Source organism: Aquarana catesbeiana, linkage group LG04, assembly GCF_042186555.1.
Source record: "Aquarana catesbeiana isolate 2022-GZ linkage group LG04, ASM4218655v1, whole genome shotgun sequence".
Classification (NCBI taxonomy): Eukaryota; Metazoa; Chordata; class Amphibia; order Anura; family Ranidae; genus Aquarana; species Aquarana catesbeiana.
In genome coordinates, this window is record NC_133327.1 from 8104745 (window position 1) to 8176833 (window position 72089).

At 45.9% G+C, this 72089-nt stretch overlaps 2 protein-coding genes across 2 annotated transcripts in view; both read left to right on the forward strand.

Annotated features, from left to right (window-relative positions):
• The first annotated feature begins 906 nt into the window (after positions 1-906).
• Positions 907-43185, forward strand: LOC141139018 (antileukoproteinase-like). The gene is made up of 5 exons (XM_073624789.1): positions 907-1313; positions 1909-2049; positions 15080-15241; positions 40540-40704; positions 43071-43185. Exons 2-4 carry the CDS (start codon positions 1980-1982, stop codon positions 40692-40694), a joined length of 387 nt encoding a protein of 128 aa, XP_073480890.1. The 5' UTR covers positions 907-1313; positions 1909-1979; the 3' UTR covers positions 40695-40704; positions 43071-43185.
• A 22770-nt stretch (positions 43186-65955) lies between these two features.
• Positions 65956-72089, forward strand: part of LOC141139019 (uncharacterized) — a 19364-nt gene continuing 13230 nt past the window's right edge. The window contains exon 1 of the mRNA XM_073624790.1: positions 65956-66104. The gene's annotated coding sequence lies outside the window, so the exon portion shown is untranslated. The remainder of the gene's footprint in view (positions 66105-72089) is intronic.

The following is a 72089-nucleotide window of genomic DNA, read 5'->3' on the forward strand; positions in this document are numbered from 1 at the left end:
GGCAGCAAAGAAGCCTAATCCAGAAACAGTCCCAGGTCAAAGGCAGGCAACAATCTAAAAGAGTAGTCCTTATTCAAGGCAGAAGGTCAGCAATAGGAGAATGCAAGAACCAGACAAAGTGAGCAGGAACAGCAAGGTAAGGCAGGGCAAGGAGAGGTTCCAGGTAGCAAGACTCTAAGCCCTGCTTATAGCAAACTTACATAGCTGTTCATCAATTGAAACTGCCTACAGTTTTCTTCTGTGCAATTGGGGCAAAATCAAACATTTGCAGGCTAAATTATATGCAAGATGAGCGCGTGAATGTAAAAAATACCACATTATGACCACTAGATGGCTCTGAGGAGCAAACTTATTTCTTATGATAGTCAGCACCATCTAGGGGTCATATTGAAGTATTTTCCACATTCAGACATTTGAACTACAGAGACTATAGCTGGAGAACATTTCCTTTTGCCCCATTCTCAAAGAACAAATGTACAGTACATGCTATTTTAATAAATGGATGCAATTTCTGTATAAATTCAGATCTGTATTTAACTATATATATATATATATATATATATATATATATATATATATATATATATATATATTATAAGGGACATCAAGTTTCTAAAAAAGCACAAATTAAATCACCATATACTTTGAGGTAAATGTTACAAAGGAAATGTGTACTGTGGTTTGCCTTTAAGAAGAAAGGTAGCTGGTTAGTAGTTCTCATTGTTCCTGGCAATGATCCCATTTCTATGACCCAGGGTAAGTTTACCGTGTCATTAAAACTGGCTTCAGTGAGTATTCAAGACATTGCGTTAAAACGGAAAGAAATCCTTTATGACAGCTGGGAACATTGACATTAAGTCACGTTGCATTTATATGTATCTGGAACAGTTCTAATTGTTCTTTGATGATGGTGCAATGCTCAGCCTAATGAGTAATTGATAAAAGTTCACCGCTCTAAGAGTAATTGAACTGTGATCATTTGCACTCTACTAGCTGCTTAGTTTGACTTGTATTGTGTTTAGATTTTGGTGTGTTGATGTATCTGATGGCCCTGTTCTGTAAAATAACGCGCGCCGTTTAGGAGATATTTCCCTTGTAGTGCACCGATGATGTCAGTGAAGAAACGACCCTCCGTACTGTTTCTTACCCAACGTGTGCCGTGATTGGTGGCTCCCGAGCGCATGCGCGGGAGTGGCGTTACACGGCTCCGGCCAGTCACAGAGCCGGAGTCCGCGGCCCCGGGAGGAAGAGGGGTGAAGATGGATGCTTCCAGCAGCTGGAACATTGTAGACATTGCGGGCTTCCTTTGCAAGGTAAGTGGCATACTAGTCCATTATGCTTTTACTTTGCAGGAGAATATAGAGTAAGTAAAACCCGAAAGGGTTTACTTCCTCTTTAAAAACCTCTGAAGAAGAACCTATAATGATCTGAAACACGTAAGGTGTCCACACCTGTGTGCTTAGGTGAGCCCGTTAGGTCTTCGAGGACAGCCACTGTCTGACATACATGACGTGGTTTTTTTGGGGTACTCTGTATCGCAATTACATTTGATGTTATCATACTTTACACTATATATGTCTTTTTTTGGCACTGTTTGTTATTTATCTTTATGATGTCTCAATATAATTTGTACTTTTTTACTCACCTGGTCTGTCCATTTAACAATCCGTGAGGGGTTCACTGTGCCTCGGGCACTAGGTTTTTTCTTTTGCAATATAAAAACATCATTGCTCTAATTATTTTCGGTATGAGGAAAGAGAGTAATTGGAGAGTCATAAATTAATTGATACTTGCTATAAAACAACTGGCGTGGCTGCTGTGAATAAAAATACATAAATATGCTGTAATACCGGATGCTCTACACCAAAACCAGTTCCTATTCCTGTTCTGTGACTTTCTTCCCATCAGAGTTCCTGATATAAATTAGAGAGAAAATAGAGATGGAGCTAAAACACATATATTCACTCCGATAAGCAACCATGAGACCGTCCACATTTGGAGCCCTCTCCGTCTTCCTGGGAATCATCCTGCTTCAAGAACTATCTTCCGGTAAGTGGTTTTGTGATGGGGAAGAGATTGGACACTGTGGGGTTGATTTACTAAAGGCAAATAGACTGTGCATTTTGCAAAGTGCAGTTGCTCCAGAGCTTAGTAAATGAGGTAAAGCTTCACTTTGCAACTATTACCCAATCAAGTGCAAGAAAAATAAAAAAAGGAAAACATAATTTTTGCTTGGACATGATTGGATGATGGAAGTCAGTAGAGCTTCTGCTGATGTACTAAGCTCTGGATCAACTGCACTTTGCAAAGTGCACAGTTTATTTGCCTTTAGTAAATCAATCCCATTGCCTTTTAGAGCTGAGCTCCTTAGCCTCAACCAACCTGTAAGCCACATACAGTAAAGAGCAGTCAATCACAAATGGTTAGATAGGCATACAAAATCCGCCTATCTTAAAGCATAGTATCTAAAGAATTTTCATTACTAAGCATTGTTTGTGTTAGCGATGCTGTTTATTCATAAAAAGGTGCAACAACCATTCTCATATATTATATTGTGAATATTAGTTCTCATACTAGGTATCAGTTAAAATGCTTGCTTAATGTTATATAGTTACATAGTTAGTCAGGTTGAAAAAAGACACAAGTCCATCTAGTTCAAACAAAAAAAAAAACAACCACACAATCCCATATACCCAATCCTATACCCACAGTTGATTCAGAGGAAGGCAAAAAATAGGATTTTTTAAAACAGCTTACCTGTAAAATCCTTTTCTTTCGAAGGACATCACGGGACACAGAGCCACAGTAATTACTGATGGGTTATATAGGTATCACTGGTGATTGGACACTGGCACACCCTATCAGGAAGTTCAACCCCCTATATAATCCCTCCCCCTTGCAGGGATACCTCAGTTTTGTAGCCAAGCAATATAGTGTATTAGAAGAGGGGTGGGACCTCTGTGTCCCGTGATGTCCTTCGAAAGAAAAGGATTTTACAGGTAAGCTGTTTTAAAAAATCCTATTTTCTTTCTCGAACATCACGGGACACAGAGCCACAGTAATTACTGATGGGATGTCCCAGAGCAATGCTACCTGAGGGGGGGGAACCACGACCAAGTAGGGTGCAATCAGACCTGAGGACCCTGTACTGCTGCCTGCAGCACACTACGCCCAAAGGCGATATCCTCATGCCTTCTCCCATCCACCTGATAGAATCTGGTGAATGTATGAACTGAAGACCAGGTTGCGGCCTTGCAGATTTGAGCCATAGAGGCCCGGTGATGCACTGCCCAAGAAGCACCAATAGCCCTTGTGGAATGTGCCCTGATCTGAAACGGAGGAATCTTCTGTTTCAAACCGTAAGCTTGAATGATCAACTGTCGAATCCATTTAGAAATGGTAGCTTTTGACGCTGCCTGTCCTCTATTGGGACCCTCTGGCAGCACAAACAAAACATCCGTCTTGCGGATCTGAGTAGTTGCCCCTAGATAGGCCTTAACTGCTCTTACTACATCCAACGAATGTAGAGATCTCTCTTCCGGAGAACAGGGATCTGGAAAAAAGGAAGGTAGAACAATGTCTTGGTTTAAATGAAAATCAGAAACCACCTTCGGTAAAAAACTAGGATGAGGGCGTAGTACCACTCTATCCTTGTGTATAATCAAATAAGGTTCCTTACAGGAAAGGGCTGCTAATTCTGATACTCTTCTAGCAGAAGAGATGGCCACCAGAAAAATTAATTTCCTTGTCAACAAGACCAAAGGAATCTGACTTATTGGTTCAAAAGGCCGTTTCTGTAACACAGCCAGGACCAAATTCAAGTCCCAGGGGTTTAGGGGCGCTTTAACCGGAGGATTAAGACGCATCACCCCCTGCATAAAGTTTCGGACCAAAGAATGCGAAGCAAGTGGCCGCTGAAATAATACTGATAAAGCAGAGACCTGGCCCTTGATGGTACTCAAGGCCAGCTTCATCTCTAATCCCATCTGTAGAAAATCAAGGATTCTACCTATGACATATTTCCTGGGATGCCAACCTCTGGATTCACACCAGGTTATATAAGCTTTCCAGACTCTATGATAAATCATCCTGGAAGCTGGCTTCCTTGCATTAATCAAGGTAGATATGACAGGACCTGAGAGCCCACGACTCTTCAGAACGTGGGTCTCAATAGCCAAACCGTCAAATTTATCGTTTGTAAGGCAGGATGGAACACTGGACCTTGAGATAACAGGTCTGGGCGTACCGGTAGGGTCCACGGGGAACCCACCGTCATCCTTACTATTTCTGCATACCAAGTCCTTCTGGGCCAAGCGGGGGCCACCAGAAGTACCGACTTCCTTTCCTGCCTGATCCTGCGAAGGAGTCGTGGTAGTAGCAGAATAGGCGGGAATGCGTAAATCAGTGAGAACCGATGCCACGGAATCACCAACGCATCCGTCCCGCATGCAAGAGGATCTTTTGTCCTTGCCACAAATCTGTCTATCTTTTTGTTGAATCGGGATGCAAAGAGATCTACATCTGGAACCCCCCATCTTTGGCATATGGCCCAAAAGACGTCGGGATGCAGAGACCATTCCCCTGGAAGTAACTGCTGGCGACTTAGATAGTCCACCTACCAATTCTCTATTCCCGGGATGAAAACTGCCGATATGCATGGCACATGCATCTCTGCCCAGACTAAGATCTGGTTCACCTCTTTTTGAGCAGCTCGGCTCCGGGTGCCTCCCTGATGATTGACATAAGCCACTGCTGTGGCATTGTCGGACTGGATCCTGACCGGACAACCCTGTAGCCTGATAGTCCAGGCTTTTAGAGCTAGATGTATCGCCCGGATCTCCAGAATGTTGATGGGTAAGGTCCTCTCTGTCTTGGACCATACCCCTTGGACCGCAGCCTGTTCCAGAACTGCTCCCCAACCTGACAGACTGGCATCTGTTGTTACCACCGTCCAGGTAACCGGTAGAAAGGATTTCCCCTTCTGCAGGTTTTCGGGTATGAGCCACCAATTGAGGCTCTGACGCACCGCATGCGACAGGTGCATCGGAAAGTCTAATGCCTGAACCTTCTTGTTCCAGGTCGACAGAATACTGTGTTGCAGCATTCTTGAGTGAAACTGAGCATAGGGAACTGCTTCGAATGAAGACACCATCTTCCCTAGTAGCCTCATACAAAGGCGGACTGAGGGACCCTTCTTGGTCCTTACTGTCAGAATCAGCTCTCTCAAAGCAGTGATCTTTGCCTGGGGTAGAAATATTTTCTCCTGGCTTGTATGTATAATCAGACCTAAATATTCCAGTCTTCTTACTGGTTTTAGGAAAGACTTTTCTAAGTTGAGGATCCAACCCAGGTGTTCTAGATACCTGACCGTGGTCCTCAAGTTTCCATTCAAAGAGGCTACCGACCGGTCTATCAAGAGCAGGTCGTCTAGGTATGCTATGACAGCTATACCCTGAGCCCTTAATCTGGCCAGAGGAGGAGCCAAGATCTTTGTGAACACTCGAGGTGCAGTGGCTATCCCAAAGGGCAGAGCCATAAACTGGAAATGGCGCCCTCCTACCTCGAAGCGCAGAAACTTCTGATGAGCAGGAAAAATGGGCACATGCAGATATGCATCTCTGATGTCTATTGATGCCAGAAATTCTCCTCCCTGCAGGGTGGGAACTACTGTTCGAATTGATTCCATGCGGAAGGATTGAATCCTTAGGAATCGGTTCAGATCCCTTAAGTCCAAAATGGGCCTGACATCCCCATTTGGCTTTTGGACCGTAAAAAGGTTGGAATAGAAGCCCAATCCCTGGTCCTTTGCGGGAACTATCATAATGACCTCCTGCGACAAAAGTCGCTCTAACGCTAGAAGGAGCGACTGCTTCTTCTCTGGGTCTCTGGGAACATTTGATCTGAGGAACCGAGGAGAAGGGAATTCCTGAAACTCCAGCTTGTACCCTAAGGTTACCGTGGAGACTACCCATCTGTCCTGGAAGTCCTCCTGCCAGAGCTCTGAGAATTGTCGCAGTCTTCCCCCCACTCGAGTGAGCGGGGGCGCCCCCTCATGCAGAGGTCTTAGTGTTTTGCCTAGTAGGCTTCTTTCCCCAGGACTTCTTTTGTCCCTGGGGTTGACTCTTGTCTCTGGACCCCGATGGAGGCGGCCGTCGAGACTGCCTGGAGGCTGAAGCCCCCGGCGCTGGGGAAAGAGTCCGTTTGAAAGAGGGACGCTTACTCTTCTTCTTGACAGGTAAGAGAGTGCTTTTCCCACAAGAGATTCTCTTGATATAGTTATCCAAGTCCTCTCCAAACAACCTTGCACCACGAAATGGAAACCCAGCCAGTAGCTTCTTACATGGTGCTTCGGCTGACCAATTTTTCAACCATAGGATTCTACGTATATGCACCAACCCCAGTGAAAGACGGGAGGTTTGCACGATAGAATCTCTAATGGCATCAACCACAAAGCATAAGGCCGCTGGAAGGTTAGCAAACCCCTGGGCCTGCTGTTCAGGTAATACTTTGATGACCTGCTTAACATGGTCTCTTAAGTATTGACAGACTCCAATCGCTGCTATTGCAGGTTGGGCCACTGATCCTGCTAAGGAGAAAACATCCTTCAATAGGGATTCCATCCTTTTATCTACAGGATCCCTGAGCATCTGAGCATTGTCTACAGGACAAGTCAGGCTATTATTTATTGAGGAAATGGCGGCATCAATAGCCGGAATTCCCCACATTTTAATAAACTTTTCTTCCATCGGATAAAGTGTTGAAAACTTTCTCGGCGGAAAAAAACGTTTGTCTGGGTGATCCCACTCAGAATAAATAAGCTTTTCAAGTAAAGTATGAACAGGAAAAGCATGTGCTGCTTGGAAAGGTTTCAGTGACCCCAAAGCAGAAGAGGATTCTTTAGCAGTTTCAGGTATGGGCAACTTAAATGTGGAGCGGACCAATCCAGTGAGGATCTGCACTAAGACTTTCTCCTCTTGGGAAGTCGCAGAGGGTCCCTCTCCACCTGAATCCTCTGAAGAGGAATCATCCATCCCATCCCGATCCTCTGAAAGGGATTCATCTCCTTTATCCCAGAGCTCCTCTGTCTGAGGGTCTTGGGGAACAGAGGAAAGCCTAGTGCGTTTTCTTCCACTGAGTGAAGACGTAATCACGGCCATTAATCTTTCCTCTAGACCATTAATGGTTGAGGAAAAAACCTCTTGTGTAATATATACAGGGGCTGAAGTGCCAGAAGCAGGTGTAGCCCCTGACCCCAATGGCTCTCCCTGGCTAGCCGTCCCTGGCCCATCTTTAGGGGGGAAGGATGCTGCCGACAGGGGGCCCTCAGAACCTGAACGAGATCCCCTAGTGTCTCTGGTTCCTGGGGTGCTTGAACCTCTTCTACCCATAGTGCAAAGCAACAAGGTGTGAGGTATACAAATGAACACTGTCCGCTGAGCGATGTAGTCTGGCTAAAAGCCTTGCTACCCAATGCTCAGTCTGGTGTTACTTCAGTAAATGCTGCCTAGGAGAATGCCTGTGTCCCACCTTACATGCGACCGTCAGCTCTGTGTCTCTCAGAAGGCTGAGTGCACCTGTACAGAGTGCCTTTAATAGCCTGAAGCTGGCCTGAGTGGGAGTCTAAACACTCTGTGCTGACATCCCGCCCCCTCCTCTACCGCCCCCCCCCCCTCGAGTTTTGAAAAAAACGAGCGCTTCCCACACTGCCGACTCTCCTGTCATGCTCTGGAGAAAAGGCTGGGGATGGGGGGGGGGGAAGGAGGGAGACTGGTAACAAGATTTGCCTGAACGGCTATCTTCAGAGATGGTGGCCATTAGGCCACAGAGCCCGGGTGGTATAACCACTGTCTAGACCCCTGTGGCCCCTCTCTAGCCTGGGGGGGAACATTCAAACATGAGAAATCCCCCCATCCACCTTACCTGCTTGCAGCCTGCTTGATACGCTGGGACATACACAGCGATTACAACACCTGAGACAGACATTCAGCATGTGTAGGTTTGTGCTCTTGGCAGCCCCCGGTGGTCACAATAGGCATAGCATGCATTTACCTTAAAGGAGAAAAGCCACTAGAACTCAAAAATTCTGTGGAATCTCCTCTTACCTTATCCAGCCGCAGGGTGCTGTTTACACAGACCCAATCTTCACCTCTCACGGTGGGCTCCGTTTGAAAAAACCGTCAGAGACTGGGGCCCCCATCAGTAGGGGGATCCAACAGTTCTGGGACCGTAAAGCACCTCGCCAGAAATTAGGAAGTTTAAAGCCATTTTCTGATCTGCGGGGTCCAGCTCTCTAAAAAGAGAAGCATTACGGGTAAAACCTTGTTTCTTCGGACACGAGGCCCGGGTACCATTCAATTCGGCCATGAAAAGACACTTTGAATGGATCCGGTTCGCCTGGCTTGCCCCAGTATAGGATCTTAGGATATTCCCTTTGGAGCTCAGCACAGGACATCTTTACACGTCCATCACCTAAGACACTGGCGTAAAAACTGAGGTATCCCTGCAAGGGGGAGGGATTATATAGGGGGTTGAACTTCCTGATAGGGTGTGCCAGTGTCCAATCACCAGTGATACCTATATAACCCATCAGTAATTACTGTGGCTCTGTGTCCCGTGATGTTCGAGAAAGAAAGCCCAGCAAAGCAGGATCCAATTTGCTCCAGCAGGGGAAAAAAATCCTTCCTGATCCCCAAGAGGCAATCAGATATTCCTTGGATGAACTTTACTTATAAATGTCAGTACCCAGTTATATTATGTACATTTAGGAAATAATCCAGGACTTTTTTAAAGAAATCTACTGAGCTTGCCAGAACCACCTCTGGAGGGAGTCTATTCCACATTTTCACAGCTCTAATGGCCCGTACACACGATCAGATTTTTTTACAACAAATGTTGGATGTGAGCTTGTTGTCGGAAAGTCTAACCGTGTGTATGCTCCATCGAACATTTGCTGTCGAAATTTCCGCCAACAAATGTTGGCTAGCAGGTTCTCAAATTTTCCGCCAACAAATTTTTGTTGTCGGACTTACCAATCGTGTGTACACAAGTCCATCGCATAAAAGTCCACGCATGCTCAGAATCAAGTATGAGCCGTAAAGCGTTCATAATGGAGAAATCACATGACTATTGAACTTCCTTTTTATCGGCTCGCCGTACATCTTGTACGTCACTACGTTTGTAATTGTTGGCCAACATTTGTGTGATCGTGTGTATGCAAGACAAGTTGCAGCCAACAACCTTCAAACAAAATTCCACGGTTTTGTTGTCGGAAAGTCCGATTGTGTGTATGGGGCATTACTGTGAAGAAACCTTTCCCTATTTAGAGATGAAATCTCTTTTGCTCCAGACGTAAAGAGTGCCCCCTTGTCCTCTGTAATGACCTTAAAGTGAATAACTCAAGTTCACTATATGGACCACTTATGTATTTGTACATGTTGATCATATCCCCCTAAATCTCCTCTTCTCAAGAGAGAATAAATTCAGTTCCTCTAATATTTCCTCATAGCTGAGCTCCTCCATGCCTCTTATCAGTTTGGTTGCTCTTCTCTGCACTTTCTTCAGATCCCTGATATCCTTTTTGAGAACTTGTGTCAAAAACTGAACTGCATATTCGAGATGAGGTCTTACTAATGATTTGTACAGGAGCAAAATGATCTCTCTCTCTTTCTGGAGTCCATACCTCTCTTATTAAAAGACAGGATGCTCGCTTTGGAAATCACAGCTTGGCATTGCATGCTATTATTAGGCTTATGATCTACCAGAACACCCAGATCCTTCTCCACTATGGATTCCCCCAATTGTACTCCCCCTAGTATGTATGATGTATGCATATTCTTATCCCCTAAGTGCATAACTTTACATTGATCAACATTAAACCTCATTTGTCTCTTAATTACCCAATTAAACATTGCACTGAGGTCAGCTTATAAATTGGAGACATCCTGTAAGGACGTTATTCCGCTGCATAGCTTGTTGTCATCTGCAAAGACTGAAATTATACTTTTAATCCCAGACCTTATATAATTTATAAAGATATTAAAAAGTAAGGGTATCAGCACTAAACCTTGGGGTACACCACTGATAACCTTAGACCATTCAGAGTAAGAATCATTAACCACTACTCTGTGAATTAGGTCTTTTAGCCAGTTTTCAATCCATTTACAAACTGACATTTCCAAGCCTGTAGACTTTACCTTACACATTAGCCATGTGTGGGGAACTATATCGAACGCTTTTGCAAAATCCAAGTATACCACGTCCACAGCCACCCCCTGTCCAAGGTTTTACTTACCTACTCACACAAAGAAGTCAAGTTTTTGGACAATTTCTGTCTTACATTAATCCATGCAGTCTGTTGCTTAAAATATTTTTTTCCAGCAAGAACTCATCTATGTGTTTTTTTATTAAACTCTCCAGTATCTTCCCGACTATAGAAGTTAAACTAACAGGCCTATAGTTACTTGGTAAAGACTTTGATTCCTTTTTAAATATAGGCACCACTTTGGCCCTATGCCAATCCAGTGGCACTATTCCAGCCATTAACAATGTCATTTTCTTTCTATTGGGACTACAGGGCTATTATGTACTTTCCTGTCTCTCTGTATTTCTGTTGTTTCCAAAAAGCAAGAACGTCTCAGCCATGTGTCCAGTAGGTTATGTGCCTGGCTATAGTCAATGTACTAAACACTGCTGCAAATTACAGCAAAATGGTTTTTGAAAAAGGAAAAGGTTAGAAAGGATGCGTGATGATTATTAACCACCAGTAGCAGAGTTGCTACTCAATGGTCTCTTGGACAGCTATGAGAGACTTGTTACAGTACTTGATGCTCACACAGAGGATGAGCTTACCCTAGAATATGTTAAAGATAAGCTTGTACTGTAGATGAATATAAGAGGAACACAGAAACTGGGGAATTCAGTAAAGTATTACTATTGCTTTTTTCAGCAGTTTCCTTTACAACTACCTGCGCCCTATTCAGACAAGCATTTGGGGCAATTGCGTTAACCTTGCGGTTGGTTGTGAACAAGCATGTTTGGTTGTGAACAAGCATGGTACACTCGTGTGAAACGTGTCAACTGTAACCCTGCATGATTGTCTGGCATATGACAATAAAGACTTTATTCAGCAAGCATCCTGTTGGTTCTGGTGTGCGACCATTTCATCTTCCCCCTTTATGCTATTCAAACAAGCATTTGGGGCAATTTCGTTAACCTTGCCAGGTTGCTCTAAATATTGCCACTTTAAAGCAAAGCTCCACCCAAAAGGGGAAGCTCCGCTTATTTGCCTCTTTCCTCCCTCCGGTGTCACATTTGGCACCTTTTCGGGGGGGGGGGGGAGCTGGTACCTGGTTTTGACAGGTGCCTGTTCCCACTTCCGGGTGATTTTGCCATGGAAGTTTGGCCTCCCTCCTCCTTCCCCCATCCGCCACGCCATTAACAAAGCACAGTGCGCTTCACACAGGCACAGTTGTTCTCAACCCCAGTCCTCAAGTACCCCCAACGGGCCATGTTTTGGGAACTTCCCTTAAAAAAAAATAGCTCTTATCAATACCATAATACCATGCTATTGATATTGATTTAAAAGAGCTGTGCAAAGTGAAGGAAAACCTGAAAACATGGCCCGTTGGGGGTACTGGAGGATTGAGGTTGAGAATCACTGCAGTAGGGAACCGGCTGTGAAGCCGCAAGGCTTCACTGCCAGTTTCCCTTACAAGCAATGGGGGTGGCAGCATCCGAGAGCCAATGGAAAAATAGGTTGGGGTGAAGACACCACTGGATTCCTGGACAGGTGAGCCTCTTAACAGTAAAAGTCAGCAGCTACAGTATTTGTAGCTGCTGACTTTTATTTTTTTCTGAAAGAGCCTGGACCTCCTCTCTAAGTACATGTTGCCAGGGCGCAACAGATTCTTAATGGATTACTGCCAGTTCGATGGTTCGCAAACTTAAGACCAGCTCTGAGCTGAAGTATAGAGAGGAGTAGGATATGTCTGTGTTGGGAAGCTGCCATGTATGTGGAACCGCACGGCCCGAGTCAGCTGTTGGCCTGAAGATTCCCTGGCCAATTAATGGAAACAAAAGGGGCTGGGATACCAGTCATTGGATGGGTGGAGCCTGAGACTACTTTCCCATCATGTCCATTTTACTTTTGAATGACAGTGAATGACAGAGAGCAGATTTGAAAGCAGCTATTGGACTGAATAGTGGCTATGGATCCACCCTCTGCTGCCAACCAACAACAAGGTGGACCTGATGAGGAACTAATCTCTCAGTTCCCCATTCGACACCAACCACCCAGTGACTCAAGTCTCATTCCCCATCAAATTATTTAGCCCACACTACAAATTTCATTGGCCATCACCCTGCCAGTTGAATGCAGTGGCCAGGTACAGAGCGCACTGAGGAAAAAGTGTCCAATATGGATCGATTTTAGTATCAAGCTCTGACAGTTTCATGTAACTGTCTCAGACACATGTACCAACAGTTTTGGTGCGGCAGCCCAATGTAATTCTAAAGAGTGTCTGTGACACCCTTCATGAATTCCCCCAAAGTGCTAACAGTGAAAATGCTCATGCAACAGATTCAGCATTAAGAAACATGTGAATGTTTTGTGTGCAAAAAGACAGGTCACCAAATGGCAAACTACAGAAATGGGAAACCAAAAGAGACAAGTTAGACAACTCAAGGCCAAAAATGGAAATAGAAGACATTTCAAATACTGATTGCAACTTTCATGCAATGAACAATGACAATGAACACGTTGGTCAGGAGTATGTAATGTACAGACCTCAGGGGTCAGGTGTTTGTAATGTATGCAGTGCAAGGGATAGGAGTTTACATTGTAAAGAGTATAGGGGTCAGGGGTATGTAATGTACAGAGTGCAGGGGTCCCGAGTATGCAATGTACAGAGTGGAGGGGTCAGGAGTATGTAATGTACAGAGTGGGAGGGGGTCAGGAGTATGTAATGTACTGAGTGCAAGGGTCAGGAGTATGTAACGTAAAGAATGCAGGGAGCAAAAGTATGTAATGTACAATGTGAGGGGGCAAGAAGTATGTAATGTACAGAATGGAGGGGGCAAAAGTATGTAATGTACAAAGTGAGGGGGTAAGGAGTATGTAATGAACTGTATTTTTCACTTTGTTATGTATAATACAGTGGTTAAATTTATCAAAACTGGTGCAGCCAGAATCTGGAGCAGTTGTGCATGGCAGCCAATCAGCTCCTATCTCTCCTTTTCAAAGCTTAACTGAACAAGCTGAGGATAAAAGCTGAATGGTTGCCATGCACAGCTGCTCAATATTGAGTCCATTCCAGTTCTGATAAATTCCCTCCACTGTATAGAATGCACCAATCAGCAGTATATGTAATATTGTATTGCTGGTCAGCAGGAGAAAAAAGATGGTTTGAGTTAATGATCAAGAGGAGTATAAAATATCACAGATATTACAAGGCACAGAGCTGCTCTGCCTGGTGCTGTGCCTTTTGCCTGATCCACGGCAGGCACAAAAAAAAGAATAAACCTGCAGCTGAAGTAATTCACCATATATTAAAATGAACTAAAATCTAAATTAAAATAAATGTGAACAGGCACACTCTTTACTGCAGAAGAGACATGCAATGAAAAAAACTTTTTAGTGCTCTTTGAAATGCACATGCACAGTTCAATTTACATTGCCAACACAGTGCCAGTGTGCCAGGATGACTGAACTACTACACAAGCTTGGGAATTACATCACCATGCAGGCCAATCACGATGCTCAAAGACCAGCACCCAGAGAAAGCAAGAGAGATGATTCTGGTGAGGGACCTCGTAATGGGACTTTGGTTCCACTTTAGGCAGCAGAATCCTGTGGTTACTTTGTCCGGTCTATTGATCTTTTGGAGCTCACGCAGAATAAATCACTTTTCGTCAAACATACTATCTCCTAAGGGATAAGAGGTTTCATAGACATGTGCCCTGCCGAAAAATGAGTTCGTTTTCATTTCATTAGTTTTTTGTTGTTTTGTTTTTTGGGTCATTCTTTATGTTGGAAATTCGTTACTTCGAATAAATTCATAACTTCGGAAAAATTTGATTTTGTTACGTACCATTTGTTTAGATGCAGTATTCGTTATTTCAATAATTCGTAAAAATCCAGAATTTGAAAATCCGAAAATAAGAACCAAAATCCGAAAATTCTAAAGAACCAAAATCCGAAAATAAGAAAAAAAATCCGAAAATTTGAAAATCCGAAATAATAACTAACTAACTAATAATAACCAACTATTAAATTATAGGTATTGTAATTTCCTTTCAAATTTGGCTGTTAGTGAACGTAAAGAATACGAATTTATCTGAAGTTACAAATTATCCGAAATAACGAATGCCGCATCTAAATGAATGGAATGTAACAAATTAATAATAATAACTAATAATAATATTAAAACAATTGTATCAATATTACTTTTATTAATCTGTTACGTTTCATTTAGATGCAGCATTAGTTATTTTGGATAATTTGTAACTTCAGATAAATTTACATTCGGTATGTTTACTAACAGCCAAATTTGAAAGGAAATTCCAATACCTATAATATAATAGTTAGTAATAGTTATTGTTAGTTAGTTATTATTTTGGATTTTCAAATTTTCGGGTTTTCAATTTTTCGGATTTTTGTTCTTATTTTTAAATTTTCCTTCTTTTGAATTTTTTGATTTTCATTCTTATTTTCGAAATTTTCAGATTTTCGAATTTTAGGTTTTCGTTCTTTCGAAATCTCAGAAAAATTTGTTTTCCTTAATTCGAATTAATGGATTTTTCTAATTTTGTCGAAAAACAAATTCAAAACTAAATGAACTGCACATGTCTAATAAAAACATGTCAGCTGCTGCCCCAGCTCCTGCCTATAACAAGCCTCACTTTCACTCCTGTACCTTGCTTCAGCGTTCCATCTCCTGTAGCTGCACTCTCAACTGTTCATTGGGGTGATCACAGTGTCAGGACTTGGGGCACCTTGCCCTGGGTGCCCGGCGCTAGAGACACCCCTGCATGTGACCCTATGAATGAATTCATGGCAAAAATATTTTTCTGTTTCTTTCAGCTGAAAAGAGTGGACAGTGTCCTCATGTGGGGCCGCCCAATACCGTCATGTATTACAAATGTCTGTCTGTCAACACAGCCGCCTGCAAGGAAGATGAAGACTGTAAAGGTCGGAAGAAGTGTTGCAGTGAGAGATGCATCAACAAATGCCGGGACCCTGTGGGTGAGTCAACCCTACTTGCAAAATTTTGAATGAGGCCCCACAACAACCTCTCTGTGCAGCCCCTGGGATTTTCAAATGGGACAGCCCATGGGTTCTAATCCTCCCCCACTACATCAAAAACTAGAAGAAAAATCATTGGCTTGATATACACTTTAACAGAAAGTATGCCAAATGTTTCACGCACATGGACATTTTTTAGGCACAAAGACTCTGCTGGTTTCCTGCACCCTGGGAGCTGTAGTAGCCATGTACAGTCTGCCATGAAAGGCACAAGGCGCAAGAAAGAACTGGCTTTCCCAGTCTGTGATACTCCATTAAAATTCATGACAACTGTAACTTTATTGTTTTGGACAGACCAAGTCCCACCTGGAACCTCCTCCTTCTCTTCATCCATTATTTCACCCAGACTAGGTTTAACGTTGCCATCTCTAAGTTTAAGCCCAGGCTTGAGTGAAACACATCAGTGGAGGAGATTCAAGGTGGGGCATTGTGTTTGTCTGTTCAGAACAATGAAGTTACAGTTGGTTGACCCAATGGAAAAGTCTTGAGAGTGGCAAATATCTCTTTATTATTATGCCCAAATCACAAATGAGTAACAGGAGAGCTGCCATTGTAGTCCATACACTGCCAGGGACCGGTGCTGGATAGGAGTTCCCAGGGAAGAGCAACAGTGCAGGAAATTAACTTTAAAGCGGTTGTATACCCTTTTTTTTTTACTTTTAACTACAGGTAAGCCTATAATAAGGCTTAACTGTAGGTAAAATTAATATCTCCTAAACCTGTACGGTTTAGGAGATATTTACTTTGCATGCAGCCGCTAATGTCAGCGGCGCATGTGCTGTAAAGGCCCAGACACTGCCGGACCTTGCCGGGAAGAAGACTCCCGCGCTCATGCACGGGAGTGACGTAATCGCGGCTTCGGCCACTCACAGCGCCGGAGCCGCGATACCCGGAAGAAACGCCGAGGGAACATGTTAGCTCCCTCAGCGTTAACCGGGATCAGATGTCGAGGCCTCGTTCTCAGGGCCGGATTAACATAGGGGCTGATGGAGCTGCAGCTCCAGGCCCCTGCCTTAAAATCGGCCCTCCCAGTCAGAAGTATAAGCCTGATTTCTCCTGTCCATAAACTTCTATGGGACAGGAGAAGCTGTGTGTAAATGTAGGGGTGTCTGGCTGCATCTGTGTTGGCTCACTGTGTTTATTACAGTGTCACAGTGCACAGTTCCCCCCTACACAAATGGCTCTGCCTTCCCCCTCCCCTCTCCCCTTTCTCTCTGTGTGCAGTGAAGGAGCCGTGTGGGCTGGGAAATTATGAACAGAGCAGCCGGCAGCTAGAAGGTGAACAGATATGTGAGTGATAAGCTTCCCATCCAAGTGTGAGCTCAGTGACTGGACTCTTATCTCCCTTCTCTCCCCCTCTTTTACCTTTATCTTCAGCAATGGCTCTTATAACTGCAGTCAATATGTAGACTCGGCTCCTTGTGCTTTTAGGTGGGTTCACCCTGCTTTGCTTGGTGTATCCACAGTTTTCCTGCGTTTTACCCACAGTCCTATTGATTTCTATTAGGTTGCATGTTTTTTCTGAAAGCGCACCAAAATCAATAGGACTGCAAGCTAAAACTGCAGATACACAAGCAGTGCGCCCAAACTGCAGCAAACCAGTGTGAGCCCAAAGGCTGTACACACAACCCTCTATAGAACTTGGTCTGATCAATACTCCTGGCATTCATTTTACACACAACCATACCATCCCAGATCAGGAGGGGTGGGGGGTTCAGGGATTTGTTTGACTATGCAGGCCCTGTCCCTTCTACCCATCCTGGAAGAGTCCTGGAGGAAGTGGCAGGCTGCTGGTGGCAAGTGGCACACTGTATCTGGTGGTAGGCTGTGGTTGGCAAGTGGCACACTGTATCTGGTGGCAGGCTGCTGGTGGCAAGTGGCACACTGTATCTGGTGGCAGGCTGCTGGTGGTAAGTGACACACTGTATCTGGTGGTAGGCTGTGGTTGGCAGGTGGCACACTGTATCTGGTGACAGGCTGCTGGTGGCAAGTGGCACACTGTATCTGGTGGCAGGCTGCTGGTGGCAAGTGGCACACTGTATCTGGTGGTAGGCTGTGGTTGGCAAGTGGCACACTGTATCTGGTGGTAGGCTGTGGTTGGCAAGTGGCACACTGTATCTGGTGGCAGGCTGCTGGTGGCAAGTGGCACACTGTATCTGGTGGCAGGCTTCTAGTGGCAAGTGGCACACTGTATCTGGTGGCAGGCTGCTGGTGGCAAGTGGCACACTGTATCTGGTGGCAGGCTGCTGGTGGCAAGTGGCACACTGTATCTGGTGGTAGGCTGTGGTTGGCAAGTGGCACACTATCTGGTGGCAGGCTGCTGGTGGCAAGTAGCACACTGTATCTGGTGGCAAGTGGCACATTGTATCTGGTGGCAGGCTGCTGGTGGCAAGTGGCACACTGTATCTGGTGGCAAGCTGCTGGTGGCATGTGGCACACTATCTGGTGGAAGGCTGCTGGTGGTAAGTGACACACTGTATCTGGTGGTAGGCTGTGGTTGGCAAGTGGCACACTGTATCTGGTGGCAGGCTGCTGGTGGCAAGTGGCACACTGTATCTGGTGGCAGGCTGCTGGTGGCAAGTGGCACACTGTATCTGGTGGCAAGTGGCACACTGTATCTGGTGAAAGGCTGCTGGTGGCAAGTGGCACACTGTATCTGGTGGCAGGCTGCTGGTGGCAAGTGGCACACTGTATCTGGTGGCAAGTGGCACACTGTATCTGGTGGCAGGCTGCTGGTGGCAAGTGGCACACTATCTGGTGGAAGGCTGCTGGTGGTAAGTGACACACTGTATCTGGTGGTAGGCTGTGGTTGGCAAGTGGCACACTGTATCTGGTGACAGGCTGCTGGTGGCAAGTGGCACACTGTATCTGGTGACAGGCTGCTGGTGGCAAGTGGCACACTGTATCTGGTGGCAGGCTGTGGTTGGCAAGTGGCACACTGTATCTGGTGGCAGGCTGCTGGTGGCAAGTGGCACACTGTATCTGGTGGCAGGCTTCTAGTGGCAAGTGGCACACTGTATCTGGTGGCAGGCTGCTGGTGGCAAGTGGCACACTGTATCTGGTGGTAGGCTGTGGTTGGCAAGTGGCACACTATCTGGTGGCAGGCTGCTGGTGGCAAGTAGCACACTGTATCTGGTGGCAAGTGGCACACTGTATCTGGTGGCAGGCTGCTGGTGGCAAGTGGCACACTGTATCTGGTGGCAAGCTGCTGGTGGCAAGTGGCACACTATCTGGTGGAAGGCTGCTGGTGGTAAGTGACACACTGTATCTGGTGGTAGGCTGTGGTTGGCAAGTGGCACACTGTATCTGGTGGCAGGCTGCTGGTGGCAAGTGGCACACTGTATCTGGTGGCAGGCTGCTGGTGGCAAGTGGCACACTGTATCTGGTGGCAAGTGGCACACTGTATCTGGTGGCAGGCTGCTGGTGGCAAGTGGCACACTGTATCTGGTGGCAGGCTGCTGGTGGCAAGTGGCACACTGTATCTGGTGGCAGGCTGCTGGTGGTAAGTGACACACTGTATCTGGTGGTAGGCTGTGGTTGGCAGGTGGCACACTGTATCTGGTGACAGGCTGCTGGTGGCAAGTGGCACACTGTATCTGGTGACAGGCTGCTGGTGGCAAGTGGCACACTGTATCTGGTGGCAGGCTGCTGGTGGCAAGTGGCACACTGTATCTGGTGGTAGGCTGTGGTTGGCAAGTGGCACACTGTATCTGGTGGTAGGCTGTGGTTGGCAAGTGGCACACTGTATCTGGTGGCAGGCTGCTGGTGGCAAGTGGCACACTGTATCTGGTGGCAGGCTTCTAGTGGCAAGTGGCACACTGTATCTGGTGGCAGGCTGCTGGTGGCAAGTGGCACACTGTATCTGGTGGCAGGCTGCTGGTGGCAAGTGGCACACTGTATCTGGTGGTAGGCTGTGGTTGGCAAGTGGCACACTATCTGGTGGCAGGCTGCTGGTGGCAAGTAGCACACTGTATCTGGTGGCAAGTGGCACATTGTATCTGGTGGCAGGCTGCTGGTGGCAAGTGGCACACTGTATCTGGTGGCAAGCTGCTGGTGGCATGTGGCACACTATCTGGTGGAAGGCTGCTGGTGGTAAGTGACACACTGTATCTGGTGGTAGGCTGTGGTTGGCAAGTGGCACACTGTATCTGGTGGCAGGCTGCTGGTGGCAAGTGGCACACTGTATCTGGTGGCAGGCTGCTGGTGGCAAGTGGCACACTGTATCTGGTGGCAAGTGGCACACTGTATCTGGTGAAAGGCTGCTGGTGGCAAGTGGCACACTGTATCTGGTGGCAGGCTGCTGGTGGCAAGTGGCACACTGTATCTGGTGGCAAGTGGCACACTGTATCTGGTGGCAGGCTGCTGGTGGCAAGTGGCACACTATCTGGTGGAAGGCTGCTGGTGGTAAGTGACACACTGTATCTGGTGGTAGGCTGTGGTTGGCAAGTGGCACACTGTATCTGGTGACAGGCTGCTGGTGGCAAGTGGCACACTGTATCTGGTGACAGGCTGCTGGTGGCAAGTGGCACACTGTATCTGGTGGCAGGCTGTGGTTGGCAAGTGGCACACTGTATCTGGTGGCAGGCTGCTGGTGGCAAGTGGCACACTGTATCTGGTGGCAGGCTTCTAGTGGCAAGTGGCACACTGTATCTGGTGGCAGGCTGCTGGTGGCAAGTGGCACACTGTATCTGGTGGTAGGCTGTGGTTGGCAAGTGGCACACTATCTGGTGGCAGGCTGCTGGTGGCAAGTAGCACACTGTATCTGGTGGCAAGTGGCACACTGTATCTGGTGGCAGGCTGCTGGTGGCAAGTGGCACACTGTATCTGGTGGCAAGCTGCTGGTGGCAAGTGGCACACTATCTGGTGGAAGGCTGCTGGTGGTAAGTGACACACTGTATCTGGTGGTAGGCTGTGGTTGGCAAGTGGCACACTGTATCTGGTGGCAGGCTGCTGGTGGCAAGTGGCACACTGTATCTGGTGGCAGGCTGCTGGTGGCAAGTGGCACACTGTATCTGGTGGCAAGTGGCACACTGTATCTGGTGGCAGGCTGCTGGTGGCAAGTGGCACACTGTATCTGGTGGCAGGCTGCTGGTGGCAAGTGGCACACTGTATCTGGTGGCAGGCTGCTGGTGGTAAGTGACACACTGTATCTGGTGGTAGGCTGTGGTTGGCAGGTGGCACACTGTATCTGGTGACAGGCTGCTGGTGGCAAGTGGCACACTGTATCTGGTGACAGGCTGCTGGTGGCAAGTGGCACACTGTATCTGGTGGCAGGCTGCTGGTGGCAAGTGGCACACTGTATCTGGTGGTAGGCTGTGGTTGGCAAGTGGCACACTGTATCTGGTGGTAGGCTGTGGTTGGCAAGTGGCACACTGTATCTGGTGGCAGGCTGCTGGTGGCAAGTGGCACACTGTATCTGGTGGCAGGCTTCTAGTGGCAAGTGGCACACTGTATCTGGTGGCAGGCTGCTGGTGGCAAGTGGCACACTGTATCTGGTGGCAGGCTGCTGGTGGCAAGTGGCACACTGTATCTGGTGGTAGGCTGTGGTTGGCAAGTGGCACACTATCTGGTGGCAGGCTGCTGGTGGCAAGTGGCACACTGTATCTGGTGGCAAGTGGCACACTGTATCTGGTGGCAGGCTGCTGGTGGCAAGTGGCACACTGTATCTGGTGGCAAGCTGCTGGTGGCATGTGGCACACTATCTGGTGGAAGGCTGCTGGTGGTAAGTGACACACTGTATCTGGTGGTAGGCTGTGGTTGGCAAGTGGCACACTGTATCTGGTGGCAGGCTGCTGGTGGCAAGTGGCACACTGTATCTGGTGGCAGGCTGCTGGTGGCAAGTGGCACACTGTATCTGGTGGCAAGTGGCACACTGTATCTGGTGAAAGGCTGCTGGTGGCAAGTGGCACACTGTATCTGGTGGCAGGCTGCTGGTGGCAAGTGGCACACTGTATCTGGTGGCAAGTGGCACACTGTATCTGGTGGCAGGCTGCTGGTGGCAAGTGGCACACTATCTGGTGGAAGGCTGCTGGTGGTAAGTGACACACTGTATCTGGTGGTAGGCTGTGGTTGGCAAGTGGCACACTGTATCTGGTGACAGGCTGCTGGTGGCAAGTGGCACACTGTATTTGGTGACAGGCTGCTGGTGACAAGTGGCACACTGTATCTGGTGCCAGCCTGTGGTTGGCAAGTGGCACACTGTATCTGGTGGCAGGCTGCTGGTGGCAAGTGGCACACTGTATCTGGTGGCAGGCTTCTAGTGGCAAGTGGCACACTGTATCTGGTGGCAGGCTGCTGGTGGCAAGTGGCACACTGTATCTGGTGGCAGGCTGCTGGTGGCAAGTGGCACACTGTATCTGGTGGTAGGCTGTGGTTGGCAAGTGGCACACTATCTGGTGGCAGGCTGCTGGTGGCAAGTAGCACACTGTATCTGGTGGCAAGTGGCACACTGTATCTGGTGGCAGGCTGCTGGTGGCAAGTGGCACACTGTATCTGGTGGCAAGCTGCTGGTGGCAAGTGGCACACTATCTGGTGGAAGGCTGCTGGTGGTAAGTGACACACTGTATCTGGTGGTAGGCAAGTGGCACACTGTATCTGGTGGCAGGCTGCTGGTGGCAAGTGGCACACTGTATCTGGTGGCAGGCTGCTGGTGGCAAGTGGCACACTGTATCTGGTGGCAAGTGGCACACTGTATCTGGTGGCAGGCTGCTGGTGGCAAGTGGCACACTGTATCTGGTGGCAGGCTGCTGGTGGCAAGTGGCACACTGTATCTGGTGGCAAGTGGCACACTGTATCTGGTGGCAGGCTGCTGGTGGCAAGTGGCACACTGTATCTGGTGGCAAGCTGCTGGTGGCAAGTGGCACACTATCTGGTGGAAGGCTGCTGGTGGTAAGTGACACACTGTATCTGGTGGTAGGCTGTGGTTGGCAGGTGACACACTGTATCTGGTGACAGGCTGCTGGTGGCAAGTGGCACACTGTATCTGGTGGCAGGCTGCTGATGGCAAGTGGCACACTGTATCTGGTGGTAGGCTGTGGTTGGCAAGTGGCACACTGTATCTGGTGGCAGGCTGCTGGTGGCAAGTGGCACACTGTATCTGGTGGCAGACTTCTAGTGGCAAGTGGCACACTGTATCTGGTGGCAGGCTGCTGGTGGCAAGTGGCACACTGTATCTGGTGGCAGGCTGCTGGTGGCAAGTGGCACACTGTATCTGGTGGCAGGCTGCTGGTGGCAAGTAGCACACTGTATCTGGTGGCAAGTGGCACACTGTATCTGGTGGCAGGCTGCTGGTGGCAAGTGGCACACTGTATCTGGTGGCAAGCTGCTGGTGGCAAGTGGCACACTATCTGGTGGAAGGCTGCTGGTGGTAAGTGACACACTGTATCTGGTGGTAGGCTGTGGTTGGCAAGTGGCACACTGTATCTGGTGGCAGGCTGCAGGTGGCAAGTGGCACACTATCTGGTGGAAGGCTGCTGGTGGTAAGTGACACACTGTATCTGGTGGTAGGCTGTGGTTGGCAAGTGGCACACTGTATCTGGTGGCAGGCTGCTGGTGGCAAGTGGCACACTGTATCTGGTGGCAGGCTGCCGGTGGCAAGTGGCACACTGTATCTGGTGGTAGGCTGTGGTTGGCAAGTGGCACAATGTATCTGGTGGTAGGCTGCTGGTGGAAAGTGGCACACTGTATCTGATGGCAGGCTGCTGGTGGCAAGTGGCACACTATCTGGTGGAAGGCTGCTGGTGGTAAGTGACACACTGTATCTGGTGGTAGGCTGTGGTTGGCAAGTGGCACACTGTATCTGATGGAAGGCTGCTGGTGGCAAGTGGCACACTGTATCTGGTGGCAGGGAGCTGGTGGCAAGTGGCACACTGTATCTGGTGGCAAGTGGCACAATGTATCTGGTGACAGGCTGCTGGTGGCAAGTGACACACTGTATCTGGTGGCAGGCTGCTGGTGGCAAGTGGCACACTGTATCTGGTGGCAATTGGCACAATGTATCTGGTGACAGGCTGCTGGTGGCAAGTGGCACACTGTATCTGGTGGCAATTGGCACAATGTATCTGGTGGCAAGTGGCACAATGTATCTGGTGACAGGCTGCTGGTGGCAAGTGACACACTGTATCTGGTGGCAGGCTGCTGGTGGCAAGTGGCACAATGTATCTGGTGGCAAGTGGCACACTGTATCTAGTGGCAGGCTGCTGGTGGCAAGTGGCACACTGTATCTGGTGACAGGCTGTCGGTAGCAAGTGGTACACTGTATCTGGTGGTAGGCTGTGGTTGGCAAGTGGCACACTGTATCTGATGGAAGGCTGCTGGTGGCAAGTGGCACACTGTATCTGGTGGCAGGGAGCTGGTGGCAAGTGGCACACTGTATCTGGTGGCAAGTGGCACAATGTATCTGGTGACAGGCTGCTGGTGGCAAGTGACACACTGTATCTGGTGGCAGGCTGCTGGTGGCAAGTGGCACACTGTATCTGGTGGCAATTGGCACAATGTATCTGGTGACAGGCTGCTGGTGGCAAGTGGCACACTGTATCTGGTGGCAATTGGCACAATGTATCTGGTGGCAAGTGGCACAATGTATCTGGTGACAGGCTGCTGGTGGCAAGTGACACACTGTATCTGGTGGCAGGCTGCTGGTGGCAAGTGGCACAATGTATCTGGTGGCAAGTGGCACACTGTATCTAGTGGCAGGCTGCTGGTGGCAAGTGGCACACTGTATCTGGTGACAGGCTGTCGGTAGCAAGTGGTACACTGTATCTGGTGACAGGCTGTGGTTGGCAAGTGGCACACTGTATCTGGTGAAAGGCTGCTGTTGGCAAGTGGCACACTGTATCTGGTGGCTGGCTGCTAGTGGCAAGTGGCACACTGTATCTGGTGGCAGGCTGCTGGTGGCAATTGGCACATTGTATCTGGTGGCAGGCTGTGGGTAGCAAGTGGCACACTGTATCTGGTTGCAAGTGGCACACTGTATCTGGTGGCAAGTGGCACACTGTATCTGGTGGCAAGTGGCACACTGTATCTGGTGGCAGGCTGCTGGTGGCAAGTGACATGCTGCATCTAGCGGCAGGCAACTGTGGAAAGTGATACGCTACATCTGGTGGCAGGCTATGGGTGGCAAGTGACAAGCTGCATCTGGTGGCAAGTGACAAGCTCAGGTCCCACTAATTCTGCACGATGGTGAGTTGAACTATTTCACTATATATTACAATGTAATAACTGAAATAATGGAATCTGATCATCCTGACACCATATCAAGCATGGTGTCAAGATGATTGATTTTAAGTACTAACACCAGCCATTTGCCTGACAAATCACCTCCACTGCCGATTTCCCTGCCAACCCCGAGACTACATCCTCCACCCTCATCTTTTTTTTGGGAAAAGGGGGATGTCCCTAAATGACAGTTTGGAAATGTGGTCTCCCTATGTTGCTGCTGGTGAGAGACCGCATAGCAGGTGGTATTGGTGGTGTTGCTGCTGCTCAGAGGCTGCACGGCTGGTATTACTGGTGAGAGTATATTTAATTCGTTTTAGCGAAAAATTGTTTGCATTTTCATTTTGTTTCCATAAAAAGGCCCACCGAAATTCTCAGGACCAGGCCCATGATGCTCTTAATCTGGCCCTGCTCGTTCTAAAGTGAGTATTTCATAATGAGCTGAGTATTACTCAGTAGTTCACCAGCATTTTTCCAAATTAACTGACCTTTTTTGAAGTAAAAGTTCTAAAGGCTTTAGTGTAAATTCTAAGCCGCTATACCTCTCTATCCAACAAGGAGCATCTACGTTTGTTCAGCATCAATGCTGGCGAAATCAATTGTCACTAGGATATTTTCTCTTCAGGTCGGATGTTTTTTAGTCGTGAAAATAGCGTGAATCAGAAAAATATTTTTCTCCTATGATCATTAGCTACATCTAGTGGTCAAAAGTGGACATAATGAGGGATTTTCCTGATCACTCTATTTGTATAAATGAATAACCTTCGGTCTGGAGAGAAAATAGCCTAGTTCGCACAGAATGCCCCCATTTGTACAGAACAAATGTGAAAGCAGTTTCACAGAATGAGTAGCTTTTGAAAATTTTTAATAAATACACCCCAAAGCGAATAGAAGTCCATGAAATGAACAAGAGAACTCAATCCTTGGCTTTTCTTACCATTAATTGCCAATAAGTGAAACAGTCCCCAGAAATCCTCATGATCCTCTATTATAAATACCTGTTCTCTTGAACGACAGCATCTCAATTAGCTGGAGAACACTCTCATGTAAGCTCTATCCTTTCTATTACAGGAAGTATATAACAAATAATTAGTAGCTCCAATCCTCCTCAACTCCGTTTAAAGGTAATACCAGTAAAAAAAATAAAAAATTGCTCCTCACACGGGGCACCAAAAAAAAAAAACTTTTAGCATGGGTCAGCAAGAACTGCTCAAAGAAAGGAAAAGAAATCGCCTCCACACAATATAACTCTTTTATTCATGAAGAAACGCACAGAGCATATTTATTAAAGATTTAATTAGCAATTCGCCCAGTAAAAGTGTATACACTTTAGTTTTGTGCAATTGGGGTAAAAGAACAATTTCCTGCTATTTCCTGGATTGTTTTTTGTTGATTTATAATGAAAAAACTGGATTTGGCCCCTAGATATGTAATTTTTTTAACTTTCCATCCCACAACCGGCCAGCATATATGTGAACTGGCTCCATTGAAAGCCGGTCCGGTTCACATATATGCTGGCATTGTGTAAAAAAGCTGTTTGAACCTATCTTCTCTGATCCTCCCCTTCTTCCTCTGACTCCTAATAATTTCCTGATAATACAGAGTCTATGGAGTCAGGCTGCACATGCTCAGTTTGGTGTGTTGCTAGAGAGTTTTTTTTTATCTTAGGAGGAGGCATGTGATCAGCACACGGCCAATCAGCACTGTCCAGACAGAGGGTCAGTCTCATAGTTCAGTCAGAAAACTCTTCCTACAAGCTTTAACCAGTGCTTGGCTGAACACTGATAGAAGTCACAAGCAGTTGCGGCTGGTGCTCTATAATTCGTAGGGGAGGGTCAGAAAAACCAGTGCCACCCCCCCTCCCACTATCCCAGCACTTCCTGCATGTGTACACCAACTGTGCCTGTTATGAGGGGTTTCGCCAATCCTTGCACTGGGCTTCCAGATTTGTACACCTGCTCTGCCCATAATGACCAGTTCCTACCCATCTCTGCCTGTTTCTGTAACTGACACAGTCCCTTAGGGCTCAGTTCACATATATGCAAATCAAATGCATTTTGAACCACATCCGATTTGCATAACATGAATGAACCTGTGACTTGTCAACATTTTGAGATGTTAAACTGCCATTATATGTGGTTAACAGATGGTGCCATAAGTCCCCTCCACAGTTCAAGGATAGTCATTCCCGTTTGAAAAAAATGGCCTCTTTCACACCTTATAAACCAGTTGTCATTGCTGTCCAAAATGTGCTTCTCACATTCCTTGAAAAGAAAGTCTCTATATTTTAGGATGTAGGAAAACTGCCTATAGAATCTTCCCTTCTATGATGGACCCTCCATTTGTTGAGAGGTTATTTTATCTCCCCAGTGTACAGATCTTTGCTCACTACACTGGACTGCATATACTAAAACACTTTATTTGTGTTTGGGTGTTGGTTCTTTGGATGTCCAAGCTTCTGTCTCAATGAATTGCTGGGCTTGAAGGATACAGGAATGGAATGTTTCTTTGCTACAGATCCTTCTGAGTTTTTCAAACATTCCAGCCACTGATTGGATTACTACATTACTGTGTGTTTCTCTTGCTCCCGTCTATTCTATAGTCCCATGTTTTTGTTGACCTTGTGGATGTTTTATTGGTAAAAGCTCAGTTTGGGTAGACACAACTATTTAAACCACACTGAGGTGTTCTTTGTCTTTACATCTGGGGGTACATTCATTAAAAAAAAATCATTGTTTAGGGGCGGAGCTAGCCGGAGACCAAGATGGCCGCGGTTTAAGCAGCGAGTTAACATCGGCACACACCGGGTTCCCAAGACCTCAATCGCACACAAAAACCGGGCATTCTAGCTCGCACAACCCAGGAGATCAAACGGTCACCATGCCAAGATGGCAGGCAGAGGAGTCCTGGCCCCAGAAACTGACCGAGTTCTTCCCGCCGGGCCTAGGCAAAATGGCGCCGGCGCGACCTCCACGCCAGTATCCAGATCCACACCGAGCTTAACACAGAAGGGGAAATCTCAAAAAAGAAACAGCCCACCTAAAGGATCACAATCCTCTTCAGCTACACCAGACTCTGGAAGTCCAGAGAAATCCCGGGTGAGGATGGATGCAGCAGATGAAAAACATGAGGTGAGCTCTGCCCATGATTCAGGGGATGACACCAGGGAGCTGCCAAACTCCATAAATTACTTCCCTACTACCAATCAGCCGGTCATAGATACTGTGCTTAAAGAAATGCTGGAATAACTGAGAAGCTCTTTGTATTCTGACATGGTATCCTGTATTCACACAGTTAGTAGAGACTTACAGGAGGTATCAGAAAGAGTGACACATGTGGAAGATAAGATGGGGGAGTTTGCCACTACCATTAATGCATTAGTGGATGCAAACGAAAGTAATGAGGATGTCATAGACAGTATAAAAGCCAAAATGGCGGACATGGAGGATAGAGCCAGGAGAAATAATGTCAAAATACGCGGTATTCCAGAATCTGTCCTACAGCAAGACCTGCGTAACTACGTATCTCAGCTCTTTACCACAGTACTACCAGAAATGTCAGCAATAGATTTTACTGTCGACAGGATTCCCCGCCTCCCCAAACCCACTCATCTCCCCGCCAGCATACCCCGGGATGTCATTCTGCAACTCCACTTCTACCACACTAAAGAAAAGTTGATGTCAGTGTCCCGCCATAAAGAGCTAATACCGTCACCATACACAGACCTGCAATTTTATGCGGACTTATCTCAATTTACCTTACAAAAACATAGGAACTTAGGCACCATTACCAAGGCGCTTAGAAACCACAAGCTAAGTTACAAATGGGGATTTCCCACAAAACTAATTGTCACCAAGGACAGAAAAGAGCACATAATGGACTCCGTAGACAAAGGCATGGGACTGCTAAGCAAGTGGGGCATTATACCTGAACCGTCCACATCTTCACGCTACGATAAGGATAGCAATCAAGAATCTGAGTGGCGCACTGTCAATCAGAAGAACGCACGCTCTCATAAATAACCTGGGCCCAGGTTCGAGACAAGAGCACTAATACTCGCTGAGGAAGAGTCTCTTCCAATTTGAACTGTTCTCCTTTGTTGGTCCTGAAGACCACCTTTATCCCCACTAAATATTGAGTGGCTATGTGCCATACTCATCCTTTCCCTACTCATGTTAGGCTTACAGCCTCTGTTTTTTCCAAATTCTGTGATCTTTTTTTATTTTTTACAGTCAAGAATAACCTTCAAGGTATCGTACTGACCAGAATTGTACCTGCAAAACCAATTCGGACGCCAAGAAGCCCTCAAGATCCACTCTTCTATCTACCTTCTTCTACATAATACCCACCACACATCATTTCATCAACTTCCAAAATGGCTATTAATTTCCTAGCAATCAATGCAAAAGGTCTCAATCATCCAGCAAAGAGAAGATCCCTATGGAAGGAGGCCCTGCAACACAAAAGTGATATAATGTGTGTCCAAGAAACACACTTTTGTGTATCATCACCACCTAAATGCTCTCAACCAAGTTCCCATTTATTTTTAATGCCAATGCCAATACTAAACAAAAAGGGGTGATGATAGCAATAAGAGATACTGTAGCATTCAAGACCCACAAAACGATTTGTGATCCACAAGGGAGATTTATTATTTTGATTTGTGACATTAATTCCACCACTTATACGATTGTCAACATATATGCACCTAATACCAGACAAATAAAATTCTTCCATAAGGTAATACGAAAAATACGCACGGAACAAAAGGGACTATTGGTGATGTGTGGAGATTTAAATGTTACCCCAGATCCGATGATAGACTCAACAGCTAAACCAAAACATTCTCCGCCATCTCTGAAGGCTGCACTACGATCCTACGATCTATATGACACTTGGAGATGTATGAATGCTAATGAACGGGATTACTCATTTTTTTCTGGTGTCCATAAAACCTATAGCAGAATCGATTTAATTTTAGTGAATAAACAAATCCTATTCAAATGTAAAACAGCTAAAATTAACAATATCACCTGGTCGGATCATGCCTCAGTGTCATTAGCGGTGGGTGACCCCTCCGCGCATGGACCTACCTTTGTGTGGAAACAAAACTGTTTCAGAATGATCCTACCAAATCTTACCTAATGAAACAACTTATAGAATTCTTTGTGTTCAATCAGGATTCACTCTCTTGCCCTTTTGCCGTATGGAATACACACAAGGCGTTTGCAAGGGGAATCCTGATTCAACAAGGGGCTAGAAACAAAAGGAGGAGGCAGCATCAAGTTGATTCACTAATATCCAAGATAGATCGCATTGAGAAACAAAACATGATACACACCTCTCAAAAATTAACAGAATCATTATCACACCTTCGTAATGATCTGAGACTCCTATTTATGGAGGATTTTGAAAAGGCCACTAGAAGGCTCAAATTATCATACTACACTAGTGGAAGAAGGGAAACTTTTAGCTAATAAACTTAAAGGCCAAATATATAAAACTCAAATTCCCTTTATAAAACACCCCATTACACATACTAAACATTATCACCCACAGCCAATATTACAGCTCACTCTATAACATCAAAGATGACACTACAGCACCACAGCCGACACCAGAGATCATTACATCATTTCTTAAACAAATTTCTCTTCCCAAACGTACCCAAGATCATTTCACAGACCTTAATTCTCCCATTACAAACGAAGAAGTGAAAAAAATTATATCAGCTTTACCGACAAACACATCCCCAGGACCTGATGGGTTCACAAGTGAATATTATAAGACATTTCAAGACATCCTGTCACCACATTTGGTGAGGATGTTTGACTCTGCTGCTGCCTCCTCCTCATTTCCTCCTGACATGTTACAGGTTTTGATAGTAGCTTTGCTGAAACCGGGAAAAGAACCTGACTCCCCACAAAACTTCAGGCCTATATCTTTACTAAATAATGACATCAAGATATATGCAAAGCTACTAGCAGAACGGTTAGTAAATATATTGCCTTCTCTTATTGATATAGACCAGTCTGGGTTTACCACAGGCAGACAGGCAGCAGACGCTACGAGGCGACTGATAGATTTTATCCATGTGGTTGGGGGAACGTCAAACGCCTTCTCTACTCCTCGCGTTGGATGCGGAGAAGGCGTTCGACAGGATACATTGGAAATTTCTAGCATTGGTATTGGACAAGTTCAGATTTGTAGGTCCGATCTATAGCGCCATAATGGCTCTTTATTCCACACCATCGGCACAAGTCTACATTTCGGGTGCTCTATCTACACCTTTTACCAATACCAATGGAACCAGACAGGGCTGCCCCCTGTCCCCCTTAATGTTTAATCTCTTAATGGAACCGCTTGCTACCTACATACGGTCACACCCACAGATAGCAGGCATACAAATAGGCTCCAGAACTCACACCAAGTCTTTTTGCCGATTATATAATATTAATGCTTGCTAACCCGAAGGTATCTCTCCCCTCTGTACATGAAGCACTACTTTTCTTTAACAAAGTATCATATTATAAAATCAACAAAGCAAAATCCTACATACTAAACCTAGGTATACCAGATAAAGACAGTCAGGAATTAAAACAAACATTTCCCTATATCTGGAAAAAAGATGGCGTTAGGTATCTAGGTATAACCCTGACACCTAGAACAGAAGACCTAATATCGGCAAATTATACACCCTTCTTACACTCAATGGGGGCCAGATAAAAAAAATAGACCATAATGAATTATCATGGCTTGGCAGATTGGCAGCCTTTAAGATGCAGATACTCCCTCAGCTGCTTTATCTTTTCAGAACTCTACCAATCCCACTTCCCAACTCATTTTTTAATTCTATACAACCTATCATAAACAAATTCCTGTGGCAGGGGAGAAGAGCTAGATGTGCCTTTAATAGGCTGATCAAACACAGAAAAGTAGGTGGAATAGGGCATGTGCATTTACAGGACTACTATTTTGCAATGATTCTCACACAGATTCAACACTGGTTGCGAGCAGATTCCAACACAACATGGAAGGATATTGAAAGTACACTAATCCCCAAAGGAAATCTTAAAGATTTCCTTCTAACTACTCATCTCACCAAATCACTACACAAAAAGCTAACCCCTCCTATACTAGTATCAGTAAGAGCATGGACACACCTATGCAGTTATCAAAACTGGAGTGACAGAGTAACACCATTGAAATTTCCCATATCAGCATTTACACATATTATTCCGGACCTCAATCTAACTAGTTGGCAGACAAAGGGAATATATTAAAGACATTCGCTAAATTACAACAGGACTGCCATCTACCTCATACCGAGCTCTACAGATATACACAATTAGCCCATCTACTCACAAGGAACCCTAATCATAACACTACCGAAAAAACGGACTCAATTTTATCAAACAAAATCAAACACACGGAAAGGCATATCACTGCTATACTGGAGACTACAAGAAAAGAATATATGTACAAAAACACAGTCCACAAGAAGCACCAATTTAGCCGAAATGCAGCAAAAAATACTATTGAGATGGTACCTGACTCCACATCGCATAGCAAAAATATTTCCGGGAGCTTCTCCGGATTGCTGGAAAGATTGTGGAAATACTGGTACACTGATTCATATACTCTGGTTCTGTCCAAAACTGAGGGGTTTCTGATCATAAGTAGAAAGGTTAATGATGGACATCACAGGTACAAAACAATCATTATCCCCAGGGATGGCACTATTATCCTTGGATTTACATACTATCCCCTCAACATACAGAACAGTGATTTCACATATCTTGTTGGCCACTAGAATATCTATCCTGAGAAAATGGAAAGAAATAACTACCCCTACATTATTGGAAATAATACAAACCATACAAACTAATGGATCATACGAAGTATTACATGCATCAGCTAATGGGAATTATAAAAAGGTAAAGGAGCAATGGGATCCATGGAAAGATTGGTACAACTGGAAAGTAAAAATCTGAAATGAATAGATATCACCTTGACTGCTCTATGTTTTATGTTTTTAGTTATGTTGAAGTTATTTTTTTACAGTTAGGCTGACTGACTCTTACCAACAATTCCGTTTCACACTTTAAGGATTATAGCATAATGAATGTTTGATGTGCACAACTAATAGAATACCCACGGCGACAAAATAGAGTGATCGCAAGTGGGTGTTCATTGATTCTGTACAACACCACAATGTTAATATACTAACTCTTTCTCTCACTTAAATTTTGCCAACCAATAGCATTATGAGATCACAAAGCTATACTAGATTGTATGAAACATCAGAAAAAGAGAAGTGTTATTGTTACTAAAGATGTCAGACTTGAAAATGTACTGATTACCTTGTTATTTTTCTATTTCTGTCATTTAAAATTAATAAAAATTATTGATGAAAAAAATCATTGTTTGATCGTCACAGGTATTTGCCCAACCCTAACAAATTCTGAGAGTATTTTGCTTAGTGCAATGATTTCCTATGATCATCAGCTACATCTACTGACCATAATGCTGTATCTTTCCTGAAAGAGGTATTTCAGTATGACCAAAAGATGAAGCTGATAATCATAATAAATCAACATACTAAGCAAAATACAATCAGAACTCATGAGTTCCAGAGTTCTAATAACCCCCAGTTTGTTTTCAAGTTCATGGAGGGGTTCAAAGAACAGATACTGTTTTTTGTGGGTAAGTTTCCTACAGGATTTAGTGTCGTCCCCCGCTCCACCCCCCCCCCTCCCCCATGACATGTAATACGGTCTTGGTCACCCGAGTACCAGAGGTCAGGAACTATAGCAGCCAAGTATAGCTTCTGCCCTTAGCAGCCAACATTCCAATTACTCAGAGGCCCCCAGGCCTTAATACACAAAGATATAGTCATCATTCTATGGTACAAAGAGCTGAGCAATGATATGCAAAGAGTATATGTGGTCTTCAGGGAGTCAGGCAAGAACTGATACTACAGCAAATGTAACTAGTAGTGACAACTAGTGGCAGACCAAGGTCAGGGCTGATGATAAACACAGAGTAGTCCAGGAACAGGCTGAAGTCAGAAAGAGAGATCAAGGGACAAGGTAAGGCACAGCAATATTCCAGGAACTACGCTAGAAAAGGCAAGATTTCAGGGACTATGCTAGACTAGGCAAGATTATATGGCCAAGGTTAGGAAAGGCGAAATTCATTGTGCTGAACAAGGCAAGATTTTAGGGACTACACTAGACAGGGCAAGATTCCATGTAGTATGCTAGACAAGGCAAGATTCCAGAGACTACACTAGACAAGGTAAGTTTCAATGGACAAGGCTCAGCAAGGCAAGATTCCAGTGACTAGGCTAGACAAGGTAAGATTCCATGGACAAAGCTGAGCAAGGCAAGATTGCGGGGACTACATTAAAAAAGGCAAGATTTTAGGGATTACACTGGACAAGGCAAGATTCCATGAACAAGGCTAGGCAGGGCAAGATTCCAGAGTTTACACAAGACCGGGCAAGATTTCAGGGATTTTGCTAGACAAGGCAAGATTCCATGAACAAGGCTAGGCAGGGTAAGATTCCAGAAACTACACAAGACAAGGCAAGATTCTATGGACAAAGTTAGCAAGGCAAGATTCCAAGGACTATGTTAGACAAGGCAAGATTCCATGGACAAGGCTAAGAAGGGAAATATTCCAGGGACTACACTGACAAGGCAAGATTTCAGGGATTATGCTGGTCAAGGCAAGATTCCATGAATAAGGCTGGCAGGGCAAGATTCCAGAGACTACACAAGACAAGGCAAGATTCTATGGACAAAGTAAGGCAAGGCAGGATTGCAGGAACTATGCTAGACAAGGCAAGATTCCATGGAAAAGGCTAAGAAAGGCAAGATTCCAGGGACTACACTGACAAGGCAAGATTTCAGGAATTACGATGGACAAGGCAAGATTCTGTGGAGAAAGCTAGTCAAGGAAAGATTCCAGAGACTACACTTGACAAGGCGAGATTCTATGGACAAAGTTATGCAAGATTCCAGGGACTATCCTAGACAAGGCAAGATTGCATTAACAGAACTAAGCAAGGCAAGATTCCAGGGACTACACTGAACAAGACAAGATTTCAGGGATTACGGTGGACAAGGCAAGATTCTATGGCGAAGTCTAGGCAGGGCAAGATTCCAGAGACTACACTAGACAAGGCAAAATTCTAAGGACAGAGTTAGGCAAGGCAAGATTCCAGGGACTATGCTAGACAAGGCAAGATTCCATTAACAGAACTAAGCAAGGCAAGATTTCATGGACAAAGTTAGGCAAGGCAAGATTCCAGGGACTACACTGAACAAGGCAAGATTTCAGGGATTACTATAGACAAGGCAAGATTCCATGAACAAGGCTAGGCAGGGTAAGATTCTAGAGACTACACAAGACAAGGCAAGATTCTATGGGCAAATTTTGGCAAGGCAAGATTCCAAGGACTATGCTAGACAAGGCAAGATTCCATGGACAAGGCTAGGAAAGGAAATATTCCAGGGACTACACGGACAACGCAATATTTCAGGCATTCCACTGGGCAAGGCAAGATTCCATGAATAAGGCTAGGCAGGGCAAGATTCCAGAGACTACACAAGACAAGGCAAGATTCTATGGACAAAGTTACTGTTGGCAGGGCAGGATTGCAGGTACTATGCTAGACAAGGCAAAATTTCACGGTTAAGGCTAAGAAAGGCAAGATTCCAGGGACTACACTGAACAAGACAAGATTTCAGTGATTACGATGGACAAGGCAAGATTCTTTGGACAAGTCAAGGCAGGGAAAGATTCCAGAGACTACACTAGACAAGGCAAAATTCTATGGACAAAGTTAGGCAAGGCAAGATTCCAGGGACTACACTGAACAAGGCAAGATTTCAGTGATTACGATGGACAAGGCAAGATTCCATGGAGAAGGCTAGTCAGGGCAAGATTCCAGAGACTACACTAGACAATGCAAGATTCTATGGACAAAGTTAGGCAAGATTCCAGGAACTATGTAAGACAAGGCAAGATTCCATTAACAGAACTAAGCAAGGCAAGATTCCAGGGACTACACTGAACAAGACAAGATTTCAGGGATTACGATAAACAAGGCAAGATTCCATGGAGAAGACTAGGCAGGGCAAGATTCCAGAGACTACACTAGACAAGGCAAAATTATATGGACATAGTTAGGCAAGGCAAGATTCCAGGGACTACACTGAACAAGGCAAGATTTCAGGGATTACGATGGACAAGGCAAGATTTCATGCGGAAGGCTAGGCAGCGTAAGATTCCAGAGACTACACAAGACAAGGCAAGATTCTATGGACAAAGTTTGGCAAGGCAAGATTACAAAGACTATGCTAGACAAGGCAAAATTCCATGGACAATGCTAAGCAAGGCAAGATACCATAGACAAGTTTAGACATGGCAAGATTCCAGAGACTACGCTAGACAAGGCGGAAATTAGCATAATTACAAAGCTCAGAGAGAAGTGGATATGGGAAAAGTGCAGTTACAACAAGTAACCCCTGGGATGAGCTTAAAGGTTTTGACAGATCTGGAAAAGGTGCAGTGGCAGCAAGCAACCACTAGGAAGCACTGAGTAGCTGCAACAGATCTGGGAAAGGTGCAGTGGCAGCAAGTAACCACCAGGACAAGCTGAGAGGCTGCAACAAATTTGGGAAATGTGCAGTGGCAGAAATAGCCAATGGGAGGAGTTGGGAGGCTGCAATAACCATAGGAGCATGTAAGCAGGTTGAAAATAGCTTAGGTGCTGTCCCAGACACGAGGGTATGTTAATGCTTTCCCGGTTCTTTAGTCTTTTGGTGAGTTTTTCTCTGCGTCCGACCCACTGATCTTGTTTTATGTAAGAGGAACTGTGTACCAAGAGCTGGAGGCCATAGAAGACCCAAAGGGGTATAGGGCCCATAATAGGACCGGGAGAGAGAGATCCAGGACCTGTAAGGGATTGAGGGGGAGAATAACAGGTGAGGAGCAGAAGGAAGTCGCTCGTTACTACCTGGATGTAAAGTCATCAGAACTTGGGGTTTGCCCTAAAACACCAGCGGCTGAAGAATACCTTTGATGGCCCCTTTAGTTTCATGGACACTACCTTTGCAGGTATGCCAGGACAGCATACAGCCAGAGTTAGGGTTAAGGATTTAGGGAAGAAATATGTCACTGAATGTTGGACTTTGTAACGCCTTTGTACTTTTCAAGTAAACTTTTGTTCCCACCTGGTCTGAAGTTATTCAAAAGGGTGTAATGCAAGTAATCATCACCATCCCATGGTTTAGTTCACTGGGTACTTGGGGTATAAAGACAGCTCTGTAAAAGTTAATACAGTGTTGAGTGCAAGCAAGTGGTTATCTAGGGTAAGGGAAGTACACCAAGCAACCTGTCCTTAAACGTGTGCCTTAAATAGGTGGGATAGCCTCTTGTAGGAGGGAGTTGTTGTCAGCATTCTCTCCGGGAGCCCAGGTACAGAAGAGTTAAGTGAAGTTAAGTGCACATATGGAGTCTGCACTATGTGCACAGTGGGACCCCATACCATTACTGGGGTTGAGGTAGCAGTGATACGCTGGATGGGTCGATGTGGACAAGGCTCAGCGTGTCCTTCCTAAATGCAAATTACAGAGAGAGTATACATTGACACGGGGACCCAGGGGTTAACCGAGGACAGTTGCAGTGCAAGTGTACACGGTGTACGTTCATATCTGATGGTAGAGGCCCACCTTAAGGTTAATTATACCCCCACGGCGGCCTCTGCCTTGTCCCAGGGCTTTGATGAAGACAGCACAAGAGCAAGGGTACCCCATGTGTAGTAAAGTGAACCTGTCACAGGTGCCTAGCGTAACCCAGAAAAACCCGCTCGGGGCAGGCCTCTCATGTGACCCTTGGCACCCAACTAGGAGGGAAGCATGGAGCATGTGACAACCACCCTGTCACCCTGACCTGCCCCTACAAGTGCATCTTATATTCATAGTTGGTGAGGTTAAAAAAAAGGCACAAGTTCATCAAGTCCAACCTGTGTGTGTGTTTTTATGTCAGTATAACATTGTATATCCCTGTATGTTATGGTCGCTCAGGTGCCTATCTAATTGTTTTTTGAAATTATCTATTGGTCTGGCAATTACTATCCAATGGTCTGGCAATTACTTGACTGGGTTCCTTAAGGACCTTTGGGTGCATGCCATCAGGTCCCGGTGACTTATTAATGTTAAGTTTTTCAAGTCTATTCCTAATTCTTTTCTCTGTTAGCCATGAGGGTGCTTCCTGTGATGTGTCATGAGGATAAACATTGCAGTCTTGGTTACTGAATCCCCTCGTTTCTCTCGTGAAGACTGAGCAGAAGAATAAATGCAATACCTTCGCCATCTCTCCGTCTTTTGTAACCAGATTCTGTTCATCATTCTTTACGGGGCCAATATGATTTGACCTCCCTCTTTTACTATTTATATACTTAAAGAATTTCTTGGGATTTTTTTTACTCTCCTCCGCTATGTGCCTCCTCCCTTTGTGTTCTATCTTAGCCTAACAATAACTCAATCCAAATCCATTCCTAACAATAAACTTGATGCTTTTATCAATACACAATAGTGTTCACACACTTCCTTGACATCAACCCCCCCCCATACCCCCAACAGTACTGTCCTCTGCCCTTATTTACATCACCCTCCACATTACTGTCCTCATCCCCTCTCCCCACATTATAGTCATCAGCCACCCCACATTACTGTCTTCAGACCCCACATTACAGTTCTCAGCCCCCTTCACATTACAGTTCTGGCCCCCTTAACATTACTGTCCTCAGCCCCCCTGCATTACTGTCCTCAGCCCCCACATCACATTTCTTAGCCCCCCCACATTACAGCCCTCAGACTCCCCACTTTAATGTTCTCAGCCCCCCCACATTACAGTCCTTAGCCCCCACTTTAATGTTCTCTGCCCTCTCCCATTTTGCAGTCCTCACCCCCCCTCCACTTTAATGTCCTCATCCTCCCACATCACAATTCTCAACCCCCCACTTTAATGTCCTCACCCCCCCATATCACAGTCCTCAGTTCCCCCACTTTAAGGCCCTCTGCCCCCTACATTATAGTTCTCAGCTCTCCCCGCTTTAATGTCCTCAGTCCCCCACATCACAGTCCTCAGTTCCCCCACTTTAATGTTCTCAGCCCACCCTCCACATGACAGTCCTTACCCCCCCAAATTTAATGTCTGCAGCCCCCCCACATAACGGTCCTTAGCCCCCCCTTTTAAGGCCATCAGCCCCCCACATCACAATCCTCAGCTCCCTCTACTTTAATGTCCTCAGCTCACCACATAACAGACCTCAGCCCCCCACTTTAATGTCCTTAGCCCCCCACATTACAGTCCTCAGACTCCTCCAACTTTAATGTCCTCAGCCTCCCACATCACAGTCTTTAGCCTACCCCGCATCACTGTCCTCAGCCCCCCTCTTGAATATCCTAAGAGCCCCCCCCCCTTATTTAGTCCTTAGCTCCTTTTCACATCAGCCACCCTTCAACTTCGGCCCCCCTCACTGTCCTACCTTACACAGACAGAGCAGAGGGTGAGAGGCACAGCATGCCTGGATGGAGGGCGGAGCTGCAAGATAGTGATTGGTTGCTAGGGCCACCTTCATCCTAGTAGTCAACCACTTGCTTGGGCAGCGCCCACCCTCTATCCAGAACTGTCCTGTCTCCCACTGTTGGCTCTGTGTGAATTACAGAGCGACGACTGGGAGAAGAAAGGGCTCCTAAATGGTGGGAACACCACAGTCCGAATTGGACAGTGACTCAGTCTGCGTTTGGATTGAGGTCTGTGATGCCTGTTATATTTATATTTAGTGATGCCTGGTATATTTATTTAAAATCGATCAATCCTGATGTACTGCAGGCCATCTCATTTATTGAGGTCCTAAAATGCCAGGACACTGCAAACACCCCCAAAATGGCCCATTTTTGAAAAGTAGACAGTCTAAGGTATTTAGAGGCATGGCAAGGTTTTTTGAAGTTGTATTTTTTGGTCACAGTTTTAAAAAGGAATGAAGAAATTAACAAAAGTTTAAGGGTTTTTTTCACATTTTTTTTACATACAATCCCCAGTGCAGTACAGCATTATCATATGACTGGTATGGCAGTGATCAGGAATACTAACTGGTGACAGTATGTAAAAAAAATGAATAAATAAATAAATAATTTTTTATTCAATTTTTTAAACCTTGTTTTAAGATTTTGATTTTTTTTTTACATAATCTCATCAGGGTAGTTCAGTGTCACCATAGCGGGAGGTGATCAGGGATTCTATTTTTTTTTACACTATTATTGCTTATAACAGTGATGATCATAATGATCATAGTGGTGATTATAAGCAAAAGTTTTAGCTGTCATGAATGGCTTTCATTCATGACAGCTTGCTTACTATTGTGATGTGTGATTTGGCTACAGCTAATCACATGGTACAGGGTGCTGTGGTTGGCCCTGGCATCATGTGATAGCTGTGGGCCACTCGCAGCATCAAAAAAGTAAGTAAAGCATTCCTGCATGGAAGGCATTCATGACCCTTTCGTTTACATAGTAATCATGTGATCGCTATGACCAATAATAGCGATCACATGATACCCCGGCCTCTCACAACGGCTGGATACCCAGCGGAGTAATCTACTGTGGGTGCCTGCAGCTGCTGCCCGCTAGCAGTGGATCTACTGTTAGCGGGCGGCAAGTGGTTAAAGTTAATTCTGTGGCTATAAAAACTGGGGTGTGTTCCTGACACTTTAGAGCTAAGGAAGCAATAAAACATCATCAATATTATAGAAAAGGTTTAAACGTGACCTATACCATGTCCTGGAAACATGAGAACTTCCACAGACAAATAGGTATTCCATCATTGCTATTATGTAATCAAATGTATGAGGGGTCATATCACCTCCTTACATGATCACCTCTGACCTGATCATATACTGTAGAGTGTGATGATTATAACCTATTTTATATTCTGCCTCTATCCAGGTGTTAAACCTGGAAACTGCCCACCCATGAATTTGTTTTGCGTATTCCGGAATGGCACCACCAGCAACCCAAATGCATGTACAAAGGACGCTGACTGTGATGGAAAGAAGAAGTGCTGCAACAGATGTGGAATGCATTGCCTAGACCCTCAGTAAGCTATCACTGGTAAGACTGTGCATTAAATAGAAAAGACTTAACTTCTGAAAAACAAAGTATGAAATGCTACACAGAAATCATCATCCCTATCAGGAGTGGGAAGGATGAGGTTCTTGGCCAAATCATCGCCCTAAAACTGCTTACTTTGGAAAGAGCAAGTCGACAGCTTTACCGAGTAAGCAAAACAGACCAAACAAACCATTAACATCCAGTTTTCCATTACTCATTATGCCAGTGTCGGTCGCTCATGCACGTCGCACGGGCACCGCCCCCCCCTATCCATCCATCTAGCCCCCTAATCTACATGCAGGGCGCCAGGTGCAAGGATTTCAATGTTTTTTTTTTTTTGGAAGCACATGATTAGAGCCTGAGGCTCTAATTGGCTTCATAAAAGGGTGGGCTCAGGACGCAGAACACTGTGCCCTGAGCCCACCCAGTTGTGTGACATTAGCAAATTAATATTCGCTAATGTCTTCCTGTTTTTCCTCCTGGCCATTCAGCCTGAGACCCGATTGGCCGGGAGTCCTAAGATCCCATCGGCTGGATTACAGGACTTGGCTTGGAGGAAATCGCCAGGACTCTGGGAGAGAGATGCAGGGATAAAGGTATGTGTGGGGCTGGAGGGCGATGGGCGAGCAAGCGAAGCGGCGCTCGATGGGGTGGGTAGCGGCGATCGAGCGAGCGACGGGGGTGGGAGGAGTGTTCGGTGGTGGTAGGATAAATGAATAGCTGGCTGGGGGGGTGGGTGTCTGGCTGGGTGCGTGCCACAGGACGCCCCCCCCCCCCCCCCCCAGGAAATTTGAGCACCAGCTGCCACTTCTTTGTGCCAGTCATAGTTTGATTGTGAGCACCCAAACACATACCATAGTTCAAAAAACCCTTCCTCACTAACAGCTCTAGACAAGAGTTCAACTACCCAAAGTCAACATCAGGAACAAATAAGAAACCAATTAACTACTGTCAGGAGAAAAAACAAAGTTGTAACAATAACCTGTGAAAGAACGGGAAGGGAGGAGGCTGGGGACTTGTCCAGGGGAACCGATCTAAAGGCAGAGTGACAAACCTTTGATGACCAGGCCATTTTTTGCGACATGCCACTGCGTTATTTTAACTGACATTTGCGCGGTCGTGCGACGCTGCACCCAAATAAAATTGATGTACTTTTTATCCCATAAATAGCGCTTTCTTTTAGTGGTATTTGATCACCTCTGAGATTTTTATTTTTTGCGCTAGAAACAAAAAAAGATTGACAATTTTGAAAAAAAAAAAACAATATTTTTTACTTTTTGCTATAAAACATACCCAATATACAAAATTTAAAAAATGGAATTTCTTCATCAATTTAGGTCAATATGTATTCTACTACATATTTTTGGTTAAAAAAAAATCATAATAAGCATGTCTTGATTGGTTTGCGCAAAAGTTATAGCGTCTAGAAACTATGGGATATATTGATTACATTCTTTTTTTTTTTTACTAGTAATGGCAGCGATCAGCGACTTATAGTGGGACTGCGACATTGCAGCGGACAAATCTGACACCAAGTGACACTTTTTGGGGACCAGTGACACCAATACAGTGATCAGTGCTAAAAAAAATGCACTGTCACTGCCCTAATTACACTGGCAGGGAAGGGGTTAACATCAGGGGTGATCAAAGGGTTAACTGTGTCTCTAGGGGGTGCTTTCTAACTGTGGGGGAGGTACTTTGCCTGGGGGAAGACAGAGATCCGTGTTCCTGCTTGGCAGGAACACAATATCTCCATCTTCCCCTCTCACAGAACGGCGATCTGCCTTGTTTACATAGTTCTGTCTACTGGCAGAACACTGTTCTGCCTCTCCTGAGAACGATCAGCGTGTCCTGGTGGGCATTGCATCCGCCGGACCCACTGATTGGCTCCTGCTGTGTTCAATCACACGCCGCAGAGCCAGTGCACGAAATCACGTACAGGTATGTGATTTTGTGCACAAGGACCACCCTGCCGCAGTAATGTATATGTGTGGGGCGGTCCATAACGGGTTAAGCAGCCTTCCTAACCCCATCCTCAAGCTAGTCTAGTCAGTAGGTATATACTCCCCTATATGTTGTAAAAACTGGAACAAGAAGAACTTCTCCGATGCCCAACTGTGGTATAACTATGTATCATGAGCTAAGCTCTTAGTCTCTGCACCAGAGGAGCTTACACTCTAATGTCTCTCCTCACAGTCACACACTAATATTATTATACATTTATATAGCTCTGACATATACCGCAGTGCTGTACAGACAACACGGAACCAGTCACATCAGTCTCTCTACCAGGGGAGCTTACACACTCATTTTTATTATCATCATTATTATTATTGTTAATCATTCTTTTCTTTCTATCATTTAAGTTGAAGACTCAGGACAAGAAGCCATTGAAGACATTTGTGGAGAGATGAGATCAACAGGACGTCACACCCACACAGGAATTGTCTTTAAATAAATAATTCTTTAATTCTGCTCTAACAGTTTTTGTTTTCTTTATTAATAAGGAATTCTGACTCGTAACGCTCGAGTTCACTTTACACAATACAGAGGGGTCACAATTACCAACGATAGATAAGACATTAAAGCTGAACTGGACTTAAAACTTAAATTCAACTAAATTCTCAATAGCAGCAGAGGATAAAAAAATCACTTTGTGTGTAAAAACGCATCTGCAGATCCAGATATTATCATATAAAAATAGCAGTGACACCATCACTGTGCTGTACATTGCCAGTGCAGAGAGCAGAGCTGTTGGAGGGACCCAGAAGGCTCCACCCACTAGAGGCTGCCTGTAGAAAACTAGATTAGGGGGCGGAGACAAGACCAGTCACTCTGCACAAGGAGAGAGAGCAGCAGTGACCAGTCTTTATTACAGGAAGCTCCTGCACAAAGGTAAAGTCTCACACTGGATTACTGCACAGATCTGGAAGAAATACACCTGTGGCCAAAAGTTTTGAGAATGACACCAATAATAATTTTCACAAAGTCTGCTGCTTCAGCATTTTTAGATCTTTTTGTCAGATGTTACTATGGTATACTGAAGTATAATTACAAGCATTTCATACGTGGCAAAGGCTTTTATTGACAATGACATGAAGTTTATGCAAAGAGTCCATATTTGCAGTGCTGACCCTTCTTTTTCAAGACCTCTGCAATTCTCCCTGGCATGCTGTCAATCAACTTCCGGGCCATATCCGGACTAGGGGCAGCCCATTCTTGCATAATCAATGCTTGGAGTTTGTCAGAATTTGTGGGATCTGTTTTGTTCTCCCACGTCTTGAGGATTGACCACAAGTTCTCAATGGGATCAAGGACTGGGGAGTTTCCTGGTCATGGACCCCAAATTTCCATGTTTTGTTCCCCAAGCCACTTAGTTATCACTTTTGCCTTATGGCAAGGTCCTCCGTCATGCTGGAAAAGGCATTTTTTCCTCACCAAACTGTTCTTGGATGGTTGGGAGAAGTTGCTCTCGGAGGATGTTTTTGTACCATTCTTTATTCAGGCTGTGTTCTTAGGCAAAATTGTAAGTGATCCCACTCCCTTGGCTGGGAGGCAACCTGATACATGAATGGTCTCAGGATGCTTTACTGTTGGTACACAGGACTGATGGTAGTGATCACCTTTTCTTTTCCGGACAAGGTTTTTTTCGGATGCCCCAAGCAACCAGAAAGGGAATTCATCAGAGAAAAAGACTTTACTCCAGACTTTCCAGTACCTTTTGCAGAATATCAGTCCATTCCTGATGTTTTTTCTGGAGACAAGTGGTTTCTTTGCTGCTCTTCTTGACACCAGACCATCCTCCAAAAGTCTTCTCACTGTGCGTGCCGATGAACTCACACCTGCCTGCTTCCATACCTGAGCAAGCTCTGCAGTGGTGGTGCCCCGATTGAATCAACTGTAAGAGATGGTCCTGGTACTTACTGGACTTTCTTGGTAACGCCCTGAAGCATTCTTCACATATGGAGTGTAAATGTTTTTTTAGGGGGATTAAATTAATTTATATGGCAAAGAGGGACTTTGCAATTAATTGCAATTCATCTGATCACTCTTCATAACATTCTGGAGTATATGCAAATTGCCATCTTAAAAACTGAAGCAGCAGACTTTGTGAAAATGTATATTTGTGTCATTCTCAAAACTTTTGGCCATGGCTGTACACAAAGCACAACAAGTTTCTGGAAGAACACATGATGAATGGATTTAGATGATATTTGTTAAATTCAATTCTGCATCAAAGTATTTTTGTTGATCACACTAAGGGGAATGTTTTATGTCAGTTTGGCCACTGTACATTGAAAGAACATTTACCAAGATCCTATATAAGATACAGTATATGTAGCGCTGCCACCTTGAGGGACACTCAAAGATTCTGTATCCCACTGGTTGCTTTGACCTTGCAACTCCTACCACGCCTCAGACACTCTGGGTTCTGACATTTTCTGTTATAACAAAAGAACTGAAAGGCATACACATACAAAGTAATCCAGTTAGATTTGTTTACTGATTAATTATTGGCAAATTAATTCAGCAATAGAGAATTTGTAACATCCAGGAGATAAGACACAGTTAAGAAAACTTGATGGCAAAACCAGTTAGGAAATTGACAACTAGAACACCTTAAGAATGTACAACCAGCAAATTTTAACCCTGAATAGAGTCTATGGCTACAGGCTCAAAAAAAGCATAGAGGTATTGTATAAACTCTAGATTCACATTAAACAAATAACCCTAGGGTCCTTGGTTGCTGTGTGGGCCTAGGTAGGCACCAAATGTTCTTATCCCTTGTGAGGGGGGATATTCTGTAGTCCTTTGAAAGCAGTTTGAGTCTTCAGCTAGCTCTTTAAGATGTGTACAATGTGTCTTGGCAAACAAGTGTAGCGCACCCGCGGATATAATGGGATCCCCCACATTGCACAGCCATGCACACCACATCCTCACAGCACACTTGAGTCAGAAGAACAGTCCAGTGCTTTGTTTTTATGCTTTATTGAGGGGAACAATCTTGGATAGGGATAGGGATATTAAGGGATGCCCACGTGATCAAAGCAGTAGAAATCTTCAGGGACACAACTATATACAGTCTATATATAAACTTCTTCTCTGCCTCCTACACACAGCTTAATTGCAGAACTACAACTCCCATGACCAGCTGGCTCTGTTTGTATGGTCTGCCAAAGGCTCAGTCAGATAAGTAGCAAATACCCTTTACAGGCAGGGACCGTGGACCCCTTGTTTGTGTAGCAAAGCGCTAGTGCCCATCTGTCCTCCTCCTATGGCTACTGATCCCAGCCATAGGCGTGCGCACAGGGTGTGCCAGGTGTGCCCAGGCACAACCTAATCACCCTGTGCAGCACAAATTCCCCCTACTGCCCTGGCTCCCCCATCTTCCCCTCCCCCGCAGTGCTGCTGGCTTCCCTCCTCTCCTGCTGACTGTTGCTGTGGAGATGTTTTAGGATGAGTGGGGGAAGGGGCCGGTAAACATGTAATTTACTGGCCCCTTCTCTTTCTGAGTGAACATCGTGAGTGATCAATAGTGTGTGTTTGAGATTTGGGGTGCATACCCTAATGCAATAGACTGCGCACGCCTATGATCCCAGCAACACCTATCGAGGCACCATCAGCCCACCTGACTGCAGCTGCCCCCCTCTCCAGCCCTCTTGGCTAAATTTCCACAGTCCTCCCAGACTGGCTCTGCATCCACCCTAGGCTGCTCTGTCCCAGTCCTCTCAGGCATGCCTCTCAGTTCTCTCCGACTGTAACACTCCCCAGCCCACCTGGCTGTCTTCCTCCCTGGAGATCTGCCCGGAAGTGTTTTCCCGCTGTCCTCCTCCTGCTCCCCAGCCTGATTGATTACTGAGTTCCACCAACCCACTAGCCTGTGGCCTATATGGGGTATGTTTCATTCCTAAAATGCTTACCACTTCTAGCACTTCTACTATGAGTTTATTATCAAAGTGTGTACCTCTGAGGAGAATATTCCCTATACCCATACCAAATCTAGGGATCATTTCTCTAGTGAGACATTTTACTATAGTTTTCGCATATTTTCCACAAAGGGGCGTATCTGAAAAGTCAGTTTGCATAATTTGAAATGGCTCTTCAGCAGGGGCGGACTGACAACTCATGGGGCCCCCGGGCAATAGGAGATTATGGGGCTACCGGGCAAAAGGAGATTATGGGGCCCCCAGGCAATAGGAGATTATGGGGCCCCCAGGCAATAGATTATGGGGCCACACAATATACACACACATACAGTATACACACACAGACACACAATATACACACATAGTATACACACACAGAATACACATACACACACTGAAAAAGGTACTGGAGAGGCGGGGCAGCTATAATCTTGGGGTTTTTAAAAAACACAGATTTTTACATACTGTCCCTAGTTTTATTGAGTCTGGCAACCCTGATGGGGCCCCTTAGTGGCATGGGCACTGCCCGAGGGCCCTGAATGGTCAGTCCGCCCCTGCTCTTCAGTATGTGGAAGGTGCTTCATAGGGGTAGGTACTGGCTTCCCAATGTTATGGGTTTGCCTTGATTTCCTGTATCTCAACTCATTTATCATCCCTGTCAGTTTAGTTCTCTTTGAAGTCTGCTTGCATAGCAGCTAATCAGGAAATTCTCATAGACAGATAGGAGCCAGCATTGTCATGCGCAGCTAGAAGCATAACTGGGCTACATTCCAACCTGGGGGGCAGCATCCTGTCCTCCCGGAAGTGTGAAACTTTCATTTTTTCAAAAACCATGGGAGTCTGGCTTCTCTTGGGAGTAAGGAAATATATGTACAAAATCCAGAAATATGATATTCATGTTGAATTCCAACAGGGCCCCTTAGTGGCATGGGGCCCTCGGGCAGTGCCCGAGTGCCGAATGGTCAGTGCGCCCCTGCTCTTCAGTATGTGGAAGGTGCTTCATAGGGGTAGGTACTGGCTTCCCAATGTTATGTGTTTGGCATGTAACACACAAATCTTTTAGCAGCATATGTTTGAAACCCTGGAGCCCACCAATGCCTGCTAACCTGTTAATAACCCAACACATCCCTCCTGTTGAGACATGGCAAGCCTCATGACTCAAAGAAAACAAAGAAGGAAACAGAGTCGGAGGAGCAACCATCTTTCCCTTCATAGTCCACAGGCCATCCTCATCACAAACAGCCCCTTTGGAGCACCAGGATGGTCCGTGAGGCGAGTTCTCCTGTAAGGCAGACAAAATGTGTAAATCAACAGGTACATCAGTCAGAAACAATATATGCATGGCACTGGATGGGTATTCCTAGATTGCTCTTTTAGCATATTCATCAGCCAAAGCATTTCCCTTTGAGACACTGTCATTCGAACGAGTGTGTGCTTTACACTTGATAACAGCAACCTGCAAGGGCATTTGCGCTGCTGTTAACAATCTGATGATTAAATCCTTATGCTGTATTGGCGATCCTGCTGTAGTTAAAAAAAAAAACCTTGTTCCTCCCCCTAGCAATGCCACACTGATGGGTGGCATTGCTAGGCATCACTGATATATAATGGTGCCAGTCAGTGCCCATTTGTAAGCACTGATTGGCACAGATTGGGCATAATTTGCACATGTGGATGGCCATGGGGTACATACCTGGCCATCCACATGTTGCCCCCTTCCCTGGTGGTCCTGGCGACTTCCCTGGTGGTCTAGTGTGGGCATCCGATGGGGGGCTGTGCTGATAAAAAATCAGCGCTGACCCCCCTGTCAGGAGAGCCGCCGATCGGCTCTCCTCTACTCGCGTCTCTCAGACGCGAGTGAGGAAAAGCCGATCAACGGCTTTTCCTATTGACATCGTGATCAGCCATGATTGGACACAGCTGATCACGTGGTATAGAGCCTTACCAAGATCGGTGGAGCGGTGTGTCAAACTGACACACCGCTCCACTGATCGCCGAGATGTGCTCCCCACGGGCACGTGGCGGCTGTTATCCTGCTGGACGTCATATGACGCCCAGTCAGGATAACTAAACCCCCGCCCGGCTGTCAATCTGCTATAGGCCGGGCGGGAAGTGGTTATGATTCAATATTTACTAGTTCTCTATTCTCTAACTTCCTGTAACAATCCTCCCATGAAACTGTTAACCAAACCAAAGCAATTTTATCTACTGGGATGCAATCCTCATGCTTTCTAGCCACATTTGTGAACCTATTGCAGGATTAAAATACATCCACATTCATTCTTACACTTTCTTTTACATTTTCTACAACATTTCTTCTTTTTAGTTCTCTTTAAATTTCTATTGCCGAGTCAGAAACTGTAGTAGCAGGCGTCTGCCTGCACTGTTCCTTCACTCACTGACACAGAGCCTGTAAGAGAACTATTAGTTCCCGTTCTGTGTGCACTCTCACGCATGCGCGCGCACACGGACAGCTGCAGATGCCTGTGCGCATCAATGCACATGCGCGTGCGAGGTGGACCGCGTGCATGCGCAAGAGCGCACCCATAACGCCAGCCGGCCTATTTAAAGAAGTGCTCTGACCCCAGACCGATGCTGACTGGTCTTCAGCTGTACCCTGATACCTGAACCCTGCTACTACCTGCTTGTTACCTGTTGATGAACCTGGCTTGTCTGTCTTGACCCTGCTTCTGGATCCTGTTTCTGCTCTGATTACCGGTTTCTGATCCTGGCTTCCCATTGGACTCTGCTTATGCCTACTACCTTGTACTGCACTGCTCGCCTGTTGCTAGACTCGGCTATCCATGTGACTTCGCTTCTGCCTGCTGCCTTGTACCCTGCTGCCCGCCTGTTACCGAACCTGACTACCCTTGAGACTCTGCTCCTGCCTCTGGCGTTCTCCCTCATTACTCAGCAAGTGCCTGCAATCACAGTCCTTCAACCTGCTGCGACTTCTTGCTGCAAGTATACCAGGGACTTTACATCACCCAACGTTCCAGCACCACAGTTCCTGCGGAGTGCCTCCTTAGGCCCAGCTGATCCTTGGCGCAGCACTGCTTATCCTGATCTGACGGTTTCCCTGCTCATCCAAGATCGCCACAAGTCTCCGGGTCCGCAGCTGCAGGCACTCGTGTTCCTCCTGGCCCTTGGTTCCCACTGTTCCACTTCCAGCGGGACCTGGACTGGAGATACAAGAGAGGCCGACCTCATCATTTCAGTCTCCAACCAGGTACGTGACAAAGCCTGTTGACCCCTTCCTTTCGGAAAATCATAAGCAGATCTGCAATTTGCTAGCTGTCCCCATGCACACAGATAGGGAGAGATTAACCCATTAGCTAACTCATCACTTACTTCTCTCTATAACATTTCTTGTTCATAAGCACTCTTATTTTTGGCAAACACATTCCAGACCTCCGCGTACCCAACATTTTGTAAATCTGCTACAATTGCTCTAATCCCATAAGGCTTCCAGCAAATATAAACTTTGCCTATATTTGCTGTGTAATTTCCCTGACCTTCTGTCACCCCTGGAAGAGCCACCTCTCTCAGAGGCATTTGTTCCAGTGGTGTACTTCGCAATTGAGAGGCAATTGGGTTTCTCCATGATTCAGGAGTTACAACAAGTCCTGTGTCTCGGAGAGCATTTTCCTTCGCTTTTGCTTGGTTCCTGATACGGACTGGTGAGGGACCCTGAGCCAATAGACTTGTAGGTTTATCTAATCTTCTGAACTTGGCTAAGGCGTCCCAGCTTTGTGAGTTATATTGCACTTCTTACTCCTCAAATTGCAAATAAACTCTGTTTTTTTTTTTTTTTTTACATTCAATACTACCACAATCAGACATTTTAAAAAATAAAATAATAAGAAAAAAACCCACGCCGTGGAAAAAAACTATAATGATTCTAAATAAATTCAAAATGTATATATGTGTATATGTTTACACATACACACGCATGCACATATGCAGTAGGGCTGCCGCTATAGCGTAAGGTGAATACCCCGAATAATGACAAAAAGAAATTTATACTCAGCGCTGCCTCTTTAAATCATAAATGTACATTTACCCATATCAAATGTGTATCATAAAACAACATATGCAACAAAGTGCCGATACAGTGCCAACAATTGCATACAGTTGTAATATTGTAAGCAGTTGTTGGCACTATATCGGCACTTTGTTGCATATGTTGTTTTACAATACACATTTGATGTGGGTAGATGTACATTTATGATTTAGAGAGGCAGCGCTGAGTATAAATTTCTTTTTGTCATTTTAAAAAGTAAGCTGAATAAAGCATCTGATTGTAATTTAGCAATACTTAACCCTGGGGCTTTTGCTATTTTTAAAAGGCGTTTGGCATTTTTCCTAGTTAACCCATAGCTTGCCATTACGGGTAAGACATTTTTATTAAACAAATTTCCCATTTCTATTTAGGTATACCTTATATTAAGTGAAGAATTTGAAATTTCTTATTACCTTGCTTTAGAAATTTTTCGTTACCTCCTTGATAAATGACAATATTTCGAATCCCGGGACCAAAGGACTCTCCTTGCTATAGCTCCATGACTGTGTACCAGCAGTCAAATATATATATATATCTCGAGATTTCTTTCTTGTTCTGTCTCTCAGAGGGACATCTCCTCTCTGAGTGGTGATAGGCTAACTAATCCCTGACTAGGTTTCCTATACCAAAGAACACACAGCAGGTTATTCATTCACTGTGGCTATTCCGCTGAGGGTACCTTCGCCCTAGGACCAGGGGCGGACTGACCATTGAGCCACTCGGGCACTGCCCGAGGGCCCTGGGCCACCAAGGGGCCCCATCAGGGTTGCCAGCCTCAGTAAAAGCAGGGACAGTATGTAAAAATCTGTGTTTTTTTTTACATCTGTCTCTGAAATGTCCCTTACCGACATCCTTTTGGTCTAAAAATCCCAAGATTATAGCTGCCCCACCTCTCCAGTACCTTCTCAGCCAATAGAAACATGTCTGTGTATACTGTGTGTACATGTATGTGTATACTGTGTGATTGTATACAGTGTGTGTGTATACTGTGTGGCCCCATAATCTCCTATTGCCCAGGGGTCCCATGAGTTGTCAGTCCGCCCCTGCCTAGGATCACAGGTGTACAAAAAATCATACAAAAATTCACCATTCAGCAATTTCTATTCACTCTTAGAAATTGTGGTACCTGCTTTTTAGTACACATCCAGTAGTGTATTTAGGTTCTGTGCTGCCCTAGGCCTGACTAAACTTGTGCACCCCCAAATTTAAATATGACCCACCCCTTGCTGTTCAAGACCCAACCTGAAATTTTCGAGCGGGGAAACTAGTTCTGAGGGCGGGGGGGCAATGGATTCCCTTAATTTGCATAGATTTCCTCTCACTTCCTGTTAGGCTATGGGGCAGGAAGTGAAAGGAATGGGACAGGGACGGTAAAAAATAAACAGCACAAGCCGGCGGGGACACTTTCCGTGCTGCAACCCTGAAAATGCTGCCCTAGGCCTAGGCCTCATCGGCCTAGGCCAGGATACAGCGTTGTACACATCCCTTATTTAAAGTATATGTCATATTGTCATTTCAAAGGGTAAGGAAAAATGAGTACTCTTATTATTCTAGTACATTAACACATGCACTTAATTACTTTACAATTTAACCAACCATATATCCGAAAAACAATTACTCTCAGTAAACATGCACAAGCAGAATGCATTTTTTAAAATAAGATAAGCATGCTACCCTGTTTCACCGAAAATAAGACCTAGCGTGATTGTCAGTGATGGCTGCAATATAAGCCCTACCCTCCCAAATAAACCCCACCCTGTTTCCCCGAAAATAAGCCCTACCCTGAAAATAAGACCTACAAGGACTTCAACTAGGGCTTATTTTGGGGGTAGGGCTTATATTGCAGCCATCACCGACAATCACGCTAGGTCTTATTTTCGGGGGAAACAGGGTACCTTCTGACATCTGCTTTAACATCTGCCCCCCCAGCATCTCACTCCCATACAGCAAAGACAATAATAACACGGGAGAAATATCTCACCTTAGGCGCCGTCGTTAGGTGTCCCTCCTGTAATGGGATGAGAGCCAGAGATGGATGTGTAGAGTAGAAGATCACGTCGGGGTCACCACTCTTAAGTTAACCTTTTTTTCGTTAGCCTTGTATTAGTCTTTTGAAATGAAGGACAGAAACATTCTCTCTCGATAGCATGTTTACTCCAGAGTAGATGTCATATAAATACGAATACAGGTTACAGGTTTATCAGTGTACACCGGTCCACGACTCAAAAGGGTGTGGCACTGACACAAATAAAACTTCAGCTTTTTATACAGATACAGTTAAAAATGGCAGCCTATGTATGGCCTGATACCAACAAACAAGTCACCTCCTACAAATCATCTTAACTAATTATTTCTACTATACATGGTCATACTGACCTCTAGATTATATTGTCATACTTAACCCATTCCCGCCGAGTGTACGCAGATATGCTACAGGCATCATCCTGGTACCGTTTTGTAGAGCGGGCGATCGGCTTTCCAAGTATAACAACCGATACGGCTAAAAGCCGCTCGGCTGTTATACCGGAGAAGCGGGAGGGGACGTCCCCCCTCCCGCTGCCTCCCGCCGCTCTTACTTGGCCTCCCGATCCACTGGGAGGCCCGATCACCAATCCGCCGCCTCCAGCGGCTATTAACAGTCTGGAACGAAGCCGTGAGCGGCTTAGTTCCAGCCTCCTAATTGTAAACACGGAAGCGATGTCATGACGTCACTTCCTGTTTACTCGGCTGCCAATGGCGCCAGTTTTTTAAAAAAATATACATTATTCAGAATCGCCGAAAACGGCGATCTAAATACTGTGAAGTGCAAAGGAGGTCTTTAAAACCCCCAATCCCTCCATAAAGAGTAAAAGTGACAACAGGCAAATGCCTAAAAAACCTCATAGGAATATGAGGGTGAATAGTGATCAATAAGTGAATAAATTCTAAAGAGGTGCTAAGTAATATAAACATGCACTATACAAATAAACAGAACTAAAAATGATATAAATTGGATGGGACACAGATATTGATAACTATGTCCGTATGAAAGAATCAATATTAAGTGACACAATCAATAACAGGAGAATATCTCAAATACTAAAGAAATAATAATGTGACAAATATGTGACTATAAAAACTAAACCAAAATAAATAAAGGGAAAAAATAGACCCAAAAAAAGTCCATGGCTCAAAAAAACAATATCGCGGTGTCGTCGGGACGTAGCTCGGAGGAGGACGACGACACCGCGATTCTCATACCCGGAAGACACGGGTTACCTTGGAGCCGGCCGGCTTTTTCTCACACGCTTTTAAACTACAATGTTTCTGTAAGTGCAACCTTTATTTTCTTTTCAATAAAACGCTGGATTTTATGCTATGTGGAGCACTTTGTTTTTTGCATGGTGATATTCCCATATCTGCTGATGCTGGTTGGAGAGAGTCCCTGGATTTGGACGCTGAGTGCCTGGTTCAAAGATCCCTGGCTGGGGTTGCAGCCACCCGCCCCCTAGGTCTCCTGTAATTAAGAGACCAATTTTATCTGGTAAGAGGCAGCAATTTTTAAGAGGTGGAGGTCTGTCTACGCACTCTAGTTTCACCACAGCAAGATTCTGTTACAATATTTCACAGAGCACTTGGAGACAAGCCATATTTCATGCATGTTATTTTAACACGGATGGACTCTAATTAATATTGTTTTTTTGAGCCATGGACTTTTTTTGGGTCTATTTTTTCCCTTTATTTATTTTGGTTTAGTTTTTATAGTCACATATTTGTCACATTATTATTTCTTTAGTATTTGAGATATTCTCCTGTTATTGATTGTGTCACTTAATATTGATTCTTTCATACGGACATAGTTAGAAATATCTGTGTCCCATCCAATTTATATCATTTTTAGTTCTGTTTATTTGTATAGTGCATGTTTATATTACTTAGCACCTCTTTAGAATTTATTCACTTATTGATCACTATTCACCCTCATGTTCCTATGAGGTTTTTTAGGCATTTGCCTGTTGTCACTTTCAGTCTTTAGCGCGACTTTTTGATTCTTATATGATTTATGGTTTACTACTTTTTAGTCGCAGCTCATACCAATTAGTGTAAGCGCAATATTTGCTTTCTACCTCCATAAAGAGTACCTGTCACCACATATTACTGTCAGGGATGTTTACATTCCTTGTGACAGCAATACAAGTGATCACATTTTTTTTTTTTTAAACACAATTTATAAATATAAAAATAAATAAAATAAATAAGAAAAAAAAATTTTTTAAAGCGCCCCCGTCCCCGCGAGCTCGCGCAGCAAAGAAAACACATACGGAAGTCGCGCCCGCATATGTAAATGGTGTTCAAATCACACATGTGAGGTATCGCCGCAATCGTCAGAGCGAGAGCAATAATTCTAGCACTGGACCTCCTCTGTAACCCTAACCTGGTAACCGTAAAAAAAAAATTTAAAGCGTCGCCTATGGAGATTTTTAGGTACAGTAGTTTGTCGCCATTCCACGAGTGCGTGAAATTATAAAGCGTTACATGTTTGGTATCTATTTACTCAGCGTAACATCATCTTTCACATTATACAAAAAAATTGGGCAAACTTTACAGTTTGTTTTTTTTTTAAGTTCCTGAAAGTGTCCCTTTTCCCAAAAAGTTGCGTTTAAAACACGGCTGCACAAATACTGTGTGATAAAAAATATTGCAACAATCACCATTTTATTCTCTAGATTCTCTGCTAAAAAATATATAGAATGTTTGGGGGCTCTAAGTAATTTTCTAGCAAAAAATACAGATTTTAACTTGTAAACACCAAATGTCAAAAATAGGCTTAGTCATGAAAGGGTTAATCAATCTTATAGTGACACATAGGGCGCTTTCCAACTAGGGTTGTTATTGCACCTTGTTCTTTCCCTGAAAAGGGCCGATGTACGGCCAAATTTGTCCAGACAGACAAACATCTGGCAGGACACTGTCACTTTCGCAATATTTCGTAATACACAAAAACTGTCTGGAACAAATGAGAGGGGGAGCTCCAGACTCCTAAGAACCAATGAAGTATATATAGTTCAATAATAAGGGGAACTCCGGACTCCAGATATTCGATATCTTAACAAATTCAAACTGGGATCTGCTTGCTAAATTCTGTGTATGTGTCAGCTCAACCACATCTTTCTCCACCTTTAATTGAAACTGGGATCTACTTGATAAATTCTGTGTATGTGCTTTTGGTGATCTATGCTGCCTTCAAATTTTTTACCTCTGTCCCATCGTTGCCAACATTGTAAAAAAAATTTTAGGGACACTTTTTTGGCTGTAGGCGGAGTCTTGTTATAATCAGGGGGCGGGCGGAGCATGCGTTTGTGGGCGTGGCATAGGGGAAAAGTAAAAATGCGATGAAAAATGGTTGTGGTTTACACGTAATAGTGGACGCGTCTTAAATGGGCGTGGCTCAAAGGGGGTGTGGTTAGAGTCTGAGATGAATGAGGGATGAAGAGGGAAAGGGGGGAGAGGGATGGAGGGACAGCAGCCCCAGATCCTACACAACAATGGAAATATTTGTATTCTAGAAAGTTTAACAATCAGCAGATAAAGATACTCCAAACACTTGGTGTTACTTCAATCATCCCGGAACCATGGTTGTTATGGTGTCAGGATGATTGAAGTGCATTATTTCTATTATTACATTGTAATATAAAATGAAATCATTCAACTCACCATAATGATGAATCAGTGGGATCCCTGAGCGTGTCACCTGCCACGTCGTCTGCCACCAGCCGTCCGTCCTTGCATCAGGTGTCCCAGCTGAGTCCATCCTTGCATCAGATGTTCCCAGTGGAGCCCCCCTTACATCAGATGTCCCCAGCGGAGCCCCCCCTTACATCAGGTGTCCCCAGCGGAGCCCCCCCTACATCAGGAGTCCCCAGCGGAGCCCCCCTCACATCAGGAGTCCCCAGCGGAGCCCCCCTCACATCAGGAGTCCCCAGCGGAGCCCCCCTCACATCAGGCATCCCCAATGGAGCCCCCCCTCACATCAGGAGTCCCCAGCGGAGCCCCCCTCACATAAGGAGTCCCCAGTGGAGCCCCCCTCACATCTGAGTCCCCATCAGCAGAGTCCTCCTTACATCTGGTGCCCCCCTGTGACACCCAGACTATACGACCCCCCCATGACATCCAGACCGCCCCCGCTGTGACATCCAGACTGGCCCCCCGTGACATCCAGACTGGCCCCCTCTGTGACATCCAGACCGGCCCCACCCCTGTGACATCCAGACCAGCCCACCCCTGTGAAATACAGACCGGCCCCCCCTGTGACATTCAGACCAGCCCCCCTGTGACATCCAGACCAGTCCCCCATGACATCCAGACCAGCCCCCCTGTGACATCCAGACCAGCCCCCCCTGTGACATCCAGACCAGCCCCCCTGTGACATCCAGATCAGCCCCCCCTGTGACATCCAGACCAGCCCCCCCTGTGACATCAAGACCAGCCCCCCCGTGACATCCAGACCAGCCCCCCCCCCGTGACATCCAGACCAGCCCCCCGTGACATACAGACTGCCCCCCCCTGTGAAATCCAGACCGCCCCCGTGAAATCCAGACCAGCCCCCCCTGTGACATCCATCGAGTGGAGCCGCATGGTTACAGTAGAGATTGAGCTGCGGCGCCGCCCATCCTCCGCCCCTTTCCATAACAGGTCACAGAGACTGGCGGCGGGGCGGAGCGGGCTGGGGGGTGGGCGGCGCCGCAGCTCAATCTCATTTAGCCAGCCTACGGTCTCCTTAAAAATGGCAGCCGGCGGAGACATCGTCTCTGCCGGCCGCGGAACTCTAGCGGCCGGCGGCGAAAATCGGGAAAAACCTAATTTCTTGGGACATCTCCCGGGAAATGATTAGATCGGGAAAAGGGTCTAAATCCCAGGAATGTCCCGAAAAATTCGGGACAGTTGGCAAGTATGCTGTCCATATCACAGTGATTTTTATTTTACTCTCTTATTGTCTATACCTAAATTATGAGCAGTTCCTATCTTTATGGCTCTGACCTTTCTGCTCTCTTGCTGTGTCTTGTAGTGTGCCTTGGTGTGAGAAGTTCATTCTGTTAGCCATGTGTTCCTTAAATGCAATCCTGACTAATTAATTGGCAATACCCCCACCCAAACTAAGTATAAATTTAGGTCTTACCTGGGGGATGCACAGGCAGGGGTTCGCACAGGCTGGGATTGCATTGGCAACTATCATCTTGGATAAAGTATTCATATTGGATTAAGTATTATGCCCCGTACACAGGGTCGGACATTGATCGGACATTCCAACAACAAAATCCATGGATTTTTTCAGACGGATGTTGGCTCAAACTTGTCTTGCATACATACAGTCACACAAAGTTGTCGGAAAATCCAATCGTTCTGAACGCGATGACGTAAAAGACGTACGTCGGGAATATAAACGGGGCAGTAGCCAATAGCTTTCGTCTCTTAATTTATTCTGAGCATGCGTGGCACTTTGTGCGTCGGATTTGTGTACACACGATCGGAATTTCCAACAACGGATTTTGTTGTCGGAAAATTTTATAGCAAGCTCTCAAACTTTGTGTGTCGGAAATTCCAATGGAAAATGTGCGATGGAGACCACACACGGTCGGAATTTCCGACAAAAAGGTCCTATCACACATTTTCCATCGGAAAATCCGACCGTGTGTACAGGGCATTACACTTCCACTCAGCACTTCAGCGAATGCACAAAGCGAAAATATACAACAGACTTCTGCAGAACATTAAATATACTACAGGTGACCTGATTCTCCATCAAACTTTTTCATCTCTCATTCAGGCTTCCTCTCAATTTCACCACTCTGTATCTGTATCATGCACTCCCTACTTTTCCTTGTTACAGTTGCATCCTCTCTCCTTAAATTCTCACTCCTTCAACCATCTTCTCCACCCCACAGCTTATATATATCACCCTCACTCCTGTCTTCACCTTATTACTGCACGTATCAGCTCCTGCTAATTCTGAACCCATATACCAATAAAACCTGCAGGCCACTGGGACGTGTCCCCCCACATATGTCACACTCCCATATCACCTTTCTCACCCTTCTGCTTTTCCTAAATTCTGGAGATATTTCCCCAAATCCTGGACTGCCATCATTTACCTTCGGCCAACATACCCAGCACCCCCCATCCTCTGATAGCAGCTGCAATCCACACAATCTCATTTCTATTCCTCTTCAGCCTAGAACCAGCCTCCCCTTCTCCTGTGCCCTTTGGAATGCCCGCTCTGTTTGTAACAAACTCACCACCATCCATGACCTATTTATCACAAATTCCCTGCACCTACTTGCAATTACTGAGACCTGGATTAAAGAATCTGACCTTCCTTCTCCTGCTTCTCTCTCCTATGGTGGCCTCCTGTGGACTCACTCTCCCAGGCCTAGTGGACGGAAAGGGGGTGTGTTGGAATCCTTATATCCCCTCAAAGCACTTTTCAGGTTCTTCATCCACCCCCCCATCTCTGTCCCTCTCCTCATTTGAAGCTCACTGTATTCGTCTATTTTCTCCAATTTCATTGAGAATTGGTGTGATCTAACGGTCCCCTGGACCGGTATCAAACTTCCTTGACGACTTCTCTGCCTGGTTACCCTACTTTCTCTCTTCTGAAATTCCAACAATCATTCTTGGTGACTTCAACATCCCTGTTAATCTTAACACTATCGCTACTTCTAAGCTGCTGAGCCTAACCTCCTCTTTTGACCTAAAACGATGGACAAGCGCTTCTATTCACTCTGTTGGCAACTGCCTTGACCTCATATTCTCCTACCTATGCACTCCGCACAACCTCTCCAATATTCCTTTTCCTCTCTCTGATCACCACCTTATTAGTTTCACTCTCTCCTTGTCTGCCTCCTCCTTGCCTTCCAACTACCAAACTATTACCCATAGAAACCTTTGCCATCTTAACCCTTCTCTTCTTTTTTCTGCTACAGAATGTCTCTACGACAAAATCTCATCCTTGTCCTGCCCCAACTTGGCCACTTCTATCTACAACAGTTCACTGTCATCCACCCTGGATACCTTGGCCCCCCTCACTACACACAGAATCAGACCCGATCGCTACAACCCTGGAAGACAGACAATACCAGAAGCCTCAAAAAACGTAGCCGTGCTCTTGAGCGTCTGTGGTGTAAAACTAAGTCACAGCAAGATTTCAGCTAATATAAATCTGCCCTCCAAAAATACCATTACTGCCTGCACACTGCCAAACAGACCTACTTTTTTACTCTCATTAACACCCTCTCACGCAGTCACCGTCAACTCTTTTCTATCTTTACCACTCTATTTCGTCCTCCATTACCCCCGCCCACTAACTTACTCACTGCCCAGGAGATTGCTAATCACTTCAAAAATAAGATTGAGACAATACGTCTCGAGATCTGCGATCTACAGATATCTCCCTCACTTTACACTCCTTGTCCTCCTGCACAATCAATACTTCCCTCTTTTAACCCAGCTACTATAGAGGAAGTCACTAAACTTTTTTCTAATGCCCACCTAACCTCCTGCCCCCTGGACCCTGTTCCTTCTCAAATATTACGGTCACCATCTGACTCAATCCTACACTCCTTAACTCATATCTTCAACCTCTCACTCTCTACTGGCATCTTCCCCAACCCTCTAAAACAGGGGTCTTCCAAACTATGGCTCTCCAGTTATTCAGGAACTACAATTCCCATCATGCCTAGTCATGTTTGTGAATGTCAGAGTTTTGCAATGCCTCATGGGACTTGTAGTTCTGCAACAGCTGGAGGGCCGTAGTTTGAAGATCCCTGCTCTAAAACATGCTCTAGTCACTCCCAATTCAAAAAAGGCCTCAGACCCCACCAATCTTAACAACCTATGACCCATCTCTTTACTCTCTTTTGCCTCCAAACTCCTTGAACGTTTAGTCTACAACCGACTGAGCGACCACCTCATTGTGAATAACCTTCTTGATCCCCTTAAGTCTGGATTTCGCCCACAGCAATCCACAGAAACTGCCCTCCTAAAACTCACAAACGACTTACTAACAGCCAAAACCAACAGTCATTATTCCATATTCTTACTCTTGGACCTTTCTGCTGCCTTTGATATAGTTGACCACCCCCTCCTCCTCAAAAAACTCAATTTGCTTGGTCTCCATGGTTGCACTCTCCGTTGGTTCGAATCTTACCTATCTCATCGCACGTTCAGTGTCACTTACAACTCTACATCCTCTTCTCCAACTCCTCTTACTGTTGGGGTCCCCCAAGGTTCTGTCCTTGGACCTCTACTATTCTCGATCTACACGTCCTCTCTGGGTCAGCTAATAGCCTCCCATGGCTTTCACTACCATTTATATGCTGATGACACCCAAATCTATCTCTCTGCCCCTCAGCTCACCCCATCAATATCCTCACGCATCACTGATCTACAAACAGACATATCAACCTGGATGTCAAACCACTTCCTCAAACTGAATCTATCTAAAACTAAGCTCTTAATATTTTCTCCCCCACATGCCCCCTCCCCTGACCTCTCTGTCAAGATCAATGGCACATCTATCAGTCCGTCCCCACATGCCAGGGTGCTAGGGGTAACCTTAGACTCTGAGATGTCCTTTCAGGCCCACATACAATCCCTGTCCAAATCATGCCGCCTTAGCCTCCACAACATTTCCAGAATACGCCCCTTTTTAACTAATGACATCACCAAGCTTCTAATTCACTCCCTGGTCATCTCTCGCCTCGATTACTGCAACTCCCTCCTCATTGGATTACCTTCACATAGACTATCCCCCCTTCAGTCCATAATGAATGCCGCTGCAAGACTCATCCACCTTACCAACCATTCAGTGTCCTCCACCCCTCTCTGCCAATCCCTCCACTGGCTTCCACTCACCCAACAAATAAAATTCAAAGTACTAACAATAATTTACAAAGCCATTCACAACTCTGCCCCCAGCTACATCACTAACCTAGTCCCAAAATACCAACCAAGCCGCTCTCTTCGGTCATCCCAAGACCTCCTACTCTCTAGCTCCCTTATCACCTCCTCCCATGCTCGCCTCCAGGATTTCTCCAGAGCTTCTCCCATCCTTTGGAACTCCCTACCCCAATCTGTCCGACTGTCCCCTAATCTATCCATCTGTAGGCGATCCCTGAAAACCCTTCTCTTCAAAGAAGCCTATCCTGCTTCTAACTAACACTGTTTTACTTCCTCCATCAGCTCATCCCCCCACAGCTATTACCTGTTGTATCAATTGACCCTTCCTTTTTAGATTGTAAGATCTAACGAGCAGGGCCCTCTGATTCCTTTTGTATCAAATTGTAATTTAACTGTAATATCTGCTCTCATGTTGTAAAGTGCTGCGCAAACTGTTGGCTCTATATAAAACCTGTATAATAATAATAATAATGTCGCACCTCACTACGGTCCAGCTGGATCTGGCATGTATGTGATGAGGGCAGCTTCCAGGCTGCTATCGAACGATCAGATGTGTCTGGCAGCGGATAAACCTGCTCGCAATGACACTCTCTCCTTCTAGCACAGGATGCAACCCAGCCGCAACACAATCTACAGCCCAAGTCACTGCTTCCAGATCCAGGCCGTGGTCCCAAGGGAGCAATCCCGTCCCCACACAGGTTATATATTACCAAGGCAATTGCTGTGGCCCACCCAGCAGTGTCAGAGGTCAGATCAAGATAACTCCCACCCAATTGATGACAGTGGGATCCTCTTCTGTATATACTGCTCACTGTCATATCCTCCACACTCCTCTCCTGTACACACTGCCCAGTGTCATACGATCCACACTCCTCTCCTGTACATATTGCCCACTATCATACCCTCCACACTCCTTTCCTGTACATACTGCCCACTGTCATACCCTCCACACTCCTCTCTTGTACATAATGCCCACTGTCATACCCACCACACTCCTCTACTGTACATACTGCCCACTGTCATACCCATCACACTCCTCTCCTGTACATATGCCCACTGTCATACCTTCCACACTCCTCTCCTGTACATACTGTCCACTGTCATATCCTCCACACTCCTCTCCTGTACACACTGCCCACTGTCATACGCTCCACACTCCTCTCCTGTACATACTAACCACTGTCATACCCTCCACACTCCTCTCCTGTACATACTGCCCACTGTCATACCCACCACACTCCTCTCCTGTACACACTGCCCACTGTCATACCCATCACACTCCTCTCCTGTACACACTGCCCACTGTCATACCCACCACACTCCTCTCCTGTACATACTGCCCACTGTCATATCCTCCACACTCCTCTCCTGTACACACTGCCCACTGTCATATCCTCCACACTCCTCTTCTGTACATACTGCCCACTGTCATATCCGCCACGCTCCTCTCCTGTACACACTGCTCACTGTCATACGCTCCACACTCCTCTTCTGTACATACTGCCCACTGTCATACCCTCCACACTCCTCTCCTGTACATACTGCCCACTGTCATACCCTCCACACACTCCTCTCCTGTATATGCTGCTTACTGTTCTGTAATAGATTCATTTTATGATCTTCAGCTCCATCTAGTAGCCAAAATGTGGTAAAGTTTTCTGGCCACTAGCTGAAGACGACAATCACAGGAAATAATCTTCTGTAGAAAACGCAGGAAAAATTCAACCAGCCTGCATAAGTGTATATGTGACATTTGTGCAATTAATGTTTTATAAATACACCCTTTTTTGTATCTAGGTGAATTATACATTGTTAATTGGGCCTTCATTTTCTTGGAAAGGATAATAGATATCTCCTATTTTTTTACTATTAACAGAATATTCTTTTTTAAAATGTAATGCATTTATTGCCAATACCATAATCTTACACCAAAAAACAACCCAAAATATATTCTCCTTCTCCCGACAAATGATAGAAATCTCCTGACTCTTTTTATTATTAAAGAAAAACTGCCCCCAAAACAAAATTTATATATTGTTTAGAAAATATGTCTGTGTATAGTTTGCCATAAAACCATGACACACCGACTGGAGAAGCCATGAAAGGCCAGTGGCAGCCCATGCATTAGGGGCACATGGGGGCGTCGCCCCCCCATTCATGCGTCTGGCCCCCTGATCTACATATAGGGACGCCGGACGCATGGATTCCAATGGCGGAGGTGTTTTTTTGAAGCATGTGATTAGAGCCAGAGGCTCTAATAGGCTTCTAAAAAGGGTCGGCTCCGGGCACAGAGCACTGCGCCAGAAGCCCACCCAGTTGTGTGATGATAGCGAATTAATATTCATCATCGCCACACTGATCCTCCTCCCAAGCCTATTAGGAAGTGGGTCTGAGACCCATCACCGGATTGGCTGAAAGGACTGGTGTTTCTATTGGACGCCTAGCAGGAGGAGAGGAGAGAAGCGATGAACGGCGGAAGCTGGCGTGATCTAGGAGAGCACATAGGAGCCGCTGCCTGACCCACAGCTCGCCGCCCTTCCTCCTCTACCTAAGCCACAGCTCACCGCCCGTCACCCACTGCCTGACACGCAGCTCGCCACCTGTCACCCGTTGCCTGACCCACAGCTTGCCGCTGATCATCCGTTGCCTAACCCGCAGCCCGCCTCCCGTCACCCACCACCTAGATGGGGTAAGCGGGCGGGTGGGTGGGGGTCTGCTGGTTAAGCATCGCTGCCCGCCCGGGAGAGGTTGTTTGCTGCCCCAAGCCAAAAAAAAGACCCACCAGCCACCACTGTGAAAGGCACACAAGGGAAACAGGGTCACAAGGACACTGGATTGCAAGGATAAAGGTTGCAGGCAAGAACAAACAGTCACTGGGACAGACAAAAAGCTACTGGAAACACTATTGCGACAGGAGCATATCAGAAATTTTCGCAATATACCAGTAGGGATGAGCCCGACTTACGTTGGACTCAAATATCGGGTGTTCGCCGAACAGCGAACAATATGCGGTATTCGCAGCAAATTCGAAAGCCGTCAGAACACTGTTAAAGTCTATGGGACTCGAACATGAAAAATCAAAAGTGCTTATTTTAAAGGCTTATATGCAAGTTATTGTCATAAAAAGTGTTTGGGGACCTGGTTCCTGCCCCAGGGGACATGTATCAATGCAAATTTTTTTTTTTTAAAAAGGCTGTTTTTTGGGAGCAGTGATTTTTTTAATGCTTAAAGTGAAACAATAAAAATGAAATATTCCTTTAAATATTGTGCCTGGGGGGTGTCTATGGTATGCCTGTAAAGTGGCGCATTTTTCCCGTGTTTAGAACAGTCCCTGCACAAAATGGAATTTCTAAAGGAAAAATTGTCATTTAAAACTGATCACGGCTGTAATGAATTGCTGGGTCTCTGCAATATAGATAAAACTCATTGCAAAAAAGAGCATGGGTTCCCCCCTCCCAGTCCATTACCAGGCCCTTGGGGTCTGGTATGAATATTAAGGGGAACCCTGAACTGAAATTAAAAAAAAAATTGTGTGGGGGTCCCACACATACTAGGCCCTTCGGGGCCGATATGGAAATTAAGGGGAACCCTGCACCAAATTTAAAAAAAAATGGCGTAGGGGTCCCCCCAAAATCCATACCAGATCCTTCAGGTCTGGTATGGATTTTAAGGTGAACCCTGTGCCTAAATTAAAAACAAAATGGTGTAGGGCCCCCAAAATCCATACCAGACCCTTATCTGAGCACGCAACCTGGCAGGCCGCAGGAAAAGGGGGGGACGAGAGAGCGCCCCCCCTCCTGAACCGTACCAGGCTACATGCCCTCAACATGGGGAGGGTGCTTTGGGGTCTGAGCCCAAAGCACCCTGTCCCCATGTTGATGGGGACAAGGGCCTCATCCCCACAACCCTTTCCCTGTGGTTGGGAGGGTATGTGGGGGGGGAGGCTTATCGGAATGTGGAAGCCCCCTTTAACAAGGGGAACCCCAGATCCTGGCCTCCCCCCCATGTGAATTGGTAATGGGGTACATTGTACCCCTACCATTTCACAAAAAAAAGTGTCAAAAATGGTAAAAAAGCCAAGAGACAGCTCGGAACAAGTCCTTTATTAAAAAAATAAAAAAATTAAAATGTCCAGCTGCCCGACGGACCGAAAAAATAAAAATAAAAACTAGAATAGGTGGAGAGCCCTAATGTAATGGATACTTGATATAAAACAACTGGCGTGGCTGTGAATTAGAAGAAATCATAAATATTATGTAACAACAGATGCTTCATACCTCATCGGAGAGTATTGCAAACTAAGAAACAAAACCATTTCCTATTGCTGTTCTGCCACTCTCCGCCCATTAGAGTTTCTGATATAAATACCAGAGATGGAGCTACAACACAGATATTCACTCCGATAAGCAGCCATGAGACTGTCCACAGTTGGGGCCCTCTCTGTCCTCCTGGGGATTTTCCTGCTGTGTCTTCCGGTAAGTGTTTTGGTGATGGGAAGGTGATTGGGCACATTGTCTTTTAAAGCTGGGCTCCTCAGCCTCACCCAACCTGTGAGCCACATGCAGTGAAGGACAGTCATTCACAGTGAATGGTTAGATGGGAATGTAAAATCCGAAGAATTTTCATTACTATGTATTGTTTATGTAAGCATGTTGTTTATGCAGAAAAAGGCGCAGCACCAATTCTCATATAATACTATAATACTGAGAGTATTAGTTCTGATAGTAGGTGGTGGTATCAGCTAAAATGTATATAAATATTTATATACATTTTAGCTGATACCACCACCTACTATCAGAACTAATACTCTCAGTATTATAGTATTATATGAGAATTGGTGCTGCGCCTTTTTTTTTGCGCCATGAACTTTAATGGCATCCCAGTCTTAGTCCGTAAGGTTTAATATTGAGTTGGCCCACCCTTTGCAGCTATAACTGTATAACAACTTCAACTCTTCTGGGAAGGCTGTCCACAAGGTTTAGGAGTGTGTCTATGAGAATGTTTGACCATTCTTCCAGAAGCGCATTTGTGAGGTCAGACACAGATGTTGGACAAGAAGGCCTGGCTTGCAGTCTCCATTCTAATGTGGAGGCCAGTCAAGTTCCTTCACCCAAAACTCGCTCATCCATGTCTTTATAGACCTTGCGTGGTGCACTAGTCCAAATCATTTGGTGGAGGGGGGGATTATGGTGTGGGGTTATTTTTCAGGGGTTGGGCTTGGCCCCTTAGTTCCAGTGCAGGGAACTCTTAAGGCATCAACTGGGAACAGTTTGGGGATGGCCTCTTCCTGTTCCAACATGACTGCGCACCACTGAACAAACAAGGTCCACAAAGACATGGACTTAGCAAGGGTGGTGGAAAATTTACTTCACATGCACAAATTCACATTCAGGCCCGGACTGACCATTGGGCACAGCGAGCCGGGCCGGGCCAGGGCCGCTATAGCAGACAGAGAAGCCGCACAGGCTTGTCTTTCCTCTGTGGTGACTGCCGCTCACGGATGGGAAGTGGGAGTACAGTGATGTCAGATAGTTAGAGGGACAGCGGAGAAGGATGCAGCAATCACTACCTGGGCTTGCGGTAGGGAGCCCCATGAATGGTGGTTGCAGTTCCCACAATCAGCGGTCTGCACTGTGCTGGCATCTGCGCCTAGTGTACAGCCGGAGTCACTGAGCTGCAGAACTCCACACGGAGAGGAGGGTAGGGGAGGAGGGGGGTGGTCAATTGGGAGCAGGCAGGAGCAGCGCCAGGTGGGTATTTCTCCAACTACCCTCATCTGCAGCCCATACATGACAAATGATGCTGGAGCGTGTGGAGCAGCGTTTTGATTGCAAATACTGTCTGAAGGTTCCTTGTCTTGCGTGCTGTCTCTGCTGTCCATGTCCTCAGCTCAGCCATGCCCCCTCCCTGTGTGCAGCAGAGAATGCCCGGAGCATGCAGTGAAGTTTTCAAGGTCTGTTTTCCTGTGTTGTAATGCAGATGTCTAAATGTGAAGGGGGTGAGGGGTGGCTGCACAAAATTGGCTGGGGCAGCTGTAGTGATATGGTGTCTGCATGGGGCAAAACATTGCTGTTGTGTCACCATGTCAACCCTTACATGGCCAGCTTTGTGTCAACCAGGAGCAGATCAATCTTATGGGGGATTTGAGGGCTTCAAGATCTGCTTGTCACTGAACTTTATTTCAAGCAAGGACTACTCTGTCCCAACTCACTCCAAACCTCAATTGTTATGAGCACACAGCCTGTAAGCATGCAATGTTTTGTAAATGAGAATCCACCCTGTTAACCACTTGCTTACGGGGCACTTAAACTCCCCTCCTGTCCAGACCAATTTTCAGCTTTCAGCGCTGACGCACTTTGAATGACAATCGCACGGTCATACAACACTGTACCCATTTTTTTCCCACAAATAGAGCTTTCTTTTGGTGGTATTTGATCACCTCTGTGGTTTTTATTTTTTGTTAAAAAAATGTAAAAAGACCGATTTTTTTTTTTTTTAATATTTTGTTATAAAATTTTAAAAAAGGTAATTTTTCTCCTTCATTGATGTACGCTGATGAAGCGGCACTGATGGGCACCAATAGGTGGCAGTGATGGGCACTGATGGGTGGCAATAATGGGCACTGATCGGTTACACTGATAGGCAGCACTGCGAGGTGGCACTGATTGGCACCACTGGTGGGCATTGATAGGTGGCACTTGTGGGCATTGATAGGTAGCACTTGTAGGCATTGATAGGTGGCACTCATGGGCATTGATAGGTGGCAATGGTGGGTGGCACTGGCAGGGGGTACTGGTGGCACATATGAGGCAGAATTGCCTCTTCCTCTTCGGGACCGATGTCCCTTGTTGTTAAGCCGGTGATCAGATTTTTCTTCTCCACGCGCTGTCAGCGTGAGGAGAAAAAAAAAAAATGATCACAGAGCTTTTGTTTTGATCATGTGATCAACTGTCATTGGCTGACAGCTGATCACACGGTAAGGGGCCGGGACTGGCCCCTTACTCGGTTCGGTGATCACCTGAGTCTCAGTGACTCAGTGACCACAGCGCGCTCCGCATGTGCCCTGCAAGGCGCATGCACAGGGGAGGCCGTCGAATGACGGCCTCCCGGAAATTCAGGTCCGCGCTGTGGCCGTCATACGGCTATAGCGCGGATGTCAAGTGGTTAAAGATGCATATAGTTTCAGCAAGAAGAGGAAACAGAGTTTTTATACCTGGCTGTTTTAGATTGCAGGGTGACCCCCTCTGACGTCACGGGGAATGCCACAGGGAAGTCCCCATGCATCAGAGGGGGTGGGGTCACCGGGTGGCCCCGCCCTTCGTTATATAAGAACCGTCAGAAGAGGAGAAGCGTCACACAGCGGGAGCTTTCCATCCAATCGTGGATGCATAGCGGCCCGAGAAGAAGATGAAGAAAAGAAGATGAAGACAAGGAGGCGCCGTGGAGGAAGATGCTGGACGAGAACACCAGAAGAACCATAACAACCAGAAGAACCAGAAGAGGAAGAGGATAGAGGAAGAAACCGACGCATGAAGGAAGAAAGAAGTTAGAAGAAAGAAGATAGAAGAAATAAAGGAATTGTCAAAAACTGTCTCTTGTCATTTTTAACATTTTTGACAGTTTTTTAGTGAAATGGTAGGGGTACTTTTGTACCCCCTTACCATTTCACACAGGGGGGAGGGCCGGGATCTGGGGGTCCCCTTGTTAAAGGGGGCTTCCAGATTCCGATAAGCCTCCCGCCCGCAGACCCCCACAACCACCGGCCAGGGTTGTGGGGATGAGGCCCTTGTCCTCATCAACATGGGGACAAGGTGCTTTGGGGGGCTACCCTCCCAATATTGAGGGCATGTGGCCTGGTACGGTTCAGGAGGGGGGGTGCTCTCTCGTCCCCCCCTCTTTTCCTGCGGCCTGCCATGTTGAGTGCTCGGATAAGGGTCTGGTATGGATTTTTGGGGGGACTCCACGCCAATTTTTTTTTTTAATTTTGGTGCGGGGTTCCCCTTAAAATCCATACCAGACCTGAAGGGTTTATTTTTTTATTTTGGCACGGGGTTCCCCTTAATATCCATACCAGACCTCAAGGGCCTGGTATTGAATTTAGGGGGACCCACCACGTCATTTTTTTTTTAAATTTTGGTTCGGGGTTCCCCTGTGGAGAATTCCCATGCCGTTTTTATCAATGAACTTTTATGTGTATTGTCGGGAGACTCGGGACCGGCAATTTTTTCCTTTGAAATGTCATTTTTCTGTCAGACTGTTCTAAGCACCGGAAACATGTGCCCCTTTACAGGCATACTGTAGACACCCCCCAGGTACGAAATTTAAAGGAATATTACACTTTTATTGTTTGACTTTAAGCATTATTAAAATCACTGCTCCCGAAAAAACGGCTGTTTTTAAAACTTATTTTTGCATTGATCCATGTCCCCTGGGGCAGGACCCGGGTCCCCAATCACTTTTTAGGACAATACCATGCATATTAGCCTTTAAAATGAGCACTTTTGATTTCTCCCATAGACTTTTAAAGGGTGTTCCGTGGCTTTTGAATTTGCCGCGAACACCCCAAATTGTTCCCTGTTCGGTGAACTGGCGAACAGCCGATGTTCGAGTCGAACATGAGTTCGACTCGAACTCGAAGCTCATCCCTATTTAAAACTACTCGCGGCTATTAATGCATTGCAGGTCCGACAATACACATAGAAGTTCACTGATAAAAACGGCATGGGAATTCCCCACAGGGGAACCCTGAATCAAAATTAAAAAAAAAAAATGACGTAGGGGGGTCCCCCTAAATTCCATACCAGGCCCTTCAGGTCTGGTATGGATATTAAGGGGAACCCCGGCCAAATATTTTTTTCAAAAATGGCGTGGGGTCCCCCTCAAAATCTATACCAGACCCTTCAGGTCTGGTATGGATTTTAAGGGGAACCCCAGCCAAAATTAAAAAAAAAAAAAAACGATGTGGGGTCCCCCTAAAAATCCATACCAGACCCTTATCCGAGCACGCAACCTGGCAGGCCGCAGGAAAAGAGGGGGGGACGAGAGAGCGGGCCCCCCCTCCTGAACCGTACCAGGCCACATGCCCTCAACATTGGGAGGCCCCCCAAAACACCTTGTCGCCATGATGATGAGGACAAGGGCCTCATCCCCACAACCCTGGCCCATGGTTGTGGGGGTCTGCGGGCGGAGGGCTTATCGGAATCTGGAAGCCCCCTTTAACAAAGGGACCCCCAGATCCCGGCCCTCCCCACTGTGTGAAATGGTAAGGGGGTATTTGTACCCCTACCATTTCACTAAAAAACTGTCAAAAATGTTAAAAATGACAAGAGACGGTTTTTGACAATTCCTTTATTTAAATGCTTCTTCTTTCCATCTTCTATCTTCTATCTTCCTTCGGTTTCTTCCTCCATCTTCTTCTTCTCCTGGTTCTTCTGGTTCTTCCTCCGGTGTTCTCTTCCGACATCTTCCTCCGCGGCGTCTTCCTCCCTTCTTCGTTCTCGGGCCGCTCCGCATCCATGATGGGAGGCTCCCGCTGTGTGACGCTTCTTGTCTTCTGACGGTTCTTAAATAATGGAGGGCGGGGCCACCCGGTGACCCGCCCCCTCTGACGCACGGGGACTTGACGGGGACTTCCCTGAGGCTTTCCCCGTGATGTCAGAGGGGGCGGGGTCACCCATTACGTAACGCCCTGGACAAGAACACCGGAGCAAGAAGCAAAGGATCGAAGGAAGAACCAGAAGAAGAAGAAGATGGAGGAAGAAACCGAAGGAAGATAGAAGAAAGAAGATAGAAGAAAGAAGATGGAAAGAAGAAGCATTTAAATAAAGGAATTGTCAAAAACCGTCTCTTGTCATTTTCTAACATTTTTTATAATTTTTTGTGAAATGGTAGGGGTACTTTTGTACCCCTTTACCATTTCACACAGGGGGGGGGCAGGATCTGGGGGTCCCCTTGTTAAAGGGGGCTTCCAGATTCCGATAACCCCCCTGCCCGCAGACCCCCACAACCACCGGGTAAGGGTTGTGGGGATGAGGCCCTTGTCCTCATAAACATGGGGACAAGGTGCTTTGGGGGGGACCAGGGGACCAGAGATTCCCGCTCTCTCATCCCCCCTCTTTTCCTGCGGCCTGCCAGGTTGAATGCTTGGATAAGGGTCTGGTATGGATTTTTGGGGGGACCCCACGCCATTTTTTTTTTTAATTTTGGCCTGGGGTTCCCTTAAAATCCATACCAGACCTGAATGGTCTGGTATGGATTTTGAAGGGGACCCCCACGCCTTTTCTTTTTAAAAATTTTGGCGCGGGGTTCCCCTTAATATCCATTCCAGACCTGAAGGGCCTGGTATGGAATTTAGGGGGACCCTAACACCATTTTTAAAATTCCCCGTGGGGAAATCCCATGTCGTTTTTATCAATGAACTTATATGTGTATTGTCGGACCGACAATTCATATAGCCGCGA

Coding starts and splice junctions, on each gene's coding strand:
- LOC141139018 (XM_073624789.1), top strand. CDS start 1,980: ATGAGACCGTCCACATTTGGAGCCCTCTCCGTCTTCCTGGGAATCATC. Junction 2,050..15,079: donor GCTTCAAGAACTATCTTCCG/GTAAGTGGTTTT, acceptor TGTTTCTTTCAG/CTGAAAAGAGTGGACAGTGT. Junction 15,242..40,539: donor CAAATGCCGGGACCCTGTGG/GTGAGTCAACCC, acceptor GCCTCTATCCAG/GTGTTAAACCTGGAAACTGC.